This window comes from Lepisma saccharinum, chromosome 10 (genome assembly GCF_977018435.1).
Source record: "Lepisma saccharinum chromosome 10, izLepSacc3.1, whole genome shotgun sequence".
In the NCBI taxonomy this organism is placed as follows: domain Eukaryota; kingdom Metazoa; phylum Arthropoda; class Insecta; order Zygentoma; family Lepismatidae; genus Lepisma; species Lepisma saccharinum.
This window is the reverse complement of record NC_139238.1, coordinates 35501310-35564297: the sequence shown is the minus strand read 5'-3', so window position 1 is coordinate 35564297 and position 62988 is coordinate 35501310. Positions and strand designations below refer to the sequence as shown.

The 62988-nt window shown below is 37.9% G+C and overlaps 1 protein-coding gene across 1 annotated transcript; it reads left to right on the top strand.

Moving 5' to 3' along the window:
- Window positions 1-16397: 16397 nt before the first annotated feature.
- On the top strand, window positions 16398-62651 carry LOC145994325 (EF-hand domain-containing family member C2-like). The gene is made up of 14 exons (XM_083130434.1): window positions 16398-16636; window positions 22890-23060; window positions 30717-30867; window positions 34279-34502; window positions 38739-38996; window positions 41536-41779; window positions 42572-42758; window positions 44144-44286; window positions 48010-48206; window positions 54247-54380; window positions 54821-54934; window positions 56136-56315; window positions 58688-58790; window positions 62261-62651. Exons 1-14 carry the CDS (start codon window positions 16583-16585, stop codon window positions 62372-62374), a joined length of 2274 nt encoding a protein of 757 aa, XP_082986560.1. The 5' UTR covers window positions 16398-16582; the 3' UTR covers window positions 62375-62651.
- The last annotated feature ends 337 nt before the right edge of the window (window positions 62652-62988 follow it).

Genomic DNA, 62988 nt, shown 5'->3' with positions numbered 1-62988 from the left:
ATCTGTCCTAGAGGGGAATATATTTTTAAAATTTTGCAGAATGTTTACTATATGAACAAATATATTAACATAAATGCATTATATATAATTACCTTATGTGTACTCAGTTACAATAATAAAATACCATATGTTGGTTTTCTCTCAAAAATTATTTTATTTTCTTTGTTTCTTTCATAGTAACCCTGTATTTTGATCAGAATCAAAATATGATTTTTAATAGTGTCATTTGCTTAGTTAATTTTTGTCTTTACACCATGATTGTTCTATTTTCTTACGACTGGAAGTAGACATGATGCTCTCAATAACAACATTAGGTTTCAATAAAAACATTGAATTGCATCTTCATGTAACATGCTTGCAGTAACTGGGAGGCTATTTTATTTAATCATTTATAATCCGTGCATTTGCCAGTCAGCAGTCATACATTGTGTTCTTACTCCTATACTTACTGTTGATCAACATTTGCAGTTGCCTCATCTAATATTAGTATCTTGTTGCTCCTAATAATGGCTCTTGCCAAGCACAACAATTGTCGCTGCCCAACACTGAAATTGCTCCCACCTTCTTCCACAACAGATAAGAGACCGGCAGAAACATTACTGGCTATGTCTTTTAGGTGAACCTTGCAAAATAGAAGAGAGAATTTGTTTTACATCATAGAATCATACTGCAAATACAGGTTATATCTACATAAAGTCTATCTTATTCATCCTTTTTTTGGGGGGGGGGCATGTGGGTCTATGCATTAGCAGTGATAGTCTATGTCTTTGTTGATAGTAGGACTGAGTCGATACCACTTTGCACTGATGTCAGTGCCACTGCTGGTACTCTTATCGATTCCCACTGATACCAATACTTGAAAATTGTAACAGTTCAAAATAGTGCAGGATATTTTGAATTTTTCATTAGAATTACAGGGCAGTGCATATTGTATCTACCAATATCAGTTGGCAACTGATCATAGTGATCTGCAGACTTTTGCTTTAAAATGTTCATGATTTCACGTAATCATTTAATCACGAAATACATTTCTTCTTACAATGTAAATTATGATTTTTTGCATAATTTCCAAGATATTTAGACAGAAGGTTTCGTTCAATATATGAGGGTGATTGACATGAAAACCTTAAACTGCAATAAAATTCTGAAAAGTTGTATGAGATTTCAAAGTTGGAAGGAGTTATCCTTGTGGTTGAAAGAATGACTAACAGGTGGCAACATGATGCTGCAACACTGAAGAAGGAAGCAGCGTCAGTGCAAGGATGGCCACTCCATTGTTGACATGCACCACGTTAGAGCAGGGATCTGTGATGTGTTTATTGAGTAGTGAAGGTGTTAAACCACTTGAAATTCATTGCAGGATGAAAGTGCAGTACGGTGATTCGTGTGTGTCCCTGCAGCAAGTGTACGAGTGGTGTAGAAAGTTTAAAAGCGGTGTAACTTCTGTGGAGGATGCCCCACGACCAGGCCAGGCACACTATGTAGTGACGAACGAAAACATTATTGCAGTGGAAGAGCATTTGAAGGAAAACAGGCGTATTGCTGTGAAGGAAATAGCTGCCATTTTGGATATTAGTGTTGGTTCAGCACACACTATGTGCTGCGATTCAATAAAGTGTTGGCAAGATGGGTGCCACATCAGTTGACTGCTGAATTCAGAGACCGTTGCATCGATGCCTGTGAGGAACTTTTGTGTTGTGTCCAGGTCGAAGGTGATGAATTTCTGGAAAGAATTGTTCCAGGAGATGAAACCTGGGTGCACTATCACCAACCTGAGACAAAAAGATCGAGCAAGGAATGGCACCATAGCTGGTCGCCAAAACTCAAAAAATTCCATACCCAACCATCACCAGGAAAAGTCATGCTCACTCTTCTGGGATGCAAGTGTGGTAATTTTTTAACATTACATGGAAAAATTGAGTAACAGTGACCAGTACTTCTTATGCAGATCTTCTCCAAATTCATCTGCCCCGTGCAATCAGGAGAAAACAATGAGGACATATGACTTCAGGTATATTGTTACTGCATGACAATGCCCGACTGCATACTGCACGTTTAACGGTTGCGACAATCCAGGATATGAAATTTAAATGTCTCACACACCCACCTTATACAGACCTTGCCCCTAGTGACTTTCATGTGTTCAGATGGCTCAAAGAGGTGATGGGAAGCAAGCATTTCTGAAGCGATGAAGAGGTGAAAACTGCAGTGCACAAGTGGCTACAGTCACAACCAAAAGAATTCTTCTCACGAGGTATCCATGCACTTGTGAAATACTGGAATACGTGCATTGCACGTCTGGTGGACTACGTCGAAAAATGATGTATGTATATTTTTACTGTATTTCCTCATTTGCCTCATAATAAATAATGAAGGTTTTAATTTGAATCACCCTCATATTTGCAGACTACGTTCGACACTTGGATGCCAGAATAGTGTCAGCTGGTGTTGATGATTAAATTTAAACTGATACTTTCTGATCCTGATACCACTGATATTGGCTGTTATCAGCTTAGTCCTAGTAGACAATGTTGATTTGATTGGATCTGTCTTTCGGCATCACTTTTCTGCCACTTTTGACTAATTTTGACAATGGCTGTGAATGATGATGTGATGAAAGGACACTCGCAAAGAACACCCTAGTCCAGGCTGCAATTTGAACTTGAGACCCCTGGCATCATAGCATGCCGTGCTAAACACTCTGCCATGGAGGTCACCTAGTAGGCATTGTAGACTATGTAATATGCATAGAGAATGTAATACAGTAAAAACCTCATTAATCTGGACTAATGGGGAGGATAAGTTGACGGGTTGAACGAAAGTCTGGATTAACTGATATAACCTAAAAGAACAGTAGAAAGTGCATTCCGTTTATAGCAACAAAACACATTTATTATGGTGTATTTAAAGGTCATAGGCCTAAATATCACTATACAGTACAGCACAAAGTTTGCGGGAAACAGAATTTCATCATTTCATCAGTGGTTGACTGCCTTTTCTTTGGGAAGTTCTCTTGTTGACTTCTAGTTACATTTAAAACCTTGCATTCTGTTTTTTTTTCTCCTGGCTGGATTAAGCAAAGTCCAGTTTATCCGGATCTGGATTAAAGAGGTTTTACTGTACCAGGTGTGCCGGTTAATCATTCTTAATTGATCCTAAAGAAAACAAGTGTATCTGGGGAGAAAGGTAACAAATGCTTGATTCAAAGTATGCGCCATCGCTAGCTATACATTTTGCCCATCTGTCCGTCAAATTGTGGATGCCCTTCCAGAAAAATCGTTCACATTTTGAGGTGATCCAGTCAGCAAGCCATTGTTCGACATCTTCGTAATTGTTGAAGTGTTGCTTGGAAAGTGAGTGAGACATCGATGAAAACAAGTGGTAGTCCGATGTGGCTAAGTCTGGTGCGTGTGGCAGGTGGGGCAAAAATTCCCAGCCAAGTGCAGAAATGGTGTATCTGATGCCTTTCCCTGTGTGTGATGAGGCGTTGTCGTGCTGCAAAATCACTTTTCCATGTCTTGTCGCCCAATCTTTCCCATGGCATGAAGACGATCAGATATGGTTTGGCGACCAACATTTAACTTCTCTGCCAGTTGTTGTTGTTTTTGCATATCATCTTCGTCCATTAGTGCTTGCAATTCGGCATCTTGGAATTTTTTCAGCTGGCCCGGGCGATCTTTGTCTTTCAAGTCGAAATCACCACTTTTGAATCGTCGAAGCCAATGCACACACGCGTCTTGCGTTAGGACATTGTCACCGTACGTTTCTACAAGGATACGATGGCTTTCACTCGCATATTTCTTTTGATTGAACAAGAAAAGCAGGACTGACATAACAGTTGAGACTATGCACCAACCCTTGCTTCCAGCGCCATCCAGCGACGAAATTAAGAATTATTAACCGGCACACCTGGTATAAGCACACAACATGACAATGAGCATCTTTGCACAGTAGTTAGGATTTCACTTTAACTGTAGATCCAGTGCTGATTAGCCTAAGCATAAATTGAGCTTGAATGTCCACGTCATGTTCTAGATGTTGATTCTTTTTGCTTGTAAATGGATTTCTGGGTAGATTTAAAGCAATTGATGAACTTTTTCTACAAAGTGTTGTACCTGTACCTGTTGTGCCACTGCTAGTTGAAGGAAATACAAACTCAGGATCTTCAATTGCATCAAGTTCAGCATCCAAGCCATCCGAATCACTTGAATCAAGCTTACCAACTTTATCAAATTCTAGGCTGGTACTTGTGTTTATGTTTGTCTTGGTTGAAGCTTCTTCTTGGCGACGCTTCTCCCTTACAGCACGCTCAATTTCTTTTTTCGTTATGAGATAATTTCCTCATAACGTTTGCAAAGTATGTCCTATCAAAAACACCTAACTCCATTTTTCGACATGATCTTTGATTTTCTAAGAATTGCACATCTTCCAGAATCATTTTTCTAGTCCTACATCTGTCATGTTCTATAATAGAAATAGCATTGTCATGTGCTATGTCAAAGAGTAGAAGAAGAGATTTGAGAGAGCTTTCACTCTCAGCTGGGAATTCTTCCTTGTTTTATGTTTCCGAAGATTTTCGTATTGCACAATTAATTTATTGAGTTTTGCTTTGGAATGTCCCGCTCTGACAGGCGTCACTGGAATGCCAGAAAGCTCCGAAAACTTTTCTGCCTTCAGGATAACGAATTTTATAACATCATCCCTTTTATCTTTCTGCATGGGTCCACAATTGAGAAAAACAAAGTAGCAAAGCACATCCCCATTGGTGGGCAGATGAGATTCTTTTTTTGGGGTCAAATCTTGCAGTAAATCACTTAAAAGCCATGCTTCAGACACTTCTCTATCATCCTTTCTAAGTACCGGGCAGTTTGGTATGGATGAAATTGAAGGAACTGCTTCATGAAGTGGTTCTTTTCCCATATTTTCACTCATTTCTGCCTTGGTTACAACGTATAAAAGAAAAAGATCAAAGGTTACAACTTGTTGCCATGTTGTCAATGTCCGTAAAATGAACAAAGTATATAAAATTACAAACAACAGAACAGACAACTATTTTTGAGGTGGGCGGGGGTCAAAACATGGCCTACAGACCTGAAAATTTGCAGGCGATTATGTTTCAATAATAGTAACAATATGGCAGGGGTGCACAAAAAACTTTCGAAAAAAATTTTTTTGCAATGGCCTAGTATTGGCTCAGCGCTAGTACAAGATAAGCAGTTTTTGAACCCATGAGTTGAGGGTCTTCCAGATTCCTGGTGAGGGCACATTGCATGGTTGTTCGGATCCCACTTAACTGCAGGATCAGACTTAAATATCTTATCTTAGCATAAAGTAGACTTATAACAAACTTTGAACCCGTGGTTGATGGATGTCTCACTGAGATAAATGTAATCACTTGCTTTTTCCTTGGGATTAATCTTGAATGAAAGCCCCTTTAAAACTGGTGGATCATTGTTGGAGTATCTGAGGTACACATTGTTGAAAGTTATTTCTCCATTTTGTGGCCAAATGCTAGAAGGTTTGTTTCCTGAAATTACAAAGAGTTAATTAACAACTGATATGATGGGACACTTATTTTGTGGTGATTTAAGCTTAAAAACTCTAGAAACACAAACAAACACATAGTTTGCCCTTTTATTGTAAGTTCCCATGTAATAACTCTTAAGAATTTCATTTCATGTGTAAAGTCAGGGTCAAGTCATGAAAGTCAAGAAAAAGTAAAGAAATCAAGTAGGTCGAGAAGTCAAGAAATTTTACTCGTGGTCAAGAACTTTTGCTATCAAATGACTGGTTGATTGATTTAGTTTATTTTACTTCTGCCCCTTTTGGCTAATCGTGAAGATGATAAGATAAGATGGATGAAGGTGCAACCACAAATATATAGTACCGACAACACGAGTTCCACAGATGATTACACTGGCTGTGAGTCCAGAAGTCAGAGCCTCGCCAGTCTGCCATGTGCAAAACAGGGTGTAATAAATCGAAAAGAGCATTAATTTTTGCATGCATTAATGGATAAAGCAAGTCTAATTATCTTGTTAAAGTACAGCTTCAGTTTTCATCTTAAGCAGCCTTTTGTTAGGGGTTTTTCATTAAATAAAAAATATTTATTTTCTTAATTCGTAACTTCCAACTTTAAAGGTTAAGAAAAACGAAAAAGAAAGTCGAGATATTTGGATTTGTTATTTTTGTATGTAGTCACCCTGTGAATGAATAGAGTTATCAGACCATTGCAAGCATAAGGCAGGATACACGGTTCCAAGATCTGGAACACAATTATTCACAGAAATATATTATATGTTACTCAAGACCCTACCATGGCTGTAGGTGGCAGCCATGACAGCTTTGGAAAATTGAATGTATGCTTGATACTAATTCTAGGGGAAGGAATGATGGATAATTCAAACAATGCATTGTTCACATTTGAAAACATAAAATTATGGTCACTCAAACGTGGAGGTAGATTTAGCTCAAATGGTTACCACACTTCATTGTCCACAATCCAATGTGTTTATAATATAACAAAAAGCATATGAACAAAAATAATATGGTAGTTGTATTGATTTTTCTAATGCAGGTATAATGAGACTGTTCTTACCACATATTATTCTACTCCTTTGTGATATTGTTTCAGCATGTATTTCACAATTTTTCCAGTACTATAACCAACAATACATCACATTTCAAGATGATATTCAGGATTTTTGTTGCAGGTAAACTTACCTAGTTGAAATCAGTGCTGAATGAAAGAAGAACTCAAACAGTTTTTTCATGTATGTGCATTGAGCTCTAGTTCACAGTCTTGTCACTATGCGGCATTAGCAAGGTTAGGGAACATTGCGGCTGCTACAATTGTGTTGAAATTTCATGTCACTAGGTCTGTAATCACTGTGCAAAGTTCAACAAGAACCCACTTAGTGGCAATTCCATTCATGCTTGATGCAAACATTAGTTTGAGTTTTTTCGTTTTAAGTCCACGTTATGCACAGATGGGTCAATCGGGGCTGGACCTACATTTTAAAGTGGATCCTCCAAACCACTGTATGATTCCGCCAGGTATTGAATCTGATACATTCCAGGTATTAAACGTATGGCTACAAGGTTTTGCCTTCACAGTTAAAGAAGATAAACTGTAAGCAGATGTATTCTGTATCATGATTCAATGTACTTAAATGTTTCGGACATAACGTTCAGTTTCTATTAAATATGTTAATTGTTCACTGGCTGGTTCTTATCTTGTGCAACTTATATTAATCTACATTACCATGTCCTTCACTCAAACCTATCTAACAGTACATTTATTGATTTGGAGATTTATTATGAAGCTATCCGAACTGAATTGCTACTCCAAAACGTGTTTAGTAGAAGTAACAAGTGTGGAATGATGACTGAGAGTATCAGTGTTGAGATGGTTGAAGCTGAACATAGACAAGTCTTGATCTAAACCATCATTGCATGTTGTGTTGTGTGAGGTTGTACTGCAAAACTGTGTGAGGTTGTACTGCAAAACTACTGAGGTTGTGTGCAAATCATTGCATGTTGTGTTGTGTGAGGTTGTACTGGACGTTCTATTCACAGCTCTGTCAGAATTAGTTTTCTGCTTCTTTCTGCACCGTATATTCCAATGGCCTTGTCGTTTGCAGTAGCTGCAGGTTGCGTTTCTTGCTGGACAAAGACCTTGTGGGTGATTCTTGAAGTGATCTTCCGTTTGCTAAATGTCATGAGATTGCTTTGCATTGTGAGTTATTAGAACAAGCACATAAAAAATGAACAAACCTCCAGTAGATTAAACAATTAAGTGGGCGGCGCTTTACTCTAATGGTACGCACTTTAAACAAATACAAAGGAGCACAAACAACAATGAATTTAAGATCATTAAAAATTGACCTGAGACGAATAAATTACAAATGACAAGCGCGACGGGAGTTTGATATAAAATTTTGAGTTGAGTGGGCGTTTTCAAAAGGTTGACGAATTTCAAGGGCGTTCTCTAAATCAATCGGGCCGTCACGTGCTGACAATCACACAGATGAATACATTACCAACTCTCAGCTTCCGAGGTGCATCCTGGCGTCGTTATGGGCGATTGAAACACACATAGTATTCACACGGAAGGTTTCCTTGGTCGCGACGATGAAGATGCAAAAAGTGTTCATACTTCTGGTTCCTCGGTTTCTCTTCCCCTCGGGATCGGTGGTCTGGGCATCGGGACGTCAACGTGGCGGATGGTAGGCATCATCGGCGTATCAATAGGGCGGCGTTTGACCTCTCTCTCTCTCTCTCTCTCTCTCTCTCTCTCCATGGCGGCGGATAGGCATCATCGGCGTGGCTCGTCGTTCCTCTCTCTCTCCGTGGCGTATGGTAGGCATCATCGGCGTAGTCTCTTCTGACATCGGGCAAATCGACGTAATGCCCTCATCTCTCTTCTTCCTCTAGCCCGCCATAGTTTCCGGTGTTCCTCGTTTCTCAAAAAATTATAAACTGCGTAAGGCAATCACAAAAAACACGGTCTCGCTTCAACTGCTCCCAGCGGTTGAGGTAGGCGCACTCGTGTAGACTTACTGTCTATCACACACACTGGTGTTCGTAAAACACAACAAAGTCCACTGTACGCGCAGAGGTAGCGCGAAGGTGCTCTTGTTACAAGAATCGCGGCAAAACTGTATATGGAGAGATAGCACGGAGCTGCTCTCGCTACAAGGATCGCGGTAAGACTGTGTGTCGAAAAACCATGTCCTTCGTTTTATTTAGATTTTGAAAAGAGACGCTAGGCGTTCGTTGAAGTGACGCTTCCGAAGAGGTCATTTCACTTTGCTCTATTGTCTCCCAAGTGAGACGAGCCGTGCTCGAAGTTGAGTTTGTGCGGATTAAGCCTCAGCCTCGCTGTCGCCCATAGCTCAATTGCAACCGGTGTCCACAAACTGATCAATTACAACCGATTTGATCTGGCGTCCGTAATTGTTGCTTGATCGCGACGAAACTCCACACATCCGTCCTTGCACACATGCCGTTGCGCTGGTATAAGTTTCACGTAAATCTGACCGCTGGAAACCGAGATATTTAAATGTTTGTCATTACGGTCGAATTTCCTAAGCTTTAGATGCATAACGTGACCCTTCAGGTGCTCACCCTTAAGACACGTGAACGTCTCGTTCCTCCCGTCGGCTTGGCAAAAATCAAATATGTATTCTTACAACTTAAAACTCTCAACGCTTTGAATCAACACATTTTTTACCGCTATGGACAATAATAATAATAATAATAATAATGACGTCGGTAAATCTGACTGTCACAGCAGGTTACGCTACGAAGCAGAATGTCCCGTGTTCAAATCCCGGCCTGAGAATGTGTCTTCTTTGTGATGGTCCTTTCATCAAGTTAATCTTAACTCATTTTCATTTTCACGATTAGCCAAAAAGTGTCAGAAAAGTGAAGTAAAATGAGCCAAGTCAATCAATAATTTCTATGTCGTTATTTTACGCCGCTTTTCTACCTCTCGTGTTAAATGCGACGATGAGACTGAATGATAATCCGAAGGAATAGCGATGCGAGACATGATGCAACCACACCTTGGACCTCTGGTTTCGTAGTGCGTCATGCTCGTGCATCGGGAGTGGAATCCTTTGAATGAAAAACTATAAAAGTAGGGTGAATGAAAACAACATTGTACTGTGCAAAAAAGCCATGTTTAGGTCCTCTAAAGAAAAGTACAGTTATTCAGTAAAATTAATTTTGAAGGACAAAGCCTCCGAAGTGTTTTTCCATTCGGTGACGCGTGGTCATCACATCGAGTCCCATCTAGTTTTCAGAGTGGATTTCGCTTACATATTGATTTCAAGTAGCTTCTCAATTGTCCTCACGATGTTAGGCCATCACAGAAATTTTGGAGTTTCTACCAGGGATCGAACCTTGAAAGACTAGAGCGCAATAAATTGAGCACGCGGGAATTTTGTTGTTTCTATTGTCATCATATATTCAGTTTTTCACGCTCAAAGAAGATTACTTTTAAGAAATTAGATGTGTGCATAAAATTTCATATATATCGTCATCATTCTCCAATGTGAACAGTACGACGCCACAAAAGACTCGTGCATGACCCATAGAATAGTGGTTAAGGGTGTCGCCTTGCACTAAAGGCAGAGGAATTCGATTCTGGTACAAACAATATACATGGGATTTCTATCTTGAACTCATTACACAAACATTTCATTTTCGCACAGTTGTCATACTTGTACGTACACCTGATAACAGCACCCTTTTATATCTAAATCCACGGAAGAGAGTTTTCTCTACTTCTCAATTTTCTTCGAGAAAATTTACAAATCTAAGGAGTAAGGACTAATGACATTGTTCTTGGTGTCTCAAAAATCTAACATAAGAGAAAATACATGGATTTTTAAAAACTGTCTAGATGCCATTAAGTTAATGAGTTAATTCTGCATTTAGAATCCGGAATAATGGCCGTGGATTTCGCGAGTGTATATCCGTAAATTTTTGCGGGCTACAGGAGAAAATAATGTTCTCTTCCAGAAACATTTTATATATATACACACATACTTATGGGTCTGTATGGTATATTAATAGTTTGTTAGTTTTAATGGTTTGATAGAAAAAAAATCTTAAGTTTTGGGCCCCCCCGAACTGATCAACCTAGCTACGTCCCTGCATATTAAGTGAAAGAATATGTAAAAGGCATTCTGGTTTAACTGCCAGTTATGTGTTGATTGTTTTTCAGCCCCACACTTGCTGCCTTCAACTGAATTGTGATAATGATAACCCTATTTGTATTGAAGCTGACAGGTGAAAGGTTTGTAAAATGCACTGATTTCCCCATCATTTCCTTCCTTCAAAATCCAGGTGTGTGGTTTTATGCAAGGGTGCCAAGTACTCTAGTAAATACTATGTATCAAACAGTCAACATTTTAAAAAAGTAACCAAAACCATAAAATAGATGTTGATGTTTTCCTGAGATATACAAGTTCAAATTTAATCACCAGTACAAGTTCGTTATTTTTCAAGGCCGTTTTACATGTCTAATATGTAAGCTACATTTAATCACTTGTGCCAGGCCTGAATATCCTGATAATTATGCAATATATTCAGTTAACCACTTCACCAAAATAGTTTCATGATTAAATAGAAATGTTTTAATATGACTAATAAATCAGTCTACAAATTGTTATTCAGCAAACTTTGGAAGTCATGATCTTGTATAGTTGAAATAGTGGAATTCAAATTTACACACAGCCAAAGAAAATATTTCTAAAATACAAAATGTAACTGGTTTCAAATAAGCCGCTCTATTATGAATTATTATTGGTATTGTTAAAATACTGTAGATATTTTGTAACATGATAACATGCATAAATGCATTAATGCATGCATAAACTGTTAAATTAATATACAGATGAAATGTAAAGTTGCAGAACTTGTAATCATTATACGTAATCACGTTTCACATGTATATTGATATCTTACTACATCTAAAGTCCCATAACATGAATAAAGTACTAAAGAAGAACCTCTGGATGCATAACAACTGGTTAGATCTACCTTGTTAACATGGTAGATTCCCTATAATTTGGGGGTATATATAATTCCTAATGAATTAACTATCTAATTAAATAACTGTTCTGCTATTGTGCAATATAAAATTACAATATTACCTGAACAGAAATTGGCTTGACACTTGTAGAACATTCTACTATTTCATTGCTGGTATGTTCTCCTTTCTCTTCACTGTGAGCAAGGAGGTGTGCAAAATCCATTCCACTTTCTAGCAGGTCATTGTAGTTGCCCTGAGCCTCAATAGATCTCTAAAGGGAGTCACAAGAACATTTAAATAGTTATGCAAGCATATATAGTTTAGCCATCACATAATCACCAGAACAGGTTTTATACTAGAAATTCAGATAATGGATGTCCAGATTTTAAATTAGTGAATATCTATTTTGGAAGCAGCTAGTGGTCTTGATATCGGGATATTTTGATTATCCCAGAGATGACTATCTTGATAATTCAGATTCAGATAATTTGAGTGATCTATTCAGTTACAAGTTTTATTACATGTAACCTTTGTCAGAAAAGTTTCAAGATTGACTCTGTAAGAAATAATATATTCAACTCAGCAACTAATTCACTCTAATAAGCTTAAGGTTCATTTTCCCATGAAGTTTTTGTTCACGATTTTGCCACCTGTCTGGTATCCTTGTCAGGCATGTACAGCTATGAACCATAAGCTTATTACAGTGACTTACCTCTCTCTGCATAACTACTAAGGGATATCTTTAGATGCAATCACCAACTAATGGTTCTTCCTGTCAAAGTAGTTCCTTCCGCTATCTACAAACAGCTGCCAACATTTCCGGATGTCTTGAAAACAAGCAGAGAAAGCCTCTTCTGAAATGCTTCTCAGCACATCTGTCACATCCTTTTGGATTGCTGGAATCTCTTCCTTTCAGTGGCATTTTCACATGGGAAACCAGATCAGGTGAATATGGTGGATGTGGAAGAGCAGGGATATAATGTTTGGCCAGATATTCCTGTACCGATACAGCAGTATAGGACATGCATATTCACAATACATATAAGGTGATTAAATAACACCTGCATAGTTCAATATCGCAGTTTGAGAATTATAAATCAATCCTGTAACTTTTCTGACAAAGGTTATATATGATCTGATCTTCCATTACTGAAACTAAAAACAAGTCATAAAAAAGAATGTTGGGTTACAAACTTCATGCATCTTACGTTTTTTTTTTAAATAAAGACTAAAATATCAGATATCTCCTTTTTTATGCATATACGTGGACGAATCAAAAAGTAAGTTACACCTGAGCTGTGTTCCTGTACTAAAAGAGAGAAATTAATCACGCTTGGTGGCAGCACTGTCTGGAATGTATTCTCCCCACACCCAAAGCAGCCATGCTGCAGCTGCTTTAATATGAGAGTATAGTCACCATGTCAGTATGGCATGTCGTACTGAGGTGGCGTCCAACATTGAGTTCCACTCAGTCGTCCGATTTTTGTGGACACGAAGGCATAATCAGAGTGAAATCCATCGCCAAATTGTCGAGGTGTATGGTGGGAATGCAATGTCACATCCCATGATCAGGAAATTGCCAGATGTTCGAAAGAACGAACGTGAACGACGAACAGTGTGTTGGGCAGCCTGCAACTGGAACACTATCGACAAAACAGAGCATGTGAATGCAATCATCCTTGTCAACCACCATGTGAAAATTAAAAGAGATTGCAAGTGAACTAAACATATCATACAATAGTGTGTCTACGCTGATTCATGACCAGTTGGGTGTATATTAAACTGTGCTCTCACTGGGTGCCATGATTGTTAACAGATGAGCACAAATGTCAACTCAATTGAAATTGAACGGAATTTTTACGCACAAGAAATCAAAAAACTAGTCACACGATTCAAAAAGTGCTTGGAATACCTTAGTGACTATGTCGAAAAAAGTTAAATGTTCATACATTTTTCTCCAATAATTATTTTCTTTCTAATGTGTCTTGTTTGTTTTATATAGGGGGTATAACTTACTTTTTGAGTTTCCCTAGTAAAAATCATTAAAACTGATTTTATAGGTACAAAAATTAACAACTAGCTACTACCTGTAATAATGCAAAGTTAATAAGTATTAATTCTTCATGCTCAGAGTAGTAAACAAACCTGTTCTACAGAAGATATATTTCTTCTCCAGAAGAACATCACCCTTATAGTTTCTAATATTTTTGATTGGTAACTGATATATTCAGGTTGATAAACCAATATATACGTGGGTTGGAAATTTAATAGTGGAAACACTGCTGTATATACGCCACGAAACGGAACCGGTGCTTCTCACTTATACAACGTGTTAGTTTCATACCTAAGCTACCTCCCAGTAAATGGACTCTTCCTTCCAACACTAGGCACATGTGCAGTGACGAGAGGAATAGAGTATTGCTGGAGTTGGTGGTCTAAATTGTGTAGTCAGAACCCCACTAATGTGAAAATTCTGATCATTCTCGCCATACCTCCAGGACAGACCGTCAATGTGCAGTATTACCTGTGGTATTACTGTTCATTTTTGTAACATAACCTGCGACCTGCATTGTGAAAGAAGAGGGAACACTTTCTTGTGAATCCTCCCATCATTTTGCAGGGCAATGCTTGGGCACATGTAGTCTGATTTGTTACGTCAATGGGGCTGGCAGATGCTCTACCAGCCCCTGTGACTTTGATTTGATCCATAAGATGAAGGGCATTCGCTTCCAAACTGTTCCAGAAATTCTTCAGGCAATAGACTGCTTCATTCAAACCATCAACAGAACAGGCACTGCTACAGAAACACTACGACTTCCACATCGCTGGCAACGGTGATGCACAATGCTGGTGATTACATCGAAGAACTGTGTAAAAGTTTCACAGAGGTATCACTCCCATATCATTTGTAAATTAATAGTTGCCAATATAAAATTTCCAACACACGTATATTACATTTTTTCATAATAGGTATGGATCGATACAAAATTTTTACAATAGGAATGAGCCTATCCAAATCTGGAGAGATTTGGAGCTTGTAATGGATTGACTTAAGTTTTATATATTGGTTCCAAGATTCAGATATCAGTTCTAAGATTTAAGATTCAGATATTTCACTCAAGGTTTGAGTTTCAAATATCAGTTTTAGGATTCTAGATTTGGGTAATTTGGATTCAGACTCAAACACCCATCACAGTAGTACAATACTTCGAAGTGATGTTACAGTATGAAATTTCACTTATCACAAATATAGTACTTACATTACACAAAATGACGATGTGATCTTCATTTTTAAGATAATGCAACTGGTGTGTGACCAGAATACATGTCTTATTTCTTAAAAATGAAGTAATGCAGTTTTCAAATAATTGTTTTCCAACAAATGTGTCCACAGCAGATAATGGATCATTGAAAAGGTAGATATCAGCATCGCGGTAGACAGCTCTGAAAAAATAGTCAGTGGTTACTTTGTTTCAATAATTTCTTTATCAAAATTAATTTAATATGATAATGTGAAAATGTGAACAGCAATCATGAATGATGGGGCAACAATGAATTATAGTTGATTAATTTATAATTAAGCATGATTTTCAAGAATATGGAAATGTGATATACAGGGTGTCATTTTAATGGCGCCCACGGACCACGGAAACGTATAGAGGAGATCAAAACAAACAACTTTTCTCAGTAACATTTTTCTTGTTGGTGCGTCGATTCGACGATACAGCCGTTCAAAAAAGACCGCTTTGCCGCCTGGATGTTGGCAACCCAACACAACATTTTATCGTATCTGTGACGTCATATCCTGCGGTGAAACAGCGCACGGCAGTGTTACAAGGAACACACCAATTTTGTGAAAAATGACAAACTACCAACGACATTATTAACTGTAAAATGAAGCGAGAAACTCGTCCAATAGACCGAACATCATAGCCTACCAGCCAGAAACGATGAACCAACGACATGAGAAATGGTAAAAACATATTCAAAATGAAGTGTCAATGTAAGCTGAGAAAATTCGATATGACCACTTCCACTTGAATTATATTTTCTTTCTACCATTTTTCGTATCGTTTGTTTACTTCCTGTTAGGTTACAGAATGTGTTTGCTCGTTTTGTTTTACGTTACATAGTGTGGCTGATTGTAGATATGTCATTTTTCACAGAATATGTGTGTTCCTGGCAACCCTGGAACACATCGCTTCAAGATGGGATATGACGTCACAAATGCAATCAAATGTTTGGTGTGGTTGCCAGCATTCAGGTGGCAAAACAAGCTTTTTTGAATGACTGTAGCACCGCAATGATGCACCAACAAGAAAAATGTTATTGAGACTTGAGAGAGACTTCCGGTGGCGGTAATAAGTGAGTCGGACGTATTGCGTTGAGCTCTCTATTTTTCGCTAATTACGGTAAGAAGAATCAAGTTCTAGTGTTATCCGGATATTTTCTAGTGTTTCGGAAGTTGTCAGATGCCCGATGTAAGTAAGTCGGTTCCATGGTTGTGAATAATTGTACAAAATCGCTAAAAACTCTGCTTAGCGAAGTACACAGACGGTGCTTTGTTTTGATTCAAAGAACAGTTCTTTTGAATCAGTGGACTCAGATCGCAATATATACACCGTTAGCCACATTTGTGATTCATTAATCTTCCATTTGTGATCGAAGTGCCTAAAACCTAATTAAAATCGCACATCGGACTGTACTTTGGGGAACTGAGAACTAGCATATTTGTGTAATCGTGTAAAAATCACCGGTTCGCGAGTGCGGGGTAATCGTGCTGTATAAAAGACAACGTACTGGTCCCATCTGGCAGTAGGTAATAATTGACCATCGTTCCCATGACAACTAGAATCGTTTACATTCATCACGATGACGCGGTTGTCACAAAGAGAAAGAGTGCAAGGAAGAAGACACGAATCTTGTATAAAACACACGTGATAAAATTGAGTCTGAACACAAAGTTCTGAAAGTGCGGCAGCCTCATATGATATTTACAATTCTCTCTTTAATGGTAGTGTACTTATAATTGTCGTGATGCTACGAAGTTTTAAGTTGCCGCTAATACCTGGTTATACTTTCGACACCAAAGTGAGTACTTAATTTAAGGACAAAAGATGATCAGAAAATAAATGTGGAGTATCTGGTTTCAGCCATCACTATATTCTTTGTTTCCAGGGATTGCATCCATAAATCCCATGTGTATCTATATCTTTGGTAAAAATTCAAGTAATTTTGCCTTTAATTATCAAGTTGCTATTTGTTTGGGAGTGAAACGAACTCTGGCTCTGAAGCAACTACCTACTTACTCTTGGTTCTTTACCCTTTCCATTTCGTCTTGCGTATGTTTAAAAGTTTTGAGAGAGCAAAAATAAGTTAAATTTATGTAGTTATACAAAGTGGTACACAATATAACGCATTTTGGAGGCTGGAAGGTAAAATGTTGGTAACAATTTCATACATTGGAGACACATTATTTCAATTTTACACAAGAAACTACTTACGGAAATTAGTTTCTCCAAGGTTTACAACGTTCGTAGAGGTATTTTCTTTCATCGTGGAATGTATTTGAACGGGAAATCATGTATTTTTCAAGAGAAATATCTCACCGACCCACAATTGCCATTGCTTTCATTTGCTTGCCCTATATTGCGTACGTTTGATGATGTAAGCCCCTGTCAGTGTTTCAAACCCTTTTTTTTTTACTATGCTTGCCTAACGTAACCAATCCTAACCTAACCTTATTGGAAATGGTTCGTGGGGCTATCAGCTACCATGCATAATGGTTCGTGGGGCTATCCGTGAATGGTTCATGAGGCTATCCATGAATGGTTTGTGGGGCTATCCGTGTATGGTTCGTGGGGCTACCAATCAACTACCCGAGCATAAGTATAATTTCCACCGATGACGAACACGATATTAGGTATTTTTCGGTGCAGAAGGTTGAAATACTGCAACATGTACCTGCCATATTGTTTGTTCCGGAAACGAAGAAAGGAATAAAAAAAAGCACTCAGAATGTGAAAATTGAGTTTGTTTTCGTGTAAAAAGCATAATGGCACCTTGAACTATGTTCCACAATACACAATTGGGATACTATTATCGTATGAGAGAAACACCTACGAATCATATATTTTGGACTTCTTTACATTGCTAACGTGTTATTTTCGAATGTGGAACACTTCCTAAAGTGAAATAATGCCTATCAATGTCTATTTCTTAGATTCACGAGTACTTACTGTTACTTGTTGTTTCGAATCTGTAACACATTATGGCCGTGATAGCGTACTGGTTTAGGGGGCGTTCTGAGAGTGTTTTTTCGATTTATGCAGTGTTGCAACCTCGTTCACCGGAAAATATCTACTTTCGTGCCTGGATTTGAAATTATGCTAATACGTCGCAAACCATTGACGTTAGCCTCACAAACCATTGATGTTAGCCCCAAAAACCATTCACGTTAGCTCCAAAAAACATTCACGTTAGCCCCAAGAACCATTTTCCGTAAGGTTAGGTTAAGTTAGGTTAGGCAACATAGTTAAAAAAAAAATACTCGACACGTCATGTTCTAGTGAAAACACGGCAAGGCTGAAACACTGGCTATGGGGTTGCATCATCTTAACACACGGAACATTGCACTCTCGTGCAGAAATCAAATGGTGGGAGCAGAGACAGCGTGTCGACAGAGATTTTCGCAGAAAACAACACGCATTCACATTAAAATGGATCAAATCTACATTCAGGAACTTCCACAACGCTAAAGAAAACGATTTCCGCAAGTACTTTCTCCTGGAAATTTGAAGGAAACTGTTTCCCTCATACGATAATGTTACCACAATTGGTAAGTACAAACCATGCGAAACACAAAATATCCGATCTATGAAACTGGTACCTGTTGTGTTTTCCAAGGCACCAAAATAGGCTTGATATGAATTTTCGGAGCAAATTGACAATATAGAGAAAGTCTCCAATTTTATTAATTTTCGGTATACTAACTAATTTTGGCCTCCTAATCACAAATCTGTTTTAAAAATCCGGGGGTCATGTCTGGAAATTTTAAAAAAAAAGCCGATTGAATTTTTTATATACAGGGTGACTGGTAATTCGATGTATTCCCTGAAAGGGGTTAAAGTGGAGACAATTTGCAATAAATTTGACCATATGATACCCCATCCGAAAATTAGTAGTTTTCGAGATAATCGAATTTCAATTGTTTTTTAAAAAATTACAATTTTCCACATAAAAAGATGAATTGAGAAAAAACTGCTCATTGTATGGAACTTATTTCAGCGTTTTCTGATAGCTAACAAATAAGTGATTTCTTTAAGAAAAAGGTTTTCCCAAATAACAATCACATGTAAGTAACGGGTGGGTCTAAACTTACAAGTGATGATAAAAAAATGCACTCTTAGTTTACTTGGCAACGTATTAATAAAAAAAATGGTATGACACGAAGCGTACAAATTACTTAAATTACTTCCTTGAGTCATCTGCTATCCAACAAGGTACAAATGTTGCTAACATTCACATTTGTGTACAAAAAATAATACTTCATTCATCTTCATGTGCATGGAAACAATGAACAATACAATTAAAGAACATTACACGTCTTGCTCAAAGTGGGCACCTCCGTTACGAATGCAGGCACGCAGGGTTTTACGGACATTTGGTCTCTTAACTCGTGATTTGATGGTGTCTTTGATGTGTTGACCAGCTGTTGAGATCCTCTCCCTGAGCTTCTTGCAAGTTTACCGTTGTCTTGTCATGTGGCTCCAAATGTAAAAGTCGCTAGGCGTCAAATCGATCGGGGGATCGAGCTGGGCAGTCATCATGCTGATAAATCATGTCACATCTTGTAGCTAGAGGCACATCCTCCAACAACATTGCCATCACGTTCCTCAAAAAATGTTCATAAGTGATGCCATTTAAGATTTGGGACAGGAAAAATGGCTGGATCAAATGATTGTTGATGACGCCCATCCATACTTCTGCCTGGGCGTGCGACAGTGACTGGATGAAAATTACCAAAAGAAATGGATTGACCGAGGCTGCCCGATTTGCTGTCCGGCTCGATCCCCCGATTTCACGCCTTGCGACTTCTACATTTGGAGTCACATGACAAGACAACGGTAAACTTGCAAGAAGAGCTCAGGGAGAGGATCTCAACAGCTGGTCAACACATCAAGGACACCATCACATCACGAGTTAAGAGACCAAATGTCCGTAAAACCCTGCGTGCCTGCATTCGTAACGGAGGTGCCCACTTTGAGCAAGACGTGTAATGTTCTTTAATTGTATTGTTCATTGTTTCCATGCACATGAAGATGAATGAAGTATTATTTCTTGTACACAAATGTGAATGTTAGCAACATTTGTACCTTGTTGGATAGCAGATGACTCAAGGAAGTAATTTAAGTAATTTGTACGCTTCGTGTCATACCATTTTTTTTATTAATACGTTGCCAAGTAAACTAAGAGTGCATTTTTTTATCATCACTTGTAAGTTTAGACCCACCCGTTACTTACATGTGATTGTTATTTGGGAAAACCTTTTTCTTAAAGAAATCACTTATTTGTTAGCTATCAGAAAACGCTGAAATAAGTTCCATACAATGAGCAGTTTTTTCTCAATTCATCTTTTTATGTGGAAAATTGTAATTTTTTAAAAAACAATTGAAATTCGATTATCTCGAAAACTACTAATTTTCGGATGGGGTATCATATGGTCAAATTTATTGCAAATTGTCTCTACTTTAACCCCTTTCAGGGAATACATCTAATTACCAGTCACCCTGTATATAGGTGTATATGCGTAGTTTTACGAACAAAAATGTAATCTCCTGTCATTGTTTCCAACCATGCCGTTGTTTTACAAGAAAATGATTTATGATGTTCAATTTTAGTACAAACCCTATTTTTTTCAATGAATTTAGGGGTGAATTGAGTGCTAATGGAACCTAGTCTAACAGGCCTAACCTAACCTCTTGTGAATGGTTCATGGGGCTACCCGTGGATGGTTTTTGGAGCTAATGAACAATGTTTCATCAAAATGTACAATTTCCGGATGTAACCCCCGGTTTTTTACAACAGATTCGTGATTAGGAGGGAAAAATTAGCGTGGTATACCGAAAATTAACAAAATTACAGAGGCTAACATCAATGGTTTGTGGGGCTACCCATGGATGGTTTTTGGGGCTAACGAACAATGTTTCATCAAAATGTACAATTTCCAGACGTGACCCCCGGTTTATTACAACAGATTCGTGATTAGGAGGCCAAAATTACTTAGTATACCAAAAATTAACAAATTGACTTTCTCTATATTGTCAATTCTTACCAAATTTTCTTAGTCAATTGCACACCTGTTGACTTGGATTTTTTTTCTGGCTGATGACTGTGATCGATAGTTATAGTCTTTCTACTCGTACAGCGGCTGGTCCTAGTTCTGGCAAGGGAAGTGGAGAGCGGGTATTTCACCTCAGACTAACCAGACAACAGCAGTGGCACCGAGAGTCATGACGTTGAGGGGAGGAACTACTATGTGAACCGAATATAAACATTCCTAATGTTCAGAAACAAGTGTTGTCACACAAGCAAACTGTGGTGAGAACCAAGGTAGTGACAGATTGTGGAAATAAGCAATAATGTTGAAAGAGGACTTAGGCACTAGATTACTCTTTGAGACCACTTTTGCTTGCTCATACTCGTTCAGGTCTGCAACCCTCGAGTGTACGCATTGTAATATCATTTAAATGTGACAATAATACCAGGCACATGCCACTATCATCTATTTCATATTCATATGTGTGAGGCAACCACCAGTTTAGTATTTTTTTTAATAATATACATATTATTATTTTGTATGTGTTTCGTGTGTAGTTTACACTCTTCTCTGGAGTATAAGTTATCCAGTCAAGGAGGACTCTGGCGAGAAGGTGCGGGAAGAAATTTTGTATTTTAATTATATATATATATATATATATATATATGGGATTACTTGAGGTCCAGTACGACCAATGTAACCTCATATACAGTCCATGACTGATTACTGGCAGCTAGGTGTGAAATTTCAACATGTAGTGTAACAAAATATGCAAGAGCTCTCTTCGAAGGGAGAGGCTACAAAAAGACAAAAAAAAGATATAGTATGGTGGAGTAGAAGGACATAGTAAAACAGCCTGTACAGAGTGTGCGTTGTGCAAATAGTGCGGATAAGGATGTTTTGACATGTGTAATATCGAAGCAAGGATCTTAGGAAAGGATTGGACATAGTGTAGTATGTTGAAAGAAAGAAGCTGCCGACAGAAAGTGTGTAAAGAAGAGGACTGGACTAGGTTAGAAGGAATATGCAGGTGGGAGTGCAGTGAATAAGGGCCCCAACGGAAGGCGCCGGGAGTTAGTGTGTGTGCATGGGATGAGTAAAACAAATAGTAGAGGCCTCTAATAACTGAGACGGAACTGTAAATACAACAAGAAGAAAAGGTATATAACCTATAATGTTCAGAATCAGTTAATCATCTTTTTTTTTTACAGTGCAGAAATAATAAATTCAATATTTGTATAAATATTATTGTACTGATTGTTTTTTATGAACAAAGTATAGTGCTCACGGCGGCGATGTGGGGAAAGGGTTAACACCTATGTAAACTTTCATAAGAGTCTCATGCCATCCCTTTTGCCTCTCCCCGTTGTGCGTCAAAATATGTGTACTGGTCAGATAAACTAAATTTCTATTCAACATGGAGATGATGACTATGTTTACTAACGTTTCAATTTCGCTGATTCTTTCACTTCACAAACCATATTTGATAGCACACTACCACGGACAAATTACAGTTATACTGTTATACATGTACTACTGGGCTTTGAGCATAAAACACTTGTTTTGCCTGTTTGAATGTTATTCGCTCATGTGAAGAAACTCTCAATTCATATGATATCTAGCATACTCGTCCATGTGAACTATTTGCTGCTTGAGCAAAATTCTCTCCCTGCATCACTCTAATTGGCACTAAACCCCAAAATGACCATTAATAGCCATTATAAAGATGCATCGTTATGCTTGAAGCAACACAAAATGAACTTTGAAGGTTTTACTAGAGGAATGAAAATACAAGGCAGGTAGGTAAGAATCTGCACTCTAAATATTGTGTTACAAGTGACATTGGTCAATGTGTACATGGAAATATGCACATGGTCAAATTGAGATTGAATACAGAAGCAAGTAAACTTCCTTGTACTTTCATCTTAGAAATTTATTTTTATTTTTAAATAAAGAAAACCATTTTTTTTAAGCGTATATTCAATGATCACGTATTTACTAATCAAATTTCTTTTGTCATTGTAGATTGGCCAAAGGAGGTTTCCCAAAGTTCAGTTTTTTGAAAGCTACAATGGAGTTCCCATGCTCTCAGAAAAATTTAACCCTATGCATGGAGAAAAACCTAGGACATATCCATCCATTTATCCACGAGGAGAATCCATAGAAATGCCACCATGGCTTCTATTTGATAAACAGGTTTGTATGCAGATTGTACAGATTCTTATAATAATACACATTAATACCAAAGGAAAGTAAATAATGAATAACCTTGTAGCAGACATTGATAATTTAATTGAAGGTCAGTATTTGAAAATATGCAAAAAGAGCCAATATTAAATTTCAACCAATGGCAATTTGAAATTTCCTGGTAACTTATATTTCACCAATTCAATATATAATGGAAAACTTCCCATGAATGGTTTAATCACCTCCTAATTGATGTATGTAATGAACTTCATTGCCAACTGTACTATCCTGGCCATACATGTACGCTAAGTTCATATTCTATATAGTCCATACCTTGAACAGTATGCTAAATTTGTGGTCCAGAAGATTTCTGGATCGGGTCATCAAAACCACAGCTCACAATGTATATTTATGTAGCCTTCCTTGGTATTTATAAAAGCCTCTAAACCTTTTCTAAGACATGATCTTTATTGTGTGTGCATATATTTTTATATACAGGGTGTTGCAAAATACCTGTTACAATGCTTGGGAGGTGATTCGACAAGTAAAAGCAAGGAAAAAATGCCATGTGAAAAATGTGGAAATTGGCACCGTTTGCGAGTGACAGGCGTGCGAAAATCGCCTCACACCATGTGTAAAGCACAATAACTCAAGAAGGAAGGAAGAAAGATATCAATGTCGGATTAAAATAATACAAAGAAAGCCATACCTCACGAATACAATGGTGCAGCAATTGAGACCCAGTGTAAATTGCGCAAGGGGACTCTAAAAGAAAGTGGGAAATCCTCTGATGGAAATATAGGAAATTTACTACTATTTTCTACATAATGTTGAGATCGGAATATAGGCAGTAAAAATGACGATGTATGTCCAGATGTCCCACTACTGCTGGGACACCATCCCACACTCGAGAAATAGGAAATTCACCAGAAAATGACACTATGCCGTCAGATTATGCTGACATTGATTTCAGCTAAGTGATACAGAAAGCCCCACTAGAGGTGCTGGGAGTTTAGGTCGCCTGTTATGTATTAGCATTGGTGGATACTACGTACAGAGTGTAGTCCCGTTCTCCTTCCTGTCTGTTCTGTGTGTCGCAGCGTGGAGTTTAGTCAGGTGTGTGTGTGTGTGGTTGAATTGCACCAAGGAGTATTTTACGTAGAGTATGTATTCCAGTGTTCTTGCTTGGTTTGCAACAACTGCGTGGAAACCTATGTGACATTACGTGCATGCTAATCATGGTAGTTGTGGTCCGTCACTCGGGGGGAAAGTGCCCCCCGTTGCTGGTCAGTTCTCGAACAGGACAATGGCAGACTACTCTACCCAAGAGCTTGCTTATATGCATCTCGTTTATGGAGAGGCAAACCGAAATCGCCGTGAGGCACGGTGTTCGTAACACGAACGTTTTCCCAGTAGGCAGTTATCAGCGCATTCACTCTTTCAAAGACTTGATGCTCGACTGCATGAAACTGGATCTCTACTACCCCATAGGTGGGATTGTGGAAGACCCCGCACTGTGCGCACTGTACAATTGGAAGAGGACGTGTTGGACGCGATACGAGACCATCCTGGCACCAGAACTAGTGTCATTGCTCATACGCGACAAACTCACCATAGAAATGTGTTCCACGTTCTTCATGAGGAGGGATTGCCCCCATACAAAATGCATAAGGTGAACCACATACTGCCCATGGACTTCCACATACGCATGGATGTCTGCCAATGGTACGTGCAACGAACTCTTGCTATTCCAGATTTCCCAACAATAGTTTTGTGGACCGATGAGGCAATGTTCACCAGGGACGGCATGTTCAATAGCCACAACAACCACGTCTGGGATATGGACAATCCGCATTCAATCATTGTGCGCCATCATCACCATAGGTTCGCAGTGACTGTGTGGTGTGGCGTAGTAGGTGACCACTTGATAGGCCCGTACATTTTGCCCTCTACTTTGTGTGGTGGGAAATATCGGATGTTTCTACATGATGTATTACCTGAACTTTTGGAAAATGTGCAACTGGCAGGTAAGACAACATATCTGGTTTCAACACGACGGCACCCCCGCACATTTCAACCAGGGAGCCAGGGCCTTACTCAACGATATTTTCGGTGATCGTTGGATTGGCAGGGGTGGACCTTTACCGTGACCACCTCCTTCCCCCGACCTCACACCACTGGATTTCCTTGTATAGGGAGAAATGAAAAAGCTCGTGTATGAAACCCCTGTGGAAAGTGCTGAGGACCTCGTTGCTCGTATTAGTGCCGCTGCTGGGACAATTGGTGACATGCCAGAGGTATTTGCACGTACCAGACAATCAGTGCTTCGCCGATGCCATCTTTGTCTTCAAGTCAATGGCGGACATTTTCAACAATGTCTCTGAGTATACCGGTGTATGTGAGCCCCTATCAGCACATCATAGTGTCCTTTAGTGAAAGGTGCGAGTGAAGATGCTTGAGATCGTTGTACTTCATACCATCGATCTGCATGTACGGAGGTTGTGCGCAGAGTACTGCAAAGTCTAGCTTTTACCTACCCGTGCTTCTTGCCCCGCGAGAACAGGTTTACCTGCTCGCCTGCCCACGGCAACGAGTCGACTTGCATCTTTACCCAGGTTCCTTGTCTTCAAGGTGCTCTGTGCTTACAAGGTACCTGGGCATTCAACAAGACCCGAGCGCCTGCAAAACCTACTGGAAGGAAACAGCCCTCCGGCAGCGTGTCGCTCCAGGTGTTTCTTCACCACGTGGACAGCTGCAGCCAGTGCTGCCTACTTACGTAGCTCCAAAATCCTACGAAGTCCTAGGAGGAGCTCTCTGCTTTAAGGAGAATTTACAGTATATACAAGGGTTGATCAAATGAAAATGTACAAAACGACACTGTCGGTGTAAATGAATACTTTATTCAAAGTATCCTCCATAGACCTGAGTACATTGATCCCATTGATGAACGAGCCGAATGATTCCTTTTTCCCAGAATTCCTTTGGCCGTGACGCGACCCAGTCCTTCACAGCATCCTTGAGTTCATTGTCCGAGGTGAAGCGCTTTCCTTTGAGATGCTTTTTCAGGGGACCAAACACATTGAAGTCACAGGGGGATAAGTCCGGACTGTAGGGCGGATGGTCTAGCTGCTCCCACTTGAACCTGGCCAGTTCCACGTGTGTGACCCTGGAGACGTGTGGACGTGCGTTATCATGGAGCAGAACCACACCCTCCGTGAGCAGCCCCGGTCGTTTGTTCTTGATGGACCTGCGTAGGCTGCGGAGTGTCTCACAGTACACATCAGAGTTAATGGTTCATCTGTGTTCAAGGAATTCCGCAAGTAGCGGACCTTGCACATCAACAGTCGAATTTGCCAATGTTAACGCCATCCTGTCCGAACACGCACTGCCGCGTCACTTGGACGGCGCTTTGTATCGGAGCCTCTGCTCTCTCCTGCGCATGCGCGTTCCCCTGCATGCTCCGATGCCGCGTGGCAACTCCAATCGCACCCCTACATATCACGTTACGTTCTCCCATCGCGGCATCGGTATTATATAAACGATTCCGTTGTTACGACGTTTCGTACCTTTTCATTTGATCAACCCTTGTACTTAGCGATTTCAGTTCACTGTAAGCAGTTTTTATCTTATTGCCGGGAAATGCACGCAATATTACAGCTTCATTTATTTAAATGAATGATCGGGCAAACAAAAAGCTTCTCATCGAAAACTAATTGTTTTTCATTACATGGTGTCTTAACCAGGCATGCAATGGCGCAACCACAGGGGGCAGGGGTCATTGCTCATTAACTTTCGACGAAAATTAAGTTTACCGGGGTTGGGCAAGGGGGGCAAACATTAAAGTACAAGAAAAACTAGGCTAAAGGATACTCAAGATGGAATTAGTTTTCATATTTTTCTTGTATTATTGCTTCCAGACGGCAAAGGGCACCTGCACAGCGGAACGGAGGGGCAATTGCAATTCCCTTGATTTCAAATTTTATGAAAGTAGAAATATATTAAAGTATATTATACAGTCTCATCAAGTTCAATGCCGTAGCTAGGGGGTAGCTGAGGTCGGCCCTGGGAGCTGAACGATCTAAATGAAAAACATTTTAAAACAGAGAATGCCATGGCGGCTCAATTCCAACGTTGCTATCAATGTTGGTTTGTTATTAGATTGATTAATTAATTATGTAATGTATTTAAATATACATTAAAGAAACTTTGAATACGTACACAATTTAGTGTTAACATGTTGCATATGTATTTTCTTATTTTACGTCGCTCCATGTTTCATATGTCTTCCACGTAGTACACCCTGGACTGCGGACTAACGAGGCTCTGGCGACTGGCCCCATGACCAGTATAATTTTGTTTGTGTTGTCCTGTGTTTTGTCCTTACTTGTGGTGAGTGCTCCTTTACAGCCTCAGCTTTTAACGAAAGTCAGAAGATTTTAATATTTTTTGATTTTAGTTCTCCAACGTTAGAGTTGTTATGTGTAACGATAAGGGGCTGGACCCCGTATAATGTGATGGGTGCAAAATAACCTTAGTGCTGGCCCACCCAAAATTTTAAATTCAAATTCAAATTCATTTCATATGTGAAAAGAAAATATTTTACATGAAAATTTTACATGCCATATGAATATTCGGAATGCATTTATCATGCACTTTCTTTCTTTCAAAAACAGTTTGTGTGCTTGTTTTCCATTATTAGCTAATGTGAAATTAAGGTGTTGAAAAAAAATATTTCAAATTCTTTGTTTCAACACAAATGCATTAGAACCAACTTCTACCCACCCCCTTTTTGCATGATTTATGAGAATAATAATGCCTTTGATGTTACTTTATTACTATTATTGTTATTGTTGTTGTTGGCATGTTTATCCAGGTACTTGCCCCTCCAAAAGAAAATTCGTGGTTGCGCCTCTGCAGCCCGTAGCCAGAATTGATTGGTGGTGGGGGGGGGGCTCATGGGTTTTCAGGAAGGGCTTCATAAACCAAGTCCATTTTCAAAGGTTTAATAGGATTATATGAAAGTAAATTATATGTGTGTGTTGTGTGTATAGCCTAATCATTAAGTTAATATAGCACACAGAAAATCTAGAAATATTGTTCAAATACTTACAATATATTTTCAATATCTTACCATTCATAGCTGAAGCCGAGAGAAAATATTCTAATTACTACCTGCTACTTTGACTTCTGCTCGTAAATCAATCATTTTACGCCTATCTGTTCTTTGTATTCTGTGAATTTAACCTTTATCAAGTTTTGAGTAAAATAATTTCTGCAGTCTTCATTTTCACGCGTCACTGCAAACAAATTTTACAAAGTAGTTTACCAAACTTCAGAAAGGGCGGGGGGGAGGATAATGGCAATGCCCCTGGACCCCGTCTGGCTACGGCTCTGGTGTTCGCAGTAGAACAGTGTATTGCTCTACTCGCAACCTCGGCATCTTATGGAGCCTATACCACGGAAAACCTATTTCAATGTGTGTGGGGGCAAAAGTAGCAACATTCTTAAATCTCATTTCATTGGCGATGTGGCTTTGAGTTCCTCTTCTAAGTAGTGAAAATCTATTGCAGTTGGCAACACTTGCAGACAGGTGTGCGACCAGTGGAGTTCCTACTCGAAGCAACTACATCATGCAGAGGGAGGGGCCTGCAGTTGATGGAAAGAACGAACTGAGACCTACTAGGTATCGTAAGATTGCGGGTACCCGCCGGGTCTACAATGCCTGCCAGTGTAACGTACAGAAACCTGGTAGTTACATAATACTGGCATTGTCTCGAAGTAAGGAAAGACAAGAAAAAGACACACACATGCACACACACATACGTACACTTATCTCATCCTCAGTTCTTGGAACCTGGTCAAGGTTCTACTACTTCCCTTGGTCGGTGCAAGTGAACTAGGAAAACCACCAAACAGGATATCATTGTGGCTTTTGCGATCCCAGGAGTGCTATATGGGCCTGGCGATTCTGGGAATGAACTTTGAAAACAACAGGATGTCATAAGTGCATCTGTTCTGGGAAGGATGCACCAGATGAGTACGAAAGTACCCATCACTTCCTTCGTAGGTGCAAAGGCACCTGCACATCCTTAATTCCTATAAAGGACTAAGTACACAAGCCACTCAGTGCAAGTGTCCTTAAGGGAGAACTAAGGGTGAGACAAAGGAAATACACAAATATAAAAAGGGCAGGATATAGAATGGAAGAGAGGAGTTGATTCTGTGAGTCCAGAGTGTCGAGAGTGCAGTCCTGATAATCCAGTCAGCCGGGGGGGAGTTCACCTACATCGATACACCGAGATGCTGCCAGTCTACTTTGCTCCTCTCTACCTTAAGTGGGTAAGACTACGTTCCTTTCTCTCTCTAATATAACTGGTAATTTATTTAGCTAGAGTCAGGCGCAACATGACCAATGTTTAATGCAGTATACAATAAACCATATTGAATCTACCTCTGTTGTGTTATGTTCTAGCGAGTAAGATTTCTTTTAAGTAACGTTTGTATCCCCAGAGCGTTACACCAGGAACGATCTGGGCAGGTGGGCAGACAAGCTGCTCAAGCAAGGGTGATGTGCAGGTTGCATGGCATTTTAGGATCGATGTTTCGCGAACGGGTCTGCTCCAGGTCTTGTGCAGGTTTCTGGTTGTGCGCTTCTCAGTGGAATCCCTTCAAGATGTGCTGTGCCTGGAAATGTTACATGCCATTGTATGCGTTTTCTCGCCATTCTCCATATTCAACCCTTCGAGGATTACCCACTTTCTTTAGGGACCTTTCTTGTAGTGTGTACAGCCTGACGACATGTGGTGATTGTTTAACTTTTGTTTTTCGTACAGCAAAGTAGTGTGTCAACATTAAGGGATTGAAAACATATTTTATGGTTTTCCCGTATTTTTTTCCATTTGGGATGGTGTCCCTGCAGAAGTGGGACATGCGACAAATTGGTTTCTTTTCTTCTTCGTACCACAATGTGAACAGTGCACAACAGGAGATTTGCAGTTATTTTCCTATTTCCCGGGTGTGGAACGGTGGCCCAGCAGTAATGGGACATGTGGACATAAGTCGTCATTTTTTTACTGCCTACATTCCGATCTCAAGATTATGTAGAAAATAGTAGTAAATTTCCTATATTTTCCATCAGGGGATTCCCCACTTTCTTTGAGAGTCCCCTTGCGCAATTTACACTGGGCCTCAATTGCTGCACCATTGTATTCGTCAGGCATGACTCTCTTTGTATTATTTTAATCCGACATTGATATCTTTCTTCCTTCTTGATTTATTGTGCTTTAAACATGGTGTGAGGCGATTTTCGCACACCTGTCACTCGCAAACCGTGCCGATTTCGACATTTTTTCCTTGTTTTTACTTGTCGAATCACCTCCCAAGCATTGTAACAGGTATTTTGCAACACCCTGAATGGACTGTGGCCCACCAATTACTCAAGTGGTTACTGGCCCTGCATGAAAAGAAAGTCCAGGCACCTCTGTTCTACACGTATGAAAAAGAAAATTGCTTCTATGATTCAACATGGAGTAAATGCTTACAAAATTATTCTAGCTGAGAGATGCTTTGAGTTAATTTTTTTAAACTGGGGTACTAGTATCTGTTTCATCCCCAACTTTGAGCACTCTTGATGTCCAATGCAAAATAATTCGATCTGTTTTCTAGGTGCTTCGTTTTGATGCTTACTTTCAAGAAACCATTCAAGAGGTCAGAAGTAGCTCTTACTTGATAAGGAAATGCAGGATTTTTCTCTTTTTAGAAGATGGCACAGTGCAAATAACTGAACCGCCAGTCAACGATAGTGGAATTTGTCAAGGTTAGTCAAATGCTTGTTTCCATTTCTGTGGTACAAGTAGAGGCATCCAGATTACTTTAGTTTGTTTAGTTCAGTTTTCATGAGACAAAAGAGCTGCTGGCAGTATCACAAGTGTGTGAGTGAAACTATACAGGGTGTTTCTGTGACCGTGTTACAGACTTGCAGGGATGATGGAAGGGAACAAACGCAACAAAATGAGATAGGGAACTCTGGTCTGGAAATGTTCCAGTCAAAAGTTAGAAGCCAAAACCTTCGAAGGGCAATAAACCACGCACAACACAGAGGGAAACCATACAAGAAAGGGGAAAGAATTCACCGAGCATGCCCTGGAGAAGACGTAAAGTCAAACTCGATGTGTGCAGTCTAGAAGCACGAGTGCCGCGGCTGCAATCAGTGCAATGGGGTATATGGTAGAGAAACTGGCTGATATGGTGTTTGTGTTTGTGTATGGACAAGCAAATGGGAACTATAGGGGAGCAGAAAGATTGTATCGGACCACGTATTCACAGCGCAGACATCCAGCGCACACCATTTTCCCAGACTTTTACAACGATTACGGAAATGGGGCAAGTGCGACCTCAATTCCACGAGCAAGGAGGACAAAGAACTCCAAGGACACCCGACTTTGAAGAAGCAGTGCTGGATCGGGTGGAAGGACAACCATCCATTAGTACATGGGCTGTAGCACATGAAATTGGTGTGGCCCATAGTACTGTTTGGAAAGTTCTGAGGGAGCAGCAGCTGAACCCTTACCATCCAAAGTGTGTCCATGCCTTGGGTCCAGCTGATTTCGCACCCTGCGTCGTGTTTAGTGAATAGTTACTGCAGCGATGTGTGGTTGACCCTAAGGTTCCATGCCTGTGTGCTTTTTGCTGATGAGGCCTGTTTCATGAGAGACAGGATGCTGAATAGTCGCAACAGCCATGTATGGGCCGATGAAAATCCCCATGCCACAATCGTGAAGGGCAATAAAAACAGATTTGCTGTAAGCATGTGGTCGGGCATTGTCGGCAAACATTTAATAGGTCCGTATCTTTTATCGCCATGATTAACTGGACCAGTGTACACTGTGTTTCTGAGAGACATCCTCTCAGAGTTATTGGAATATGTCCCACTTCTCATTCGTCAACGCATGTGTTTTCAGCATGATGGGCCCCATCCCACTTCGTAGCTGGTGCTGGTGATATTCTGACAGACCTTCCCACAGCGGTAGATAGGGAGAGGTGAACCTGTTGTTTGGCCTGCCCGTTCACCTGATCTATCCCCACTTGATTTCTTTGTTGGGTCACGTCAAAAGTGTAGTCTACGAGACATGTGAGTAATGTAGAGCAACTCTTGGAAAGAATCCTTGCAGCCTGTGATCTGGTCCAAACGACTCCTGTGATATTAGAGCAGATGCGACAGAACTTATTGAGACACTGTCATTCCTGTATCGAGGCAGGGTGGTTGGGGGATCCGTCACTTTTAACAACTGCTGTAATGATGACTGCAGTTGCTACTCATTAAAGCTACTACAGTGATTTTTCTGTGTTTGTTTTCCACTTCCCCAGATATGGTTCCCCTCCACGTTGTGCATGGTTGCCTGACCTTCGAAGGTTTTGGCTTGTAACTTTTGACTGTGACATTTCCAGACCAGGGTTCCCTATCTCATCTTGTTGCTTTTGTTCCCTTCCATCATATCTGCAAGTCTGTAACATGGTCACATCAACACCCTGTATACCTTGCTGTACCTTACCAGATGTCACAACAGATTGTTTTTTCCCCTCCCCTCCATCCTGTGATCTACTCTTCTTGCCTTCCCTCCCTTCCTCCTCCTGATTGTCCTGACCTAGTTTTCCTACAAGGAATCAAGGATACAAACTGTATATTCCTTAGAAGTGTAGAGTGACTAGCCAAGGTTGTGTGTTGTGTGCAAGTGTGTTGAACTTGGTGTAAGGTTGAAAGTTCTTGGAAACCAGGAAGAAACATTAGCAAACATAAAAATAACTTAAAATAACAGTATTATATTATTTTGTAGCTACAAAATGTGGTTATTCAAACCTTTAAGAACATGGATATAATTGTCTAGTGCTGTGTATTTTTCTTGAACACAGTTATTGATGATCTTTTTTGAGAATGTTCTGTTTTTACCTGCAATTCCATTTAAACTTTAATCCAAAGGAAATTACAAGATACAGGTGCTGTAATTTTTAGTCTTGAAAAGAAATATATTTACGTGTAGTGTGTGTTACTCACTATATAATACAGGGTGTTTCAAAAAGAATCATCCAATTTGAAAAGGCTATATTTAGGAAACCAATGAACATAGAATCTTGCAGTAAGTTGTAAAATACATGTTGGAACTTCAAGTTTTACTTACAGTAGGTTTTCATTTGTTGCAGGTAAGTGCTTTACTGGTGCAGCTCACTCTTCAGTCCGCATCAAGAAGGTAGCCCAGCAAGAGGAAGCATTCTGCATGCTCTGCTTCAAGAAATGTGAGTTCGTTACAACTGTGCAACGTCGAATACTGTGAGCAGTAGGTGGTGTAGCACCATATTTACGACGAAACTCACGCTGCACGGCTGTAACGGACTCACATTTGTTGAAGTGGAAAACGTAGAAAGCTTTCTGTTGCTCGGTTGCCTTCTTGATGCGGACTAAAGAGTGAGCTGCACTAGTAAAGCACTTACCTGCAACAAATGAAAAGCTACTGTAAGTAAAATTTGATGTTCCAACATGTATTTTACAACTTACTGCAAGATTCTATGTTCATTGGTTTCCTAAATATAGCCTTTTTAAATCGGATGATTCTTTTTGAAACACCCTGTATAATCACTACTAAATTAGTATAAAATTGGACTTACTTACGTGAGTGAGTATGAAGTTTTGAAAACAACGTTTCAGGGTACAGCTGCCCCCTTCTTCAGGTTCTTATTTTCTCTAGGCACTAATCATTATGCCGCATCATGAAGTGTTAAAAAGGACTAGGTTAGAGGTGGGGTTAAGGAAAACTTAAAATAGTTGCTGTCAACATTCCTGTCTAAAAACCACCAGTTAAAAATCCTGTTTTAAAAAAGTTCCTCATTTTTCGTGAGACCTCTTATTTCCCCTCCTTTGCTGTTCCACTTTACCCTCCATTACATCACCATTACAACTTGAACTCTCATTCCACCCTGGGGTAACATGGAATCTATTTGTTCTGTCCCATTTTTTGAAAAGTTTTACCCATCCTTCTTCTCAATAGCCATCATCCCTGTTTAGTTTATATTTCTCCCAGTTTATATTTCGTAGACGTTTCTATTCAATTTTTTGTCTTCTTTTCTAATAACTTCTTTCTTATTGATTTTATGTCCGCTCATCCATTACTCTTTTAGTAGTGATTGAATAGAAATGCATTATATTCAATTTATGCATGATATTTCTCCATTGCAGGGACAGTGGTTAGCCGACATCGCATCAGACTTCCGGAACCCAGAAGTGACGACTTCTATGACATCATAGATTTTAATATAGGAAAAGAAGTTGAAATATATGGAAGAATGTTTAAGATCATTGACTGTGATGCATTTACAAGAAATTTCCTAAACCGGTTGGGTATTCCTGTCCCGGACCCACTTCCAGTGCCTGAAGACCCTTATATTGTTGCCCGAGAAAAAGTGAGCATTACCAGCGATTCCAGTACTGCAATGTGGTGTAGTCTTAGGTCCTTGGACCCATTGGACACCCCCACTGAATATGTCTTTGACTATTAAATATTTTACACAGTAGATAATGTGAAATGTTTTATTATTAGATACGTTACTTTGGTCTTGGCAGAAAGATTCCAACCTCAATCTTGTGTGAGTTAATAATAAATTAAAAACGCAATAAGTAGCAGCTAGATTTCATTGACTTTTTGATTCATGAAATTAAGATAAATAATTACTCATGAAATTAAGATAAATAATTAGTGCTTATCCAATGGTACTGGAATTGGAAAGTTTTTGTTTTAAGTCCATTTTAGGAACAGATATGCTAATCGGGACGGGACTTATAGTTTAAAGTGGAATCTGAACCACTATGTGCAAAAAGTGGAGGAAAGTGAAGACTTTCTCTATAAAAAGAGTACTGTACTAAATGTTTCCTGATAAAACAAACAGTTTTCGATTTTTAAAGCTTTTGATCTGTCATATCTTTTAGGTTCACCCTGTATATAAATAATAGTTGTCATCATCAGTCTTCACTTTTTATGGTCTTTGGTTTGGTTGGCATTAGAGTTGCAAAAAAGTCAGCTTTTTTGAATGGAATGTTTGTTGTTGTTTTTTATAAAAAGCAGGTTTTTTTGGGAAAAAACTGAAAATTTTGGCTTTTTTTTTTTACCAATTAGAGCTAATTTATTTCAGTTGAAGTTACTGTTATGAGTATACAGGTTTGTAGTGACATATTTTACAACTAGCTAAAAGAAATTTACATGATGTAGCAGCCAAGAGGCAGATATTGACCAATCCCAGTGGACACATTTTGCATAACTGTTCGGATACAATTTTAACCCTAGCTTACCGAGAGGAGAAAGGAGGGGGGAGGCTTGTAGGCCCACTACGTCTATTTTTTAGATTTTTCAACTGTTTGAAAATAAATTACATTGTTTCCTAGGATGTTCCCAATATTTATTTATCACTTTTGTTCATAAAAACAAATGCAATGTAATTAGGAGGCAAAATGCACATGGTGTGCATATCAGGCGCCATCTTTGAATTTGTCTCATTTGAGACACTCATGCCAGTGACAGTGTGCAATTTGTTGGTAGTGATGGTAATTATTGTAATTTTATATTTAATAAACAACCACACTTCTACAAACTAAAAAGCATTAATAAAAAAGTATTAAGAATTTTGTGAGTTTCAGTGAATGATAAAATATATGCGAGACACTCATGCAATACTTCTTTGTAGCTGATCAGTGGTGATTTATTCATTTTTAGTTTTGGACTTTTAACCACTGTGTTATTTTTAAAATTACCAACGTTTCAGAGGCTGATTCTGCCTTCGTCTTCAGGGTGTGTGTGATCTACTAAATCACTTTGCAATCCCTGGACACATGCTATGTCTGAAGACGGAGGCAGAATCAGCCTCCGAAACGTTGGTAATTTTAAAAATAACGCAGTGGTTAAAAGTCCAAATCTAAGAACTCTTGCAATAATTGGTTATTATTTTTTGTTAATGATAGTAATTCTTATAATTATTATTATTAGTAAATAACTGCACATAATCAGCAAAGGAAGCAGTGATTCAATAGTAAAATGTTTTCTTGAATTTTATTGATAAAAAAAGTATGGGCTTGTGAGCCGCCTACCGGTATGTAAGTTTCTCGTATGGCATGGGTAAGCTAGGGTTAAAACTAAACATGTAGACCTGATGAGCACAGCTGACCATGAAGCTTTTACATGTTTGTGTCTCAATTTAAATGTTGATGTCATAAAATATGAAACAAATGTTAATATCAAAATATTCAATGTTTGGGGACAATTAAAAATCTTTACTGTTCACAGCACATATGCAGAAGTATAGGTATTATGTGAATTTGTGTATATATTCTGTTTAACAGAGCTTTGAGATGGAATTGACACGTGGCTCTTGGAAACTAACCATTAGAAGTAAATGCAACCTTTCAAACCAAAGCAACATAAGCTGCAAGTGTCGCTTTTGCCCTGTACCGTTTTCTCAGGGAAACTTCAGACCGAAGCAACAAGTGACATACATGTATGTCACTTGGAAGCAGACCCTGAGTAATTCATTCAACCTTTTGAACTGAAATCCAACAATGAGCTAAACATGTCTCTTGCATGTTGCTCGGACTACACTGTTTTCTCAATGGCATGCATCTTGCCACTTCGGTCTGCTGTTCTTGCATGCACGGTGAACGTTTTGCTTCATACTGAAGGAAACTGCGTCGCTTGTCATCTCTGACTTCAGTCTCAAAGCTCGTTCATTGGCATGCATCATGTAGCCTCGGTCTTTGTGCATGCTTGCTTACATACTGAAGGTGTCCATGTCACCTCAATGTGACACCCGCCCCCACCCTGTCATGTGTTGCTTCAGTCTGAATGTTGTCTGTACTTGACAAGATTGTTAGCTACTTCATAAGAAACTGAGATTTCATTTAGCCTGTAAATCAGAGAGAATAAATTGCAAGTACTGTTGATGGGAAAAGGCCAGCTTTTTCAAAAAAGGTTCCTTTTATAATCATGAATGACCCTCCGGAGTGATATAAAGTAATGCTGTTGCCTTGTAATAAGAAGAGGTCTGAGGTTCAATTCTCAGTGGAGGCAGGGTTCTTCGGACTTGTAAGAAATAAATTTACTGGGCTGTGGTCTCGCAAAGCTTGAGAACTACTGCATAAAGCAACCAAAATACAGGTTTAGCGGCCATTTAACCAAATTATATGTACATGATGTATTGGAAAGCCATAATACAAATTTATATTTTACTGAACACAAAATTTAATGTAAAGAGATTTGGTACTAGATTTTCAAAAGGTAGAGCAGTATTTTCTTTTTTCCTTCATGTACAGTCACGGACACAGCTGGGTTGTAATGAGTACATTGACTTTCAGTGGAATCGTTACAACCCGGCAGTGTCCGTGACTGTACATGTTCATATAACAAATTCAAACATTGAAAATCATATCATACTATTAGGTTGTATTAAAAACACATATAAAACTACTCTAGTTATGTGAATATCTTTATACTACATAGATATATTTAATAAGCCTACCGAAATATGAAGATAATACTCGGAAAGAACCGCCCATTCAAGAAAGCCATCTTTCATGGAAACACTGTTTATGTCAAGCTACGAATTTCATATTGTAAACTGTATTTTATATTTAGACATGAGGTCTATTTTGTAGTAGGAAGATAAACTAAAACCATGAAAGAGGAAAAATATTGCCAAGTCTTGTGAAAAAAGCTGAAAAAAAAAAACCAAAAAAACTTGGAAAAAAAACTCCATTTTTTTTCTAAGAAAGCCATTTTTTCCCCGACCACTTCCAACTCTAGTTGGCATAGAAGCCAAGCCTTTCCATCTTCTCATTTTCTACCACTCCTCTTTTCCTCTTCAAGGAGCATTTGCAATTTAATTTCAGATTGGTAGAATATTGGTACACTAGAGTCCCGTTTAATCTAATTTGATGGGACCGATGGGGCTTCGGTTGAACGAAAATTCCGTTAAACTGGCTGGACTAAAGGTTTTTTAATATGTGTACAGTACATACATTTTATTACGTACAGTATTTTGATATACAGTACAGTATTTTTATATACGGTACATACGTATGTATTTCAGCATATAGGCACAAGAACATAAGTAAGATTTCAGGCGCACCGAACTGAATTACAAATCTCAACTGGCAGGTGTCTCTTGTCCTTGAGTGTACAGCACAGTATGCATGCTAAAAATAGATGGGGATGGGTGATTGGGTGAGTACAGCCAATGTATCGTAACAATGAACTTACTCTTTGATAACTAACTGTTAGACCAAGACAAACACAAAAGTGCTTCGTCGGTGCTACTGCGTAACACGGTCGCGCATGGGTAACGGCCTTTTTTAGCGATTCGGTTAACCTGGAAATTCGGTTAATCGGGATTCGGTTAAATGGGACTGTAGTGTATCAGTAACTTTATATTTGTAATTCATCTGTATCAGCAAAAATTTCGCATTGTTCTATTCATATATTTTTATATTCACCATACCTGATATGCTTGTTGGTAAAGATAGAACCATGGAGATCACCTCGGGTAGAGTTTTACTTCTAATATATGGTTAAGTAAGTAAACATATTTCTACTTTTTTATAAAATTAGAATAATAATTAAATATAACAATGTTTTACTCTCTTCCTATCTTTTTCAGAGTAAATTGGAAAGACAGCCTAAGAAGCCGAACACTAATGTAGATACTCTCGCACAATTTCTAGAATTTGACAGGAAGATCTTGAGATTTTGGGGATATTGGGATGATAGCGAGAGTGAATGTGGATCTGTTCACAAGCTAGTAATCCGCTATTACCTGGCAGATGACACAATTGAGATATCTGAGATCCACTGTCCTAGACCAAGGCACGAAGCTAGCAAAGCATTTTTCAGAAGGTCCAGACTTCCTAAAATTAAGGTAAAGTTATATTGTTTGTGGATTAATGACTATATACAGGGCATACACAAAAGAATGGTGCAGTTTCAAATGTTACAAAAAATATATATTTTTCACGTTACATGAGCACAACATACACTGTCAGCAGTGTACGTTAATTACAAGTCATACGACACACATTCATTAGTTATCATACCTATCCTAGACTTGGTGTAGCATGTCCATTGTAATGGCCTGTAATACATGCGTTGTCCGATCATGAAGTTCATGGATGGACGTGACCAATGGTGAAACATAAAATCTGTCTTTAACAAACTCACGATCCCCAGAAGAAAGAAACCGCATGATGTAAGATCCGGCGAACTGGGTGGTCGAGGAAGAAGGTTGTTTTCTCTATTAGCAGCACGTCCTATCCAGCGCTGTGAAAGATCATGATTGAGAAGAACCTTTACACAAGCTTCTGCTTTCCACAAACTGTCAGTACCACATAGTTATGCTATTCTTGTGGTGTGTCATTTTCAAACCATGCACGAAACTCAAGCTGCTCACATATCTGGACACCTCACAAGGGAGCACACAGAAAGCCTTCTCCTGCGATGCCATCTTGGTAGCGCATAAGAAACTTGGACAGTTGCCGCTCTTGACAGTATATGTTGGAATCGTGTAAGATGAGAAATATTGTTTTTATTAACTTTTGAAACCGCACCATTCTTTTATGTATGTCCTGTATATGTAAATGGAGTTAGGAAAATCATCTATATTTTGTTTACCGTCACTGGCTCTCCAATATTTTAATGACTCCAAAGGGGAGGGGTAAAAGATATCAAATCCACAAATGAGCAAAATTGTTCATGCTGAAAAACCTGATACCTTTAATACAAATATTATAAGAAATACAATATTGTTGCAATTAGCCAAAAGAGGCAGAAAAACAACCCTAAATAAAAAAATCAAATACAATCAAATATGTAATAAAAAAATGTATGCTTATAAATATATTTGGAATTACTGTGTATTGAATTTCAAAGCAGTATCTTTTTTTTTAATGTTTGCACATTCTTTTAGTAATTTTTCTTGATCCAGAGAGTAAAAACGAAATAAATAGACCAGGCCTGTGAAAAGTAAAAATGATATTACTGTTAATTAGACAGAAGATTGATTAAATAGTAGTTTGATGGACAATTTTGCTAGTCTGGAAAGGTTAGGAATGCATATTTTTTCTGTATATTTCCATATTTATAACTATTCAGATTATCCCGTAAATTTACTGAAATGCTGACATAAATTGAACTAGGTTTCAACTGGCCTACAATACCCATACCATTATGTGGATATTATTTTTTTTATTCTGTTACAACTATATAAATTATCAAATATTTTCTTCAGTAGATTCATCAATTCAAGTAGGAGGTAGTCAGAATATTGCAATAACTACAATTTAATCACAAAATCTATTTTTGCACCTAAGACAAATGAAAGAAGCAATGAAGCTTTTATCAGGCTTGATGATTTTATAATTATGTATTTTCTACCTGGAAAAATATCTACCTAACCTAACTTAATGTATGAAAATACATACTAACTGTAACTAAGCTGTAAAAAAGGGCCCATCTCATTGTAGTCACACTTAATCTCAACTGCATAAGTGCCAGTGAAAGTAAGCTGTTGTCCCAGTCCATTCTTCTAGGAAATTATTTTTACGAATTCAAACCAGAACTTAGATCTTTTCAATTTTATTTTTTAACAATGCCAGAATATAGAATTCTAATAGACAACTAGTTAATATTTCCCTTTCCTTTTATATCAAATTCAAATAAATTTATATCATACAACTCAGTTCATTAATAATTGGGGGACAATACGTGAGCAGTGCCCGTGGCCATATGACCGAGAATTATAGATTAGGTTCCTGGATACTGAAACTAATAAATATCTAACTAAAGAATTAAAAGGAACCCCAATCTACTTACATCCCCCATCGCATAGCCACACTCACCATTCACGTGTACAGTAAGAGTCACTCCACTCTTTCCCCCTTAACGGATGCCTCCCGACTGAGCAGTCTTGATTCTTCCTCATGGCTCTGAGCATGCTAGCCAATCAAAATGAGGCAAGACGTCATACAATGATACCAACTCACTTTGTGGGCAGAGGGTTATATAACCTAATCTGAAAATACCTACCTGCATAGAAAATATATGATTTGGGTTGATATAAAGCTTCAAAAGTGAAACTAAAATCTTGCTGCTTAGATATTTTTTTGATTCTTTTGTTTGTATTTAATGCTAACAAGCAATGTGCACCAGCAAGAGGATACATTTTTGTCATAGAATATTGTCAGAGTGTTAATGAAACCTATGTATTCCCATGCCAATTTTATAAACGTGCCATGTTGAAATTCTCACATCCTACACAAGATCAGAATTCTGCAAGCAAGTTAATAAGGGATCAACCCAGCTTTAATTTGTGTAAATATTTAAAGGAACTGCATAAATTGTAATCAATATTCACATTTAACTTTACCTACAGCTAGTGACAAATATTTATTTACTTGATGTAGGATACAGAATATCTTTTTCTTCCTGGGGATCCCGATCGAACAACGGTATTGAATGTCCTCGGTCCGGACATTAGGCGGGGAAGGCTAATGTTGGACAATCTGAACTGTGGCAAAAAGGATATTGAGTACTATATGGACAAAGATCTTATGATAGGTGCATCCTTAAATGTGTATGGGAGAAAAATTCTGTTAACGGATTGTGACGAATTTACCAAGAAGTACTACGGGACAAAATATGGTGTAGGTAAGTCGAGTTTCAAGATGATTCTTTTCAGTTGCAGAAATGTAAAGTACGAATTGGTTGTTGTGTGATTTGTATCATTGTGTTTGCAGGCTAATGACTAGAATCACATATTTATTGTGCAAAAACTGAGCACATTTTGGGATCTAAAATGGTGACTGAAACAATACTCATTGTAGAAAACATATGTTTCCATCCACACAGCACATTACTATGTGAACTGTAAGGAAGTAAGAACCTTCAGGTGCCCGGTTTCATAGTGTCTTGACAACATAATATTGTACTATATAGAAAATCTATATTTAAAATGAATGTTTGATAGAGGATTTCTCTTGTAACAGTAGGTAAAACGTCTGGGTAATTCTCTTCGAGTACAGTGATAGAAGGTAAAAAAATACTGTCTTTTTAATTAGAAAAAAGAAAATATTTTATTTCTGGAGCTAAACTAGGGCTTATCTGATACCGATATACTATTATCGGAAAGTATCTGTTTAATTGCCTACACTATCTGATACTTTTCCAGAGTCTGGGTGTCTTGCAGAGTCTAAATATACTGGAAAATATACAGAATGCTTAATTTTCATTAGTTTTACAACTTTGTGAGAAGCAATGCATTTTTGTGCAGTTATGAATATTTTAAAGCAAAACACTCATAGATCAATATTTTAAGGATGGACCGATATGTAATTTTGGCTGATACTGATATAAAAATTATTGATACTGATAAGCAGTATTGTATTAATCTGATATAAAATTCCAAGTGTCCTTGAATAACCTGAAAATATTGATTTTCAGATAATTTCACCCCTTTGGACTCCCCACCAAACCCAGATCCTTTATGTGCTTTGCCGGAGAAGCCTGTAGAGCGTGAAATACCACCATACAATGGATTTGGAGATTATGAAGATTCACTAGGAAACTGCTTCTCTGTTATTCCATCTCCCCCAAAGAAAGATATGGTGAAATTTATTGAAAAAGACAGGCAAGTTCTAAAGTATTTTTAATTCACTGGAATATAGGCAAGGAACACATGTGTATGAATGTCTGCATTTCTGTATATTCTGATACAGTAGTGTTATATTCATATAATTGGTGTGTTGGACTTGTGCATGTAGCAACAGTCGTCTTACAAATAATATTATAAATAAGACCTTTTGTTTCTTTAGTAGTTGAACTTATTTTATTTCCTTATCATTTTGATGTATTATACACATACTTCTTTCTCAAGAGCTAAGAATACAACTAATGTAAGTTACAAAATATAATAGGCAACAATTAAAGATAAAAGTTAGTGTGTTTCTGAAAGGAGCCAGTAAGGAATTAAGAGTGTAATATTGTTGAATATGTAAATTTCTGAAATTTCTTTAATCTAATTGTCATTCATCCTGATTAACATAATTAACATGTAGAAAATGAACAAAACTAGAAAGAAATACTAATAGTGATTGCAGCATGACGTTATGTGAAAAATACAAAACAATTGCAAAAGCCCATCCTTTTGAAAATGTTAAATATCCACACCCTCATGAGAGACAAAGTAGCAGATTGCATATTCCTACATAATTTAGCCAATGGTAACATCACACCTCCCAAAGCACTCAACTTTCACTTGTTGGAAGCTTAATTATTTCACCCAGTGTTCCCTGTTCCCCAGTTTACCCAACCAATACAATAATCTACCTAATCTAACTAAATAGTTATTTTTGAAAAACAGTCATTGATTGATTTGGTGTTTTAAGTCCTCTTTATGCATAGTAAGGCTAATCAAAACTGGACCTACAGTTTAAAGTGGGATCTGAACCACTATGTTCCTCCACCAGGTATTAAACCCTGGACCCCTTGATAAAAGGTGATGATGCTACCACTGCACCATCAGGGAGGCCCCGAAAAACAGTCATGTTTTAGAAGGTGTGTAAATATTTCTCCGTCACTTTGCTGCAAATAATTTTGCTTTATGTGGTTATTTTATATTGTTAGTACACTCAGCAGTAGGATAAAGTTAGGCAAATTGTCCATCACTATTTTTGTTCTATATTCTGATTTATTCTGTGTTGGTAGGTCATGGAATTATACTTGATCTGGAGCAGTTATCTTTTTTTTTCCAAGTCCTGAACTGTTGGAGAGAAAGAAAAAAGATAACTGTTCAATGTAGAAAAGAAAGTGAATTAACATGGTGATGCGCAATTTGCCTACTGTTACATTTGCCACTGGCTGTACATTCCAATTCGAAATGTCTAATGCTGTATTTGGAATGCTTTGTTAAATAATTTTAAGCAATACCTCCATCCACTTTGAAAATGAACACAGAATATACAAGCTTCATAACCTTATGCATGTACATTATCTGTTTCCATCTTTTGCTTCCAGGAGAGGACTTCTTAGCCACATCTTACGATTTTGTGCTAAAATGATATCCAATAACCCTGTTAACAAGAATAGGATTTTTATAATTTCTTATTTTTTATCCAACGATACCATTAAGGTGTATGAATATGTGCCCAGAAATTCAGGTATGGCAATTTTAAATTCTGTGTTTTGTAATTCCATAAATCATAATAGTAAATTTTACTGAAGGTGTAAACATAATCAAAATATATTTAATTTTGGTTTTAATACAAGATGATCAATAAAAGTCCTTTATTTTACCCTTTTCTTATGGTAAAATAAGTTATATTTGTGTGATTTTTAATATGCTAATACTTTTCATACTTAACCTCACTTATATATATTATTAGAACTGCAAGTCACCTCAATGGCCAAATACATCGAATGTTAGACTCGAGATATTGTCACTGACGGTCAAGGTTTGAGTCCTGGCATAGGCATAATTATTCATTTATGAGTGTTCCTTCATCAATTTCAACTAATCATCATTCATCCTCATCCTCTGAATTAGCCTAAAAAGGCTGAAGGTAAAAATAAATAAATAAAATAAACCCCTGTGCTTAGCACCACGCCATGAAGGCGTATAGGGGGTGTGGGGGTAACGCCTCACACTTTCTTGATCCGGTCGTGAGTGGGGGTGATGTGATCAGCATCACGCCCCTGACCACCTTTACCCCCCAGGGTTTCCCCCAGGTACCCATGTTATTCGATGCTGGGTGGGTGCCGGGGCCGCTTCCATCGTTAGAAAAGTTCCCGGATTTGAACCGGCCGGGGATCGAACCTGGGACCTTTAGCATGGTAGTAAAATATTCTTCAAAGAAAATCGCATGGTACCAAAAGAAATTAATATTTCTGGTTAAAACTCCTATTTATATCATATGATTTTTATCTCAAAGATATTTTAATCATTTCCTCATGAAGACTAATATTTATTAGTTGAAACACTGAATCGACAAAATGCACAACAGTATAAATTTCCTTTATTACAAATTAATAATTAATGTGGGAACATGGACAAATTAATTCTTCAATCAAGTAGCTGCTTTCCATCGTGGAGTGGTTAGTGCAATACAGTATGAACCCGGAGTGTCTTTATGTTTGTCCTATCACTCATTTCATGAATTCATCATTTTTCACCTCATCGTTAGGATTAACCGAACCAAGATAGAAATGAGAAGTAAAAATAATCAAAAGAGAAATAAGGAAAGAAATATATAAATAATATAATATTTAGATTACAATCTAAATTTAAATGTCTAGATTAGAACACATTTGGAAGAGAGGCTGGCATTTGAGAGAAAGGAATCCTGCTACTACAGGAATCTACTCAAACACACTATTTGGCTCAAAATCTAAGGTTTCCACTCAAACTTTTAGAAAGTTTCCAGGCAATTTTAAAATAAATTTCCAGGTCATTTTAGGGTGCTTTAAGATACTGACAATAATCACAGCTTTCAGTGTTAAACAGAACTTTCTCTTCAAGAAAATAATGTTTATTTGACATTGTTCAAAATTAATGTTGACCTCTGTGGTTAGTTGTTAGCACAGCATGCTATAGCACCGAGGGTCCTAGGTTCAAATCCCAGCCTGGACATGGGTGTTCTTTGTGAGTGTCCCTTCATCAGTTTCATCATTACTCAACCTCATCGTTGTGATTGACCAAAAGTGGCAGAAAAGCAATGGCAAATAACACAAATCAAATCAAAATTAATGAATGAAAATAAACTATAAAAACAATAAACTATAAAAACATTTCTAGAAAAAAAATCTCCCTTTAAAAAAAAATGGAACTCATTTTCATTTCCAAATCAGGCAAGTACAAATGAAAAAAACAACTTTTTTCCCCTCGTGAAAAATTGGTATGATTTGTTACAAATGAAAGGTAAATCTCTCTCTACATGCCATGAAGGCTCATACCAGTGTGGCCATAGGACTTCACACCTTGCCCTTGGCCATAGTGAAAATGATCTTATCATCACCATTCTCTGGCTGGAAAGCAGCTCGGGCATCTAAGCCAAGCGTCAGGTTAACCTTGCAGCAGGTTTTCGCATATGTAGATCCAAACGTGCGCGCAAGAATATAGTTCCACTCAGACGGGTTCTATTCCGACACAACTGCATACTTGTAAGAAAACAGTTATTTAATTTGTAAAATACAGACAAAATAATACATCCATTAGCAGGTGTGGACTTGATCGGTTGCAATCACTGTGCAGACGAACTTGGATCCGCAGATTCGCCAACTGGAGTTTGTATTGAGCTGAGGAATCCCTGAAGCCCAAGTGCGAGTCGAGCAAGACTGAACACGCTGCAGAGCGCGTGGAGTCCGCGATACCAGTGTTGCACATCCCACTATTTTAACCCTATGTTTATTGTGATTAATAATCGTGCTATACAGCGGCGAGAATGGCTGAATCAAGCAAGGTCTCCTGTTCAGCGAGTGATATTGCGGGCTTCATCCGAAGGGAAAAGCTCTTCAAATCAAGCAAGTTGTTTAAAATGCATAATCCTCCTTACGGAAACAAGATCAAAGTAAAACAGGGCGTGAGGTGATTTGCCGTCAATGGGCGCACGAACTGTATCCCGGGTGATGAATGATTTGCGGTTTGAGTTTAGGAAGAGGAAACAATTGTTTGTTGTTTGACTACAAAAGAATGTCCCCGGTATTAAAAGATATCCCCGTGAGAAGAAACATGTTTATTATTTGGAGCAGACGTGCTTTAACTCTGGGAGGGGCGTGGGCGTTATATTGATTTTTTTTTTATATATATATCACCATGCAAAACCACCGCCAGGGCTGAAGAAACCGACGAGAAAGGGAGAGGGGAAGGGGGAGGCTTATTGTTTCACCCACTGACGGCAATGACGTCTTTGTTGAAGGCACATATATTTACTGTTCCGTGCAAGGAAAGGGATGGATGATTAGCAAGAAATGGACAGACCAAGATTTGAATCCTGGTTTAGTGAAGTGATTCATAAATTGTAACCAGAATAATAGCAGCAGACAATGCACCTGATTGTATATATCCACAATAACAAATCATACTTTTTTTTTTCTGGTATAACTTGAAGTGCGTGTGTCTTACAGTAACAAAGGTTTTCATAAACGTTTTTTTTTATAAACCAAAAACAATAATTTGTCATTAAATTCAAGAGGGCCTGTCGTTGTTTACTTATATCTTTGTTTATTTTTATTTTTGCTTGCTCGAAATATACACACATGCTCATGGGCGTCCGGAAGGGGGGGGCAAGGGGGCCGTTCCCTCCCTGGAAAATGAAAGTCAACCAAAAATTATGTATTTCACACATATAATTTCATTTTAGCCACAATAATATGTGTTAATTATTGCATTAACACAATAAATTCAAATTTAAGCAATGTTATTAGGGAACTACACTCTTTTGGGGGAAATGTGACTTGTTTGCCCCCCTGGGAAAAATACTCTCATGTTTCGAAGATATTTCGCATTTATATTAAGTAATGACACATTTTTTAAAATAATTTATGCGCCGAAAGTACTTCTCAAATGTTATGTTTCAGGAGACAAAAAGAAACACAAATATATTCCGCTTGACATGCATGCGGGTTTTGATGTGTTGTGCGGTTGGCAATACTGTGGATTTTCTCAGTGTCTGCGATGTAAGCAGCTCGGCGGTTGAGGCAAGACTGGCACGGAAGATTCTGTGCTCAGTTCCCGCGCGGATTGATACATAAAACCTGCTGCAAGGTTAACCTGACGCTTGGCTTAGTTGAATGTAAGCTGATATTTTCACATGTCTCAGATCTGGTGAATATTGAAGCACGATAATGCGTTAATCATTACCTGATTGGTATTGTTTTTTTTAAAGGGTTTATTGGAGGCAAGTTTATAGATCGATGTAAAATGAGGAAACCAGGACAGCTGAAGTTCACAAATAGAGCACCTGTTTTGTACACCATGCAAGATTTGTACATTGGTGCCACTGTTAACTTTAATGGCTTTAAGTTTGAGATTCTCGATGCAGATGAATACTGCTTTCATTACATGGAGAAGAATTGTAACCAGGTGAGATGATTATGAAATGTGTATACAGTATTTGTTGATTCTATTTGTGCTATGTTAGTATGCAATTACTGTTAGTTTGGATTGAAAATTTAAACAATTTCAACATGTAATGAGGACATGAAGAACACATTCACATAACATGGTAATTGTTTGTGTACACAGTCACGAGACCTGACAACCATTGACTTTTGTTACGAGGTCAGTTAAAAAAGTATCCAATCCTAAAGCAAGGAAAAAATGGGTTAACTTTTGAGTTCCAGTGCTAATCTATTTGGAAGAAAGCTCCTTGTCACTCTACATGCTAAATACACTAAGTCCATCTGGACTAAGTCTATTTTGGAATGGCTACAATTTGCATCATCACCAATGTTTGAAATTACCAGCTGCAAGTCACAAGATGTGACTTTAATTTTTAGTTTGCCACCTTACTGAACGTATCAATTACCATCCTTATAACTAGGATGGGAAATTTACATACGATCTTGTGATTCTTTTAAATGTAGAAATGTACATGCTAATTATAATTATATATATAATTATAATTATAATTATCGAGGAATAGGTAACTGTTTTACATTTAAATATGAACCATTTCTTTGTCGGTCAATTTTATACTTCTCTGGATTAATCACAATTATGACTGTAAGTGAACACTTTATGAAACTCAACAGAGAACAACGACAAATAATACGCTAGCCAAGGTTTGTGTCAAAGACCTGTGTTCAACAAACATTGAAATGCCATCTATTGATAAGTTTTCAAGATGTTATACTCACCAAAAGGTTTCACTTAGCAAGAAGCATTTGAGTGTGAAAATAAAGGGATGTTTAATATAAATTTACGAGTAGATTATATTTTAATTCTGTTCCTTATTGTGTTGTTCTAAAAAATGCTCTAAACTGTATGATAAGGGCCGGGGTATTGTCATAATGCAACCCTCAGTCACCCCAAGGTCTGGATTCATGTCCAGAACTTCTGTTATCCCCAATGCCGTAAATAATTTGTCAGACAGTCAAATATTATGCAAGAATTGAATTTTTACCAGAGTTATCTAGCCCCCCCCCCTTTCCAAACACACATAGAGAGAGAGATATAATAAGATTAGATACCATAGCCTTGCATTTTGAGATAGACGCATGTATTTCATATAAGTGCTGGGATGTTTCCACTCATTGGCCAAAATAGCTGAAGGAGTGCAAGAATTAGGATTGTGCTACAATATGCATTTACATGTTACTTAGTTGTTCTATGAGGAAAAGTGTGGTTCTGTAATAAATTTGCATGTATGTTTCATTCATATGTTTGTTCATATCAGGATGGAACTGTAATAATAATAATAATATTTCAAGTGAGCATTGGTACTTTCTGGTGTTATATTTTTAAACATAAAACTGGTAAAAAAAGACATACCAGGTGTATAAGCTTAAATCTGCTGTTTTGTAGTCATAAAAACACATGGTTTGTTCTAAAAAGCAACAAGAAATGTATTCAAAGTACTTGCCCTCGCGAGCTACACATTTTGCCCACCTCTCGGGCAATTTGTGGATACCACGCCAAAAAAAGTCCTTCTCTTTCGAGGCAAACCACTCATCAAGCCATTTTCGAACGTCTGCATACAAATCGAAGTGCTGCTCAGTGAGCGCGTGGCCCATCGACGAAAACAGATGGTAGTCGGAAGGGGCCAGGTCTGGTGAACAGGCAGGATGGGGTAGAACCTCCCAGTTGCGTGTCTCAAAGTAGTTTTGGAACAGTCTTGACATGTGCGATGGGGCGTTGTCGTGGAGGAAAATCGGCTTGTCATGTCTTTGTTGATAATCCGGCCTTTTGTCACACAGAGAACGGTGCAATTTGATCAGTTGTTGGTGGTAGCGGTGGGCAGTGACAGTTTCACCAGGATTCAACAGCTCAAAGTAGACGATACCCTGTTGATCCAACCAAACACACAGCATCGTCTTCCGGCCGAAGCAATTTGGTCTCGAGGAAGATGTTGATGGTTGGCCGGGATCAACCCACGATTTCTTGCATTTAGGATTATCGAAATATATACACTTTTCATCGCCAGTCACAATCCGATGCAGGAAAGGCTTTCTTTTGTCTGGCAAGCAAGATTTCCCATGTGTTTTGGCGTCTCTCCAGCTGGCGATCGGTCAATTCATGCGGCACCCATTTTCCGATCTTTTGAACCTTTCCCATTGCACGTAGACGCATGGAAATGGCTGCTTGAGTAACACCCAATTGCTCGGCAAGCATCTTTTGCATTTGGGTATTGTCCTCGTCCAAAAGAGCCTGCAATTGATGGTCCTCAACCTTCCTGGGCCGATTTTCATGCTTCTTGTCGCTCAGGTCAAAATTGCTGTCTTTAAACCGACGAAACCAATCCCTGCACGTTGTTTCCGATACAGCACTGTCACCATAGGCCTCCACAAGCATTCGATGCGATTTCTTCAAATGGAAGCAGAAAAGAAGAGCTTCCCACATATGCTCTTTTTCTTGCACAAAACTACACATGCTTACCACAGGAACACTGTTGTTATCTGCACGTGCTGACGATGTGCACTGATTCGTGTTGGCAGATGTCCAACTCATACAAACACCAGGTATGGCATGCCCATGGTAGCTTCATACACTCACTAATGCCATCTATGAGCAAACAGCAGATTTAAGCTTATACACCTGGTAGGTCATTAAATATTCTTGCTATTTAACACCAGAAAATGTCTTACACCTTGTGCTGCACTATATACATATGTAAATTCATTCATATTGATTATTATCTTACATTGAATTTAAATTTGAATTGTTGATTTAAGTCCACTTTATGCACAGATAGGCTAATCGGGACTGGACCTACAGTTTAAAGTGGAATCCAAATAGCTGTGCAATGTGCCACCAGGTATCGAACCCAAGACACCTTAATTTCAAGGTGACGATGTTATCACTATGCCATCGGGAAAACCTCTATTTTACATTGAAGTACACAGAGGATTAATTGATTCATTTCTTGTTTTAAGTCCACTTCATGCACAATTAGGCTAATCGGGGCGGGACCTACAGTTTAAAGTGGGACCCAAACCAATATGTGCCTCCACAGCATATCGAACCCAGGAACTCTTGATTACAAGGTGAGTACACAGAGGAAACATACTTTGTACAAACGTATGCGAAAAATGCAGACTCAACAAGGACTTGAACCTGGGTCTCTGACATAGCATGTTTGGCACACACCTCAACTGGTGGTCTTCTAGCCCTGACTGGTCACTCATGTCGGATTTATACCTTTCTGTAGTTGGAAACGAAAGGTTATGGAAGTTTCTGCCAATAAAATCCTATTTATTGTTCTTTTGCACAATTACAACAAAACTTATCCACTGGCAATCCTGGATCGAGCTGACTGATGCAGATCTGCTAACAAATCTGTAACGGGCAACCTTCCAAGATTAATCTCGGTTTGTTATTATCACAAGAACCTCGCTTGAAAGCATAGGTTTATGAGGAACTAGCCCAAGCCATAAGACGATTCACCCATTCAGGGTAAGGGCAGTCCTCCCTACAAGGTTATCCTGTGATTTCAGCCAACGGGAACTGGATAAGAAGGTCGATAAGTACAGATTATGGTCCTTTTTTATACAGAACAGTTGTTGACAAAATACCAAGGCAACTTCGTCGATATTTACAAGTATCCATGGATTTACATAATTACATCAAGTAATTCAGGCTTTTACAATATTTACATAAAATAATTAAGGTTGGAAATTACATAGCTTTTTTAAATATTTTTCAAATGCCGAAAGAAGTGCAGATGCTACAGTGCTGCTTTACAAAAGCAAGCATGACCAGGTTCGACTGGGGCGACACATGTTATTGCTATACTCACCGAACTACCAAGCTAACAGTGGTTTTCCCCGATTTTTCACTTCTGCTGATTTAAGGGAAAGAGTGGCAGTTTTGCGCCAGTTGTGCATTTATTTCAATATCGTCGGAATGGGTACTGCTACTAAAAAAAAACTACTGGACAAGAGAGTATGAATTTTTCTCCATGTTGGAAGTGAAAGCTGTTTTTTAAGTTGATTATTAAGCTAGACACGATGTTTGAAAAATATGATAAGTATTTACAGAATTCCATGTATTCCTTGTGGGGAATCAACTTCAAGTTATGGCTAACATCACATGCGAAAAGTACCTATACATGTTAATAGCATAGTACAGTTAGACATGTAGATAAACATTGTAATTAATACAAAACAGTATATTTTTTTTTAAATTTCAACATTTATTTTGAATAAACAATGTCTGGTTAACATTAACATTTATTGTGAATAACATATTAACATTGTTACAAAGGTTCAAGGTTCATTGATCAACAATGTCAGTGTACACTCCTCCATGTTCAATGCAAAGGTTGATGCGTTGTCATGTTCTTGTATGCATCCGCTGCAGCATATCAGGGGTGATCCTTTCAAATGCCATGCGAACTCAGTCTTTCAGTTGATCACCATTCACCTATCATCGTTACGAACGTCTTCTTTTATTATTCCCCATAGTGCATTGTCCGGTGTGGTGAGGTCTGGGCTTCATGGAGGCCATGACAATGGTGGATCACGAGACCTTCTAGCACCGTTGTCACTCACAGCAAAATGTGGTGGAGCACCGTCTTGTTAAGTGTAACAATGTCAGCTATTCCTCTTACCGTTAATTCTGGAAGCAACCACGTGTTAATCGTGTGAAGATAGCTGTGCTGGTTCACAGGACTATCAAAGAAATATGGTCCAAGCAGACGGACTGCCGTGATCCCTGCCCAAATCATAACATGCTGCAGATTGCACTCGATTTCCTCATAAAAGTGTGGATTGCCTTTTGCCCAAAAAAAGATGTTACAATTTTGTGAGCTACGATAAATCGCACACTCGTCAGAGAACATAACGTTTTTTTTTTATCATTTGCATGCGGGAAGCGTGGGAGCAGCATTTCACATGCATGCACACGTTGCTCCAAGTCACGATCACTCAACTCATTCACTGAGGATGGCCGAAAACATGAAACGTTCATTTCTTTCCGCATGTGGTCTTGCATAGTCGATCGTGGGATGCCTAATTCTGCTGACCGCTTAAGGGCTGAATTCATTGGCGATTGTTCAATTGATTCCGCCACAGCAGCACAAGTTCCGGTGCGAGTCGTAGGCCTTCCGCTACGTGGTGCATCGAGAGCACTTCCCGTCGCAAAGGTTCTCTTCTCCCATGGGAATAACGTTGGTTGTGATGGCAGCTGTTTTCCAAACTGCACAGCAAAGTCCCTCAAAATGTCTGTCATTGTCTTCTTTGTGTTCTGACGTTCGTGAACCCACACAGAAGCCACCAAACGCTCCTCAACAGTGAAAGCACTTGTATCCGCCATAGTTTCACTCTCTCGACTGAATGCAGTGGACCACATTCTTCTGCCACGTCCTTCCCACACTAACCGAAGTGAACGTGACATGCGCAGGACTCAGCTTATGGCGGGAAATTCTTATCTCAACAATCTGTAACAGAACAACAATAATGTTAATAATAAATAATAATAAAGAGTCAATCTGCTCATCAATAGTAAAAATATACTGTTTTTGTATTCATAACAATGTTTATCTACATGTCTAACTGTACTATGCTATTAACATGTAAAGGGACTTTTCGCCCACCCTGTATATTCATGGCAAGAATTGGTCTATGTGGGTTGAAGCCAGTGAAGGCATCATAGTGAAGCAGAGGGCAGGCACTCCACTTCACAGTCAAACAAGTGCACGAAAGAGCCAGATCTGGCTCCAGCAGAGCTTAGTTGGCAGCAGTGGTCTGACCTGCTGCTGAGGGGAGAACCTCACTGGAACCCTCCCTCATGCCCTTAAGTCTGTATTAATTCTCCCCCACCACCACCCACATATTAAATGTTTTGCATTTATTCAATTGTAAGGTTTTACATTGAATTTTCTTTCATCTATAGTTTTATATTTTAAATTTAAAGTTTATTATATAATGTAGTGAATAATAATGTATTCATATTATATTTTTAGTTCCCTGTATCTAATGTAGAAGTCATCTTGTGCAAATTGAAGCGAGCTCTGATGCCTGGATTCAAGGAATTTGTGAAGAGTTATTTGGGCCAAGATTATTCTATGACAGGAATCATACCTTATGAAATTTTCAGGTGAGAAATATTATCTCTGTCTCGTTTGTCTTATTATTATTATTAAGACTAATGTTATATTAAAGAACGTGCTTTATTTTATCTAAGCACAATAAGAAACATAACAAGAACTAACAAGTTACAAGGACCGTTGTCTGTCGGCCATGTTGCTTGTGACAGTCGTGACAGTTCTTTTTTACTAAAGGCACTACTGTTCACTACACATACATTACAATCTCAGCTATCAAGCTAATACCAATTTATCGACATATGGGTGATGTCTGTATGTGTAATAATCAACTACTAATTACTTGAATGTGGATAGCCCGTCATGTATACAAAATGCACAGATTTGGACTAATTCAATTGCAAAATTATGTAAGAAAAAGTAGAAATATTAGATTTCCAGTTTCCTGTCTTTTTCCATTAATTTACCTACAAATTCCTTTCTTCATTTCCAGGGCTTCACTTAAAAATCTTTTGGCAGGTGATATTGTAGAACATGAAATCATCACACTTGCTCGTCAGTTTCCTGGTGTTGAGAAAGGAGACCAGCTTACAAGAGACATGCTGAGGTAAGAAAGCCCTATTTTTTCAGTTCCTCTTCAAAATAAAGATTGTACTTGAATATACGACAAGCTCCAGTTTTATGTTCTTGAATTTTACATTTTACTGTATTTAAGTTTCCCCCTGAAAAAATTGAAATGAAGATTCTATTGTATTCTTATTTGAGTTAAGAAATTATCAAAATACTATCAGTGCTCTCAGGTAGGAAAATTAAATAACTATATTTGCTGAAAATTGCTTTGTTTAAATTTCTGTTAATTTACATATTTTTTCACTTCTTTGCCCTTTATCCTGAAGACAGCAAGAAGGCTGCTATCAGATGCCTTTTTAGTAGGGATGGGCCAATATGAAATTTTGGCCGATACCGATAAAGTACCGATACCGATAACCGATATTCTACCGATCCGATACAAAATTAGAAATGGTCCTTGAAGAACCTGAAATGATCATTGATCTCCTTAATAAATGTGTGTTTCAAGGTGATTGCAGTGCAAAAGAAGTTGAATATTTAGACATTTATTTTTTAGAAAGCAGAGCATGGAGATTATCCATAAAAATTACCACAAAATGTCAGAATTTTGCGCTAAATTATAAGATATTTATCGATATATCGGACCGGTAAAATAATCGGTAATTTTACCGATAAACCGATACACCGATATGCCTATATTGGCCGATACCGATTAATCGGTCCCATCCCTACTTTTTAGACTTTTTATTCTAGTGTTGTGTGTGTTGTATCATTTTATCTTGGTTTAAGTATTGCATAAGTAAAGTTCCATGTTTTCACATTGCAGTTTTTTTTTGGGTTTTCCAGTATACTTCAAAGGCCTATTGCCTTCACTAAAAAGGTCATGGCATCTAGTATGGAAATGGTAGTATGTCATTCTGACGAGCCGTCTAGTCTTGGATGCCACAACCTTTGCTAATGAAGGCAGCGAACTTTCGAAATTACGGTAATCTGAAAATCTACAAATTCTGCAATGTGGAAACACAGTACTTTACCTACACAAGCTTTTATCTTGATTTTAATCCTGGTAAGAATATGTACACCATGGCCTATATTCGTGCAAATATGATATTTAGTGTACACAATTCACTTATGTTTAAAAAAAAGAAAAAATCACCTGTTGATGATGATACATCAGCATTCACACTAGAGTGTTTATTTAGCTCTAGAATATAAAAAATTTGATTTATTTTCTGCAGGGCTGCAGCACACACTGAGGTGAAGAAGCTGCTGTACAATGCATTTGACAGATTGGAGGAGAACTGCAGGCATCAAGATCGCAATGACTCAGGCTACATTCCTTACGAAGCAGCTTGGGCCATCTGCAAGGGAGCTAAGCTTCCTCTGGACACTGACCTCCTGAAGGCTATATTAAAGAGGTAGGCTTTTTTGACGTGAGTAACATCTATTTGTGAAGGCACACAAGAATGAAAGTAAATGTTAACATTCTCAGGACAGTATACAAACTAGAGTTGAGCTGAAACCACTTTGAACCGATGCCGATACTCTTACCGATTCCAACCAATATCGATACCGATGCTTGAAAATTGTAACCATTAAAAGTTGTTCAAAATATTGATTAATACAAGGTGATGCTGAAAAGTTCGTAGCCCAATGTAGAAGGAATGCACTTGGAATGATGAAACTTCATAGTTGCTCAACGAAGCTCAGTGCACTTTCTGGCCCAGTGCTCCAACTTTTGCAAACCACTTTTAAAAAATTCTGAAGTTTGCTCCTTGCACCAATCCTCTGTGGCAGTAACCACCTCCTGATCTGAGGCAAAATGGCATCCCTTCAGGTGTTTTTGACCTGAGGAAACAGAAAGTAAGTAGTCAGATGGAGCAGAGTCCTGTAAGATGTTCCTCATTTCCTCATGGATCATCTTCTCAGACTTGCTCTGGAGGAACAGAAACTTCATCACAGCCCTGCACTCCATGTTTGTAAATTTTGCTTGATGAGCAGACATTATCACTTTATAAACTGAAACAAGAAAGCTTGTCAATTATGCAATGCCTTTTGGTATATGTACATACAAGGATATGTACTTTCAAGATATAATGTGACCTCTAAACAATTTGGAAACTTGGTTGGGCTACAAACTTTTCAGCATTCCCTCGTATTAGTGGGTGAATATTCCATTCCAATTATAAGCATCATTTCATGAGAGTTTTGCTTCAAAATATTCAAGAATTCCATCAGAATAGTAAAATATCTGTTGTGTCACAAACTACAGTTTTTTACACTATATTGGTGCAATATCAATGGAAACTGAATTTTGCGTAACTTCCAGGATAATTAGATTCTGCAAAAGTGTCTCGCTGCATTTTTGCAGACCACGCAAAAGACCAAACTACTGGAAAAGTATAAGCAAGTATCGGTAAATAAATTCCAGCTGATACTTTTCAATATTAATACATTGGCATCAGCTCAGTCCTAATACAAACATACGTGTATTTGTATTTTTGTTGTTTAGTGTAGCTTTTCTGCCACTTTTCGCAAAGATAAGAATGAGTGATAATTTGATGAAACTGATGAAGGGACACTCACAAGAGCACACATGCCCACGCCAGGACTTGAATCTGGGAACTTCAGTAGGAAGTACTTATTGCACTCAGCCACTGAGCTGGCAATAAGCAATAATGCAGAAAATATTGAAATTGACTCACCAGACCAGAAGAAACTGGTAATATTTTGTCGCCTTGTTCACATTATGAATGAAATTATGTTATTGTCCGGTACAGTGCTTTAAGAGTTTTGGTGCATGTTTCAGGAGAGAAATTTGTTATGGAATGCTACCATTGCCCATATGCCAAAGGCACGTATGTGCATTTTTGGCTGTTTTTACTTAACAATATCAAGGTGTTACTTGATACTTTATTCCATAAGATGAGCTGATTGTTTCTAAAATTCTAAATAGCTTAAATTTTGATCTCAACTTAATTTTCCTCAATGAAAGTCATCCAAAATTGGAGTTTTAGATGACATTTTCTGCAAACATCATTTATGCTCATAGATGTCATTGGTGATAATATTTTAAGCTAGTAGTTACATAGGTTCTGAACTGAGTACAATGGAATGTACATGAAGTTTTATTACATTCAAAATGTTGCTTTCTCCACTAATTTCACAATAATAAGGAACTTACTTAAATACATAAATGAAGAACAGTAAGAAAGGAACAGAAAGTAATGCAAAATATTCGAGAATGGATTCAAAATATGTAGTGTAAATCCACATAGATATGGTATTTTAAACCATTTTTATAATTCCAAAATCAAAAATGTCACAGCACACTGCATGAGCTAAATAGTTTCTACCCAATTGTACAGCGTTCATGGCCACACAAATTCAAAATTTTGAGATCTTGTCACATTTAGTTTGCATATTTTTGTTTCAAATTTTTTGGATTGGATCATAGTTTTGGAACCATTGGTTTAGTATATGCTGTGCTTTTTTTATTCTAAAAAGAAAGGGTTCGGACACTTTTCATAAGTCACTTTGCCATGGTGGTACAAACAGAGTTAACCGCGAGAGGGACAGAAAAATAATGATGGTACATTCGTACATATATATTTCTTTCGCTAATACAATCAATTATTAGTTTCATTCCCACCTATGAAAAAAATATGTCAATATGATATACTCTTCCGTACTGCCAAAAATGAAGCACTGTTACTTGACTTCTTATTTTTATTCATGAAGACAGGAAAAAGCAGAAAAAATATATAATACATGTTTTTCCTTCCTTCAGAATACAGAAAAATGAACGTGGAGAATTAAACTGGAGAGATCTGGTTGATTTCTTCAATTACACAAAATTTCCGAGCCCAGTTGTGCAGCCTACTGCCATCAAGGTAAGTGCCACTTGTTTTAGCATGTGTTGAAAATACCATTACAGAAAACTAAACCTTATGGTAATCCTTCTAGCTCCCTCAGCTTAGTTGCAACACGGTGTCTACAGCAGCGGTGAAAACTTTTTTTGGTTTGAGGGCTAGTTTACATTTCAAGAATCACTGGCGGTCTACTTATCTTATTAGACCTAACAACGAGAGCCTAAAAAAGGAAGCAAAGGGTCAATACCATAAAATTGACATTGATTATTTTATTTTATGTATGTATTTATTTATTTATTTACTTATTTTATTATTAAATAAGTTTTGGCTTCAGTACTGTGGGCTTGACACCTGTTTTAGGCCATATCTCCACAGTTCATCATTAGCATCTTTTCATCCTTCTATTGAGAAGGTAAAAAAAAGAATACTACAATTTTATTCTTTCATAAACACTCATTTTAACAAAAGTATTTCACTTGTTGCTGGGCATCAGTAAAAAATTACACAACTATTTTGTACTTACAATCCCATGTTCACCTGTTCACTCATGACTTGGTGGCTTGTAGCATGACTAATAAACTGCCGACAGCAGCCTTACAGCGAGTTTACAGTCTTACGATCGCGAACTTTTTTTTATGGTTAATTATTATGTGATTCAACAAAGAAAGAAATTAACTGTTACAACAAAGCTCTTTTCCTGATACAACAATTGAAAATACAGAGAGAGGTAAGTAATAAAACTTTTGTGACTATGCATAATAAAATCCGTATAATATGACAGAGCACCGCAGACTACCTCTCGCGGCTTGCTGGTCGACTGGTAGACCACGGTCAACGCGTTGGCCACCCCTGCTCTACAGTCTACTCCGTGTGAATTATAGACCTCTTGCAAGTGGAGGATACTCTTTTCTCTAGGTTGAGTGAAGGTTTATCCTAAGTTTTATAAGTTGTTTCTAAGAGTGGTCATTTCATTTTAGATGTCACTATGTACTATTATGTTAATTTGAGAGTTAGTTTTACTTGTTTACAGAGATGATCACTTCTGAACTTCAAGGGGAGGGGCCATTTACTCTTATTCTAATTGCTGGTTTATATAGTTGATTTAAGGTGTCTTGGTTGGTGATATCTTAATTTTAGACATCAATGGGATGAAATCACTATTTACTTTTACATTATTTTACAATGTATAGTTAGTTTTAAATTACTCTGGGCCATGGGCAAACCAAAAAACTTTTGTAGAGGGAGTCATGTCATTGATATAAAATTCAATAGTAACATAATAATAATAATAATTCACTAATATTTTGTTAACATTATTGTTATCATTATTATGTCTTCGGAGAAATTATTTGATACACAAAATGAGCAAACATCCAACACAACTGTTTTACTTTATTTTTCACATTTCATAGTGTTAATGTACTAAAATACATACTTGCTTTATTTTGTTATTAACGTTTACACAATTTGTTGAAGAAATATCTTTGAAATTTAGGGATAAATTTTATTCATGAAGCTGTGTGTGATCTCTCACATAAGAATCTCATGGAATTTTGAAAACTTATGTAACCATTTATTCTTTGGATTATGTGATAGAATATGATAAAAAAACAAGAATTATCTGATATTGTTCCTCATTTTGCACTACTTTTTTCTTAGGGAACTCATGTCTCCTACTCAACTACTTTATTTTATTTCTATTTTTTACTATCAAAATAATAAGTCTGGAGTGATCACTAAATTTTTGACATCAAGGAGTGGTTGTCATTTACTCTCTTGAAGTCTCCAAGTTGGGTTAGAGGGGACTTAGCACCACTGCATTACCCCCCCCCTCCCCTCCTTAATTCATTTTTATTCTTGGCAGACTGGGGAAACACTCAAATACACCCAGAAGTGGCCTTTCATAGTGCCAGTGATATCAATTGCATCAAAATTCTTGAATAAAACACAAAATGCATGCAGAAGATTCCATGCTTAACTCACATTGTCAGTTGTTCCTGGTGAGTAGATGCCATGTGAAAGTAGTTATATAAGTCCAACTCATGGTAGGAAACATTATCTTATGCAACAGCTTATTGAAAATGTGGTGAAAATTGAAACTCGGCTATTAATTTTGACCATATGGATGATAATGTCATAAGTATGATGGGTGGTTAGTAGTAGTATAGCTGTTGCTAGAGGAGGTTGAACACTTGACCTCCTGTGGAATTTGACATCATTCATTAGATCATACAAAAATATTAGATTTTATGGTAATTGATAAATTAAATACATTTCGGTTAATTAGTATTCCAATAAAATAACTGTGATGGGTGGTTGAAATGTAGGATAAAGATGTTCCATTGGAAGTTTTCCAAATTCCAAAATTGAGATTTTTAGTCGCAAAACTAAACCCTGTGATCAGAATTTCTTCCATAGGTTTCAAAGATTTTCTGTAATTAAAAAGGATTTGAAATTGACTACAGGGGTACAAAAGTCTCCCTAATCATGTAGTTATAAGTATGTAATAGTTCTTATTAATGAATATGCTACCATCATTCTAGTTATTATTATTACAGCTATTCCTACTAATCAGATTTTTTTAACATAGTAGATGTCGATTGGAAGGGCATAATTCATATATCCTATTTGTGTAAAACAAATTTCAAACTAAACATTTTCTTAAAGCGTGGGTTAGTCTTGTGCCAACATTAACAAGAACAAGAATAATTAATATTGTATAATAATAATATTGTGACTAGTTCCACTTAATGATATTCATATTTCTACCACACATTTGTTTCATTAAATGTAACATTTCCAGTTTCAGTTTTCGTAAGAGGGCCTCGCTGATTGCACACCTTAACAAGGAGTGCCAGGTTCGATACCATTGCACAATGGTTCGGATCCCACTTTAAACTGTAGGTCCCATCCCGATTAACTGATCTGTGCATAAAGTGGAGTTAAAACAAAAACTCAATTGAGTTTCCCTAAGATGATGATCGCAGGTTTGTTTTGATTCCTCTTTTGATTTTGTTCTACTTTCTTCCTATTTTTCTTTGTTTTCTTATTTGCATTGTACAAGTAATGGATGTTATAATATAATATAATATAATATAATCTATGAACCAAATAAGGAAAGAAAGGAAATAGGGAATAAATGATGAGAGAAGGATAAAAAGAGGGAGAAAATAAAAAAAAAAAAAAAAGAGTCCAAACTAGCCTGTAACCATCATCAGTGTTATCTCAACAGAGGAAATGAAATGGCTGAAATTTAAGAAAAACAAATGTGTGCCAGAAATATTTATAAAATTAACTAATCACTTACGTTATTTATTATTAAACAATTTTCATTTTATAAAGCAAACAATCTCAGTGTCACGGTCACATGCGTTTATTAAGACGGTGAATAAATTGCTCATGTTCTCCATGAAATCTTTGCCGTCATCTTATGTTGGATTAGTGAACTGTTACGTAACATAGCTCCAATACACAGAATATGTTCTTTCCAGTTTGAATTGTCAAAATTGGAGAAACCTGTATCAGAGAAGGTTACCTGCGTAAACTACTTGAGGATATTCAAAGAATTGGGCTTGGAGGAAGAATTAAAACAGCAGCATGGCTGATAACCGTGATATACACTTAATCATACAAACCTCTGTGTGTTTCTGTGTTGTGTAATTGTCTGCGTGAATTGTGCATTTATTGAATTTTGTAAGATTTTGTAAAATTGTATTTTTTTAAATGAAATATTATGTATTGTGGATGTGTGTAGAGCAGCATAAATTCTTGAAAGTGTGGTGCTTGTTTGTAAGAATTTGTGAGGCAATTTTTAATACTGAGTGTGTTTGAAAATTTTGTTCATTATATTATTTATATTTAAATATGAATACATTAAAACTGTTTTATTTTTATTGACACTTTGTTAATTGGGATTGTGGAATTTGAATTATGCTACAAATCCTTTCAGATCTTTGTTTATGGATTTGTTGCACCAACTATCTTCTAAATTTACTAGTGATGGGGCAAATTAGTTGTTCGGCTATTATAGGCAAGGCCTGACTGGCCTATCTGGATACTGGGCAAAGTACTTGCATGCCCTCACTTCCTTAGGCTACCAAAAAGAAGGATACACTATATACCCATACCAATAATACTGTTACCTCTAACATGTACATTTTAGGTCCTTCAGGATGGGTTAGTGGTAGTTTAGTTGCCTTGTAATGAAGAGGTCTAGGGT

Coding starts and splice junctions, on each gene's coding strand:
- LOC145994325 (XM_083130434.1), top strand. CDS start 16,583: ATGCTACGAAGTTTTAAGTTGCCGCTAATACCTGGTTATACTTTCGAC. Junction 34,503..38,738: donor ATATTGTTGCCCGAGAAAAA/GTGAGCATTACC, acceptor TATCTTTTTCAG/AGTAAATTGGAAAGACAGCC. Junction 48,207..54,246: donor TGGAGAAGAATTGTAACCAG/GTGAGATGATTA, acceptor TTATATTTTTAG/TTCCCTGTATCTAATGTAGA.